This window comes from Apodemus sylvaticus, chromosome 8, assembly GCF_947179515.1.
Source record: "Apodemus sylvaticus chromosome 8, mApoSyl1.1, whole genome shotgun sequence".
Lineage (NCBI taxonomy): Eukaryota > Metazoa > Chordata > Mammalia > Rodentia > Muridae > Apodemus > Apodemus sylvaticus.
The window spans coordinates 30,561,329-30,633,417 of NC_067479.1; positions in this window are offsets into that span (position 1 = coordinate 30,561,329).

Below are 72,089 nucleotides of genomic sequence, written 5' to 3' on the forward strand. Positions count from 1 at the left end.
ATCCATTAAGTACCATAATGGATTTATATTCATCAGATTCATTGGTCATACCATGCATTCTCTTATTTAGAATATTCTTTGAAAGCTCAGTTACTATACTAGATATGTAACACCATCTTTCAGGAATGAAGGAGTTTCTTAACACATATAAAAGACATACTAAATGAATTTAGTACATAATACTCTTCCTTGAATATCCAGGATTCATCAGTCCAAATTATCAAACATAAGTAAAAGGTCATTACACATATCATTTTCTTTAATAACAAACAAAATAATTGTCTCTTCTTGTGAAGTAAATCAGAAGAAAACAAATGTTTGCGAGGATGTAGAGAAAGGAATACTCCTCCACTGTTGGTGGGGTTGCAAGCTGGTATTACCATTCTGGACATCAGTCTGGTGGTTCCTCAGAAAACTGGGAATGATACTTTCAGAGGACTCTGCTATACCACTCCTGGGCATATACCCATAGGATTCCCCAGCATGTAATAAAATACATACTCCACTATGTTCATAACAGCCTTATTTATAATAGCCAGAAGTTGAAAAGAATCCAGATGTCCCTCGACAGAGGAATGGATACAGAAAATGTAGTATATTTACACAATGGGGTACTATTCAGCCATTAGAAACAATTAATTCATGAAATTCTTAGACAAATGGATAGAGCTGGAGTACATCATCCTAAGTGAGGTAACCCAGTCTCAAAAGAACACTCATGGTATGCACTCTCTGATAAAAGAATATTAGCCTAGAAACTTTGAATACCCAAGACACAATTCACATATCAAATGATGCCCAAGAAGAAGGAAGGAGTGGCCCCTGGTCCTGGAAAAGCTCAGTGCAGCAGTGTAGGAGAAATACCAGGACAGGGAAGTGGGAAGGGGTGTATTGTGGAACAGGGGGAGGGAAGAGGGCTTGTGGGACCTTCGGGGAGGGGGGGGGCCAGGAAAGGGAAAATCACTTGAAATGTAAATAAAGAATATATCGAATTTAAAAAAAAGAAGTAGAAACATGATGACCTCATTAATCTAGTAACTAAGTAGTCCCTGGTGTATTTTTGATCCTCCTCTTTGAGTCAATGTACTAAGCAAGGAGTGTGTGGGAGTGAATGATTACAACTAAAAAGGGGGAAATTGGGTAGTATACTACAGTGGAGGTAAGGAATAGTATATTTGAGACAATATGGTTCCTTAGAGGCATCTAATCAATGTGATCCTCTGTCATTGATACCACAGAACAAAACGTAGCTGAATCCAATTAAGATTAGAGTATATTGCAGCTCTTTTATAAGTGAAGATTTTTTTTTATCTCTCCACACTGACTAACATGATTCCTGAAGTAAAAGAATAGATAATATCAATAGATGATAATCATTCTAATATAGGCTATGACCCTATCAGTAGGGAGAAACGGAAGGTATTTATGAATATTTATTCATATTTCATTATTTGTTATAAGTATTTGCGTGTAAAGAAAACTTTGCTTTATTTTCTCTTTTTATCAGGCTGTATAACATGGATAGATTCCATGTCAGTATTTACTTGTTAGTTTTTCAAAACCGTATGTATGTCATGGAATGTAAGAGTGAAAAGACTCAAAAAATGAGAAAATGCTACCCTGTTTTTGCTAGTTTGTGGATGCTCCATTTATTTATGAAGAATCATTACATCATTACTGCTTTTAGTTGAAAACTTGGATTTTAAGGAGATGCATATGGGTAACAAAAAAACAAACTATTATGCCACATATTAAATGACAACTATAACTTTGATCATTAAATAGAATGTTTTGTTTGGTCTTTATCATAAATTTGAAGAACATTTGCAGTGTCTCAGCCAGGATTCATTAAATAATACTTCCAGCCGGACAGTGGTGGCTCATGCCTTTAATCCCAGAACTTGGGAGGCATAGGCAGGCTGATTTCTGAGTTCAAGGCCGGCCTGGACTTCAGAGTGAGTTCCAGGATAGCCAGGGCTATATAGAAAAACCCTGTCTCGAAAAACAAAAACTAACAAACAAACAAAAAAATGAACTAATTAACTAACTAACTAAATAAATAATACTTCCAATTACTTCCCCCTCTACACATCTGGGAGTTTCTATGTGACAAAGGGAACTTGAAAGAGAGAGAGGGAGAGGGAAAGGGAGAGGGATAGGGAGAAGGAGGGGGAGGGGAAGTAGGAGGGGGAGAGGGAGGGAAGAGGTAGGGGAGGGGAGAGGGAGGGGTGAGGGAGGGGAGGGAGAAGGGGAGGGGAGAGGGAGAGGGAGGAGAGGGGAGAGGGAAGGGAGAGGGAGGAGGAAGAGGGAGAGGGAGTTAGTTTTTTCTTAGAAAACAGACTCAATTTCAATGTTCTATGAACTGATTTTTTAATTTGTAATTTTTATTAGATATTTTCTTTATTTATATTTCAAATGGTATCTCCTTTCCTAACTTCCACTCTAAAAACACCCTATCCCAAGGCCTTCTCCCCCTGGTCATAAGCCCATCCACTCTCATTTCCCTGTCCTTGTATGCACCTATACTGGGCCATTGAGCCATCTCAGGACCTGTCTCCTGAGAGGCTCTGCCAGTACCTATGAAATCTAGAGGTGGGTGCTCTCAGCCGACCATTGGACTGAACACAAGGTCCACAATGGAGGAGCTAGAAAAAGGACCCAAGGAGCTGAAGGAACTTGCAGCCCCATAGGAGGAACAATAATATAAAGTGATTTTTCTACTGTTGCTGCAAAGCAAATTGCAATGTCATGAAACTAGTACAACCACTCAGGAAATCAGTTTGGTGGTTCCTCAGAAAATTGGGCATAATACTACCAGAGGAACCTGATATACCACTCCTGTGCATATACCCAGAATATGCTCCAGCATGTAATAAGGACACATGCTCCACTATGTTCATAGCTGCCTTATTTATAATAGCCAGAAGATGGAAAGAACCCAGATGTCCCTCAATAGAGGAATAGATACATAAAATGTGGTATATTTACACAATGAAATACTACTCAGCTATTAAAAACAATGAATTCATGAAATTCTTCAGCAAATGGATGGAACTAGAAAATATCATCCTGAGTGACATAACCCTATCACAAAATAACACGCATGGTATATACTCATTGATAAGTGGATATTTGCCCAAAAGTTTGGAATACCTAAGACACAATTCACAAACCAAATGAAGCTCAAGAAGAAGGAAGAACAAAATATGGATAATCTGGTCTTTCTTATAAGTGAGAACAAAATATCCATAGGAGGAGATACAGAGACAAAGTGTTTAGCAGAGACTGAGGGAAAGACCATCCAGAGACTACCCTTCCTAGGGATCCATCCCATATAGAGTTTCAAAACCCAGACACTATTGTAGATGCCAACAAGTGTTTGCTGACAGGAGCTTGATATAGCTGTCACCTGGGAGGCTCTGCCAGTGCATGAGCATACAATGCAGTGCATACAGTGGGGGTCAAACATTGAACTGAGCACAGGGTCCCCAATTGGGGAGCTAAAGAAAGGACCCAAGGAGCTGAAGTGGTTTGCAGTGCTATAGGAAGAACAACAATATGAACCACCAACCAAAGAGGACACATGGAGGGACCCCTGGCTCTAGATGCATATGCAGCAGAAGATGGCCTTGTTGGACATCAAAGGGAGGAGAGACCCATGGTCCTGAGAAGGTTAGATGCTGCAGTATAAGAGAATACCAGGACAGGAAAGCAGGAGTGGGTGTATTGGTGAGCAGGGAAAGGGGTATGGATTAGGGGATTTTTGGGGGAGGGGGGACCAGGAAAGGGTGCAACATTTGAAATGTAAATAAAGAATATATCTAATTAAAAAACAGAAACTGAGAACTTATGTATCTTTAAGTTTCATGAATGAAATGCACTGTAAGGTTTATGGTTTTCAGTTTCATGTTTAGTGTTTTGAATTGATTCAGAAAGCTCTTGTTTGTTAAAGAATTGAGAAGAGATTTACTTAGGAGCTCTTTAGCTCCTGCTGATTTTCCGTTTATTGTTGTCCCTGCAAATATTGCTTTACAAAGGAGAAACCAGACTTGATTAAACCAACAGTATAGGAATAATTTGTGTGTGTGTGTGTGTGGGGGGGGTCCATGTATTTGTTCATGTTTTGTTTACACCTTGCTTCTCATCTAGAATTTTCTTGGGACATCCTGAAAGAGATAATTTTCCAATTCTATCTTCCCTTTTAGTCCTTCTTTCTCTATTTTCTTTCTCTTCCTTTTTTTTACTCCCTCCAACTCCCCTTCCTCCTTCTTCCTGAAATTCCTCCAACAGTTCATCTTCTTACACTTTCCATTCTCTTGCTCTTCCTCTTCCTTCACCCACATCTCTCTTCCTCCTTTTCTTACCCTCTCTCCATCTGCATCCTATCTATCTTCTTCAATAACTCACTTTACAGTACATTTCATGCAGACACTATCTCTAAAGTAGTTTATAATTATTTGTTTGTCTGTTTTAAATACTTTTATTAATAATGTGAGAATTACATGCAGTGTATTACTAACTTATTTATCTCCTGTCAAATCATCTTCCTAGACACCTCTCAAGTCTTTCAACACATCCTGTGCAACAGAGAGATTACTTTTTAATGTTTTCAATTGCTGCTTTTTCTTAACAAGATGTTTGTAAAGCCTTAATTTTTCAGACAATGCAAATGGTGTTCTCTCTTACTGAGTAGAGAAATTGGTTGCTATATTTTATATATATTTTACATATATATATATTTATGTTATATATGTTTTGACACACTCACACATATAATTAAAAGGAGACTGAATTTGAGAGGGAGAGAGAGGGATGACATTGGAGAGCTTTGATGGATGGTTGGGAAGTAAGGAAATTATGCAATTATATTTTACTTAAAATTTAAAACATTTTTAAGACAAAGTAAGTTCTGTTTCTATGTGTATAACACAGTATAAAGCCATTGAAACTAAATATATTTTTCCTTCAAAAATTGATGAGGGATCTAGAAATAAACAGAGAATTCTTAAGAAATAAATATAAATTCATAGGAAGTATAATAAAAAGTTTTCAACATCTGTAGTTATCAGGGTAATGCAGATCAAATTTACTTTGAGATTCTACCTTACCACAGTTATGTCTAAATTTATGAAAGCAACTGACAATATCTTGGCAAGGGTGTACAGAGGGAAGAAACCTTTAATCATTATTCTAGGGGAGTGCAAACTGGCCAAATAAAAAGATTAAATAATACAGAGTGCTCAAGCTGTACATGAGATGTCTCAACACCTCCTCTCCTCAGCAATGTCTCAGAAAGCATCATGAAAGTGATGGTGTAGAGATCATATTGGCACACTTGGAAAGGACTGTTTTAAAACAGTGCCTTCTTAAGATAACACGATATTACAGATGCACTCATGAATTTATTGTAGGTATAAACTGCACTGGACCCATACAAGATTGAGCCTTGTGATTTTCTTCATGGAAGTAGAGAGGGCTCCAACTCTCTGGGGAACTATAGATAGTTTATTTTCTCTTGGAAAAGGAATAACTTTCTTTAGTGGGGTCATCTTTGATGAGCTGCTTGTGCTCTAATATGTAACCCTGGATCATGCTCATCCAGACACTTAAACTCAGGGAGTCACATACAACATAAAGACATTTCAAAAAGGAAGGGTTATCTGTTGGAGATAATAGGCTTTGCAGCTAACTCAGGGGAGGAATAAGACAAGGTAAATATGGGTGAGAAAAAATAAAATACATTGATAAGAAAGTATAGCATTTCCAAAGAATAAAAAAAAATTAAAATTTACTGTAAAATACAAGCTTCGTGTCTGGGAATGGCAGAAAGAAGGACTCTATATCATATCATGGATTCAAGCAGAAGACCTGTGTTCTGTTTGCTATTCTAAGTTATCTCTCTGTCCGTGTCCTGCTTAATTGCTTGTTTGTGCATGTGTGTCTTCCTGTCTCTCTGTCTGTGTGTATCTGTCTATATTTCTCTGTCTATACTCTACACAATTCACTGTTATTCTTCTAAGGGGAAAAAAAATCTCTGCAGAATACAGGTCCAGTCTTTCATTTTATGTACCAATCCAGCCATTTACAACGGTTTTCTTTTTGATTATCTTATGAATCCATATCCCATGATCCCACCCCTTTGAATTTTTATTATTAGATATATTCTCACCTGTAATAATATTTTTCAATAATATATCTAATCATAATAATATATTTCAAATGTTGTCCTCTTTTCTGGTACCCCCCGAAAGTCTCATAACCCATCTCCCCTCCCCCTGTTCCCCAATCAACTCACTCCTGCTTTCCTATCCTGGTATTCATCTATACTGCAGCATCTAGCCTTCCCAGGACCAGGGACCTCTTCTCCCTTTGATGTCCAACAAGGCCATCCTCTGCTGCCTATGCATCAGGAGCCATGGGTCCCTCCATGTGTACTCTTTGGTTGATGGTTTTGTCCCTGGGAGCTCTGGGAGTACTGAGTGGCTTGTATTGTTTTTCCTCCTATGGCACTACAAACCCCTTCACCTCCTTGGATCCTTTCTCTAGCTCTTCCATTGGGACCCTGTGCTCAGTTCAATGGGTAGCTGAGAGTGGCCCTCTCTGTATTTGTCATGCACTAGCATGGCTTGGCACATATTCACATATGGTCAGCAAGCACTTGTGGGCATCTACCATAGTGTCTGGGTTTTGTAGCTGTATATGGGATGGATCCCTAGGTGAGGCAATCTCTGGATGGTCTTTCCCTCAGACTCTGCTCCATACTTTGCATGTGTATCTCCTTCTGTGGGTATTTTGTTCTCCCTACTAAGAAGGACCAGATTATCCATTCTTTGTTCTTTCTTCTTCTTGAGTTTCATTTGATATGTGAATTGTGTCTTGGGTATTCCAAGATTCTAGGCTAATATCCACGCATCAGTGAGTGTACACCATGTGTATGATGATATTTTCCAGTTCCACCAATTTGCCTAAGAATTTAATGAATTAATTGTTTATAATAGTTGAGTAGTATTTCATTGTGCAAATATACCATATTTTCTGTATCCATTCCTCCATTGAGGGATATCTAGCTTCTTTCCAGCTTCTGGCTATTATAAATAGGGCTGCTATGAACATAGTGGAGCTTGTGTCACTATTACATGCTGAAGAATCCCTAGGTTTATGTCCAGGAATGGTATAGCAGGGTCATCTGGCAGAATTATCCCCAATTTTCTGAGGAAACATCAAACTGATTTCCTGAGTGGTTGTACCAGCTTGCAATCCCACCAGCAGTGGAAGAGTGATCCTTTTTCTCTACATCCTCACCAGCATTTGCTGTCCCCTGAGTTTTTGATCATGGCCACCTCATAAAATTATAAAATTTCTGTAAGGCAAAAGACACTGTCAATAGGGCAAAACGTCAAACAACAAATTGTGAAAAGATCTTTACCAAACCTACATCTGACAGCGGCTAATGTCCAATATATACAATGAACTCATGAAGTTAGATTCCAAAGAATAAAATAACCCTACTAAAAATGGGGTACAGAGCTAAACAAAAAAATTTCAACTGAGGAATATTGAATGGCTGAGAAGCACATAAGGAAGTGTTCAACATCCTTAGTCATCAGGGAAATGCAAATCAAAAGAACCTTGAGATTCTATCTTACGTCCCTTTGATTCTTTAGAGACAGTCAGTATACATTTTTTTCCTTAACATTGAAGGAAAGGCCATCCAGAGACAAGCATCTATCCCATATACATACACCATCCCAGATACTATGCCAAGAAGTGATTGCTGTCAGGATCTTTGTACAGCTGTCTCATGAGAAGCTTTGCCAGAGCCTGAAAAATACAGAGGCAGACACTTGCAGTCAGCCATTGGACATAGTACTGGGTCCCCAGTGGAGGAGTTGGAGAAAATACTGAAAAATCTGAAGGGGTTTGCAATCCTATTGGGAGTATAGCAATATCAACCAACCAGACCCCCCACCCCCCAGAGATGCCTGGGCCTAAACAACCAACCAAAGAATACACATGGAGGGACCCATGGCTTTAGCCAAATATCTAGCAGAGGATGGCATTGTCTGGCATCAATAGTAGGAAAAGCCCTTGGTCCTGTGAAGGCTTTATGCTACAGTGTGGGGGAATGCCAAGGTGATGAGGTAGGAATGGGTGCATGGGTGTGGGAGTATCCTCATAGATGCAGGGATAGGGGTAAGAGGAGAGGGTGGTTCTGGGGGGAAACTGGGGAAAGGGGATACCATGTGAAATGTAAATATATGAAATATCCAATTAAAATTTTTCAAAAGAATTCAAAGATCTGTCTGCCTTTGTTAAATACAGACTACAAACTAGTTGGGTGTGACTCTCCCCTGAAATTATCATTTCTAACCACACCTGGGCCGAACCTTGTCCTGTCCTAGGCTGACCTCAAACTCAGGAATCTCTCTGTTTTCATATCTTTCTCACTAGCAGGCTCATTGTGTAGCTACCTTTGTTCCTTTAGATTCATAAAATACTTCATAATTCAGAATGCATCCTTACTTTTGTATACTTAAGAAATTACATATTTTGAACTCATGTATTTAGAGTTCTTTCCCATAGCCTTAAAAGCTATCCTGAAGGTACCAGTATTTACCATTTTCTTGAGACATTTGCCACATCCTCTATTTAAAAGATATCATAGAATATTATTTAAGACTTTTTCTCATACAATTTTTTGCTTATTGTAGCATTATGTAATTAGCTTATATGAGCCCATATAATTAAATGCCTAATATAAAATTTACAAATGTATCTTTCTATTCAAAAATTTACAGTGTTTCGATCTGAGAATCTTCAGATGTTTGAAATCACGTATTATATATGGAATATCTCAGTTCTTAGTGTAAATTTCCTGTAATTCAGTAATGAAATAAATTTCAAATATTTATTATATATTTTCATATTTAAAAGCAAGTAATTTTATGGTTATAAGTTCTACCATTTTATCCTGTTTACACATCTTTTATTCTAACTTTGTGAAATTTTTATCTTGGCCCACTGATTTATATTTTTAGTAGAGATAAACAAAGCTCTCTGAATTTTGTATATTTAAAAATTATTCTATTATACATATTTTAAGCATATCAACTGGAGTGGTTAATGTAGTTTGTGCTAATTAAATAATGCAAACTTAAAGACACACTAGCAACACTTTGTTTTATTTGTAATCATGTTCATTTTTCAGAACATTCAACAGTATTTATATATTTTCTTACTCTCTTAGAGAGCACTTGTATATTCAAATGATAAGTCCTATCTCTAAGCAAAATGTTACTGTAGTTCAATATTTTGCATTATATCCATTCCAGGTCAGAAGACAATTTGAAACGATCTAACCCTGTAATTGTAATTATTTTATTCAATTAAAATAATGGGTACAATTATTTTTGTTTTTGTTTTTCTTTATTTCTTTTTACTTATACACTTTATGTCCTTACAGCAAAGCCCCACCTGCTACTGGTTCCCTCCTCACTCAACCTCTTACCCAGACCCCTTCTTCTCTCCTCCAATAAGAAGGGGGAGGTCTCTCCTGGATATCACCCAATCCTGGCTATCAAGTCACAGCAGTACTTAGTATATCCTCTCCCACTGAAGCAAGACAAGGAGGCACAGTTACAGTAAATAGATCCACAAACAGGCAGCAGATTCAGGGTCAGCACCCGCTCTAGTTGTTGGATCAGCATGAGGAGCAAGCTGTACATCTGCTGAATTTGTGCAGGGGAGGAGGGTGCTAAGTTCACCCTATGCCTATCCTTTGTTTGCTGGTTCAGTCTCTTCAGGTCCCTCAATATGTCCTCCAACTCTTAGAAAAGACTCCCCAACTCTGTCTAATGTTTATCTGTGAGTCTCTGCATCTGTTTCAATTGGCTGCTGGATGGAGCCTATCAGAGGACAGTAATGCTAGGCTCCTGTCTGCAAGCATAACAGAATATCATTGATTTGTTCTCTACTTGGGCCAGTCATTGGTGGGCCATTCCCTAATTCATAAACTGCTCCAAAAATAGCTAAGAACCCAGGGTAAGATAATAAAAAAAGACATTTAGAGTGAAATATTTGGCATAATTGTTATTTATTTTTAAGAATTCATCATATAGAAAAATAGAGAGTGGTAATCATAATTAAGACAAAGATTTGCATTTTGTGTGTCACTGTATGTAAAACAATGTGGTTGTAACTTTTTCTGATTTCTTTAACAGTAAAAAGAACTCATCCTTGATTTTATACACACGTTTAGTAGCACTTAAGACTCCTTCTTGTGAAAATAGTTAATAAAAAAAACAAAGGAAATAAAATTCCATTAATTACTAGTTACTGTTTTAAGCAATATGTAACATTTTGTTATTTAAGTTGCAGTCAATTGAAGATCAAATCCATATTTTCTGAAAAGAAACCAATAGATGCCTTAACCCCAAACTGTCCCTTTTTAAAAGTACATTTATTTTTTTCTTTGAAGGTAGATCTCTTTTATAGTATTGAAGAATTTATGGCCACTTAAAAATATTTATTACATAAGCAATATTCTTTTTTTCCTGAACCCCATCAGTTGCAAGTATAAATGGAGTATAGAATTTCAAGTAATTGTTTTTAATTACTCCTGTAGAATGTTTAATTGAGATTTTATAAATGTATAGTTTCTAATATATAAATATTCTGAACAAAATGTATAAATGTAGAATTTATTATATTCTCATTGTTATTTATTCACTTTCCATCCCTCTCACTGCCCCATCCTAGTCATGCCCTCTGATAATCATTGCCCCATTCCTCTTCATCTTCTCCTCTGGATGGGTGAGGTTCTCTCTCTGGGTATTCCCCAGCCCTGGCACTTCAAGTATCTGTAAGGCTAGGTACTTCCTCCCCCTCTGAGTCCAGACAAGTAAGCCCAGCTAGAAGAACATATCCCATGTACAGGCAACAGGTTTTGATATAGCACCCATTCCGGTTGTTCGGGATCCAACTGAAGACTAAACTGCACATCAGCTACATATCTTTAGGAAGGATTAGGTCTAGCCTGTGTTTGTTATTTGGTTGGTGGTTCAGTTTCTTAGAGCCCTAAGAGTCAGTTGATTCTGTAGAGTTCCTATCCCCTTAGGAGCAGCAATCCCTCATCCTATTCTTCCATAAGAGCACCCAGGCTCCATCCAATGTTTGGGTGTCTGCTGTGGTTGTCTGCATTTGTTTGAGTCAGCTTCTCTGTGGAACATCTCAGGGAATAGCTGAGATAGACTCCTCTCTACAAGCAGACTTTTTTTTTTTAAAGATAATGTGTGCTTAAAGTATTCAAGTACTTCAAGCCAAAGTAAAATCCTAATGATGAATTAATTTTTAAAAATTTGTAGATTTCTTAGGTTCTTGACACTGAAATTTTAGTGATGACTCTACTAAATCAAAATGTTCCATATCTACCTTTTCCTGAATGAGGATGTACTAGTTACTAGCACTCTGTCCAATTTTAATATATACCCTGGCATTTACATTGAACATCCAAATTAAAATTTTATATATAGATAGATATAGATATAGATATAGAGATAGAGATAGAGATAGAGATAGAGATAGAGATAGAGATAGAGATAGAGATAGGTATAGATATAGGTATAGATATAGGTATAGATATAGGTATAGATATAAGGGTCTGATTTTATGCTGTTAATCTTCTTGTGGATGATGTTACATAAGATATGTGAAGAAGCAACAATATAGTCAACAAAGATAACCAGGTAGATTTGACTACAGAATGTGAAAAGCTACAGTCACCTTTTGTGATGTTTTTATGCATTTTATATACCACCAGCATTTAAGAAAAAAAACTTACTTTTTACCAAGTTACTCAGTTAAAAATAATCTTTGTGACAGTTTAATCCTATTGCATTTTTGTGACAAAATGAATATAGCATACTCACCAAAACTCAGCTTCTCGGGAATTTTACTAATGGTCCATTTAATGTTCCATGGATGTGAACATTTGTACTGCAGAGAAGCTGGCAGCCACAATTAGCAAAATAAGCTGTCAATTCTGACAGTAGCTACTTCATTTCAAGAAAGCATTTGAGCAGATTTCTTCTATTTGTAAATCGGACAAAGAAATTTCACAAAATTATATAGCCATAGCGACAGATGAAATTCTTGACTGTAATGTAGACAGCAAGAAGAATGACATTCTTGAAGTTTTAATGACACAATTTAATAAAACAGCTTGAGATAGAGTTGTAAAGAAATGAGTACTGGTCCCATTGTTACTGTCAGTAAGAGTGGAAACAAATAATATATAGATCGGCTGTTAAACAATGTATTACTTCTTCAGCTCAATATTAGCAACGATATATATCTCCCTTTGAAATTAAAAGAATCACTGTCTGTTAATCATGAAGAAACCAGAAATGGACAATGGTGCATGTCCTCAACCTCTTTCAAATACCTGCTCTTAACCACTTCTGCATTCCGAACTTTAATACTGTGGAGGTTTTTTTTTTTTTCTTTTTTTTTCTTTTACTAGAGTACACAGTGAATCCATACTGACTTAGTGTCTAAAATCGTGTGCAAAAAGATTCTGATGTTTATGTCTATGATGTTTATTCTGATATTTATGTCTATACACTGTGCTGGAAATAAATTTAAGAAAACTCATTAGCATATTTATACTTTGATACTTTCCACAATATTAGCAAAGAGTAACTTGCCATTTTGTAAGTTGTGATCCATATATATATATATATATATATATATATATATATATATATATATATATATATATAAGTTCTAATCAAGGTATTTCAGTAAGAAAATAACATTACATGGTACTAACATTGATATGTAGGGAATATATATATATATATATTCCATGAAGGAGAAAAGAAAGAAGCTAAACACAAAACTTGGGTAAATCTGAATTTTAAAAAATAAAATGTTAAAGATCAAGTATTAAAGAGGTTTGGCAGAAAGGAGAGAGATGGGAAACATCGGACAGAATGAAATTGTAAGGTCTTAAGAAATTCTAATGGTAATGCAAATGCAGTAGCAGGATGAGAAAAAAAGACAACCCATCCAAACAGGAAACAGTGTAAGCAATAAGCAAGCCAGTATTTCATCCCTCATGAAGGCAGAGAGGGTTGAGGTACTCTGGTTTGGGTTTTTTGTTTGCTTTGTTTTGTTTTGTTGTTTTGGTTTAGTTTGTTTGTTGGTTTTGATTCGGTTTGATTTTTTCCCCTTAATACGCTTGTCATTTTACAGCTGGCTTTTGTGGGGTGCGGGAAGGATCAGATTCATAATTAGACATGAAAACTTTGGAACAGAGACAATTCACTCTGCCTTATTCCCCAGGCTGCCTTTAATGACTCTGCAGAGTTTCTGTTTGTTTTGATATTTGTCATGGTTGTTGTGGAGGTGGTTGTTGGTTGTTGGTTGGTTGTGTGTGTGTGCATGTGCATGTGTAAGTGGGTATGTATGTTTTTAGCCCATCAAGTCAGATATCGCTGGGATAATCATCAAGCTATTTTGTCCAATTGAGTTCACGGCCTAGCAAATTGGCTGTGTCCCCTCTCTGAAATACTTCCGTAACACACCTAGTTGCAAGCTCAGTGTACTTCCACTTACTGCCTTTGGTCTTCTGGAGGAACAGAGAGTAAGTAGCTCAATGCAATCTTGACTGTCAGGATACAAAGAGGGACACGGAGAGATTCTTTGTCTTGGTCATGCTTGTCTGTTTTTACAGCATTCAAAGCCTCCTTTATTTTCCAGAGGCCTACTACTGTTATTAATAAATGTGCTCTTTATATTTTTTATGTGCAGCAAAGCCCATATTTTCCACCAAATAGACCTGTATCCACACATACATGATGGCATTAAACACAGATTCCTGGGCCTGGGATAATTCTTAAAATGGTCACTCCCTTAGCTTGTGGAAAAGGAAGAGCGTTGCGTATGGCATATAACAAAACTTAGCATCTCCTCCTTCATTTGAGCTAGACTGTTTTATTGTTGTACATGTTCTAAGATGACTCCTTTCCATTAGAATATTGAGAAAGCTAAGGCATGAGGAAGAGCTGTTTCTATTTTCGGCTTGGTGCCCACAGATCACCCATTTGTGACTAAAGTTTAGTAGAGTGCTATATTGTGTCCCCTTGAGTTCAACAAGACCTTGTTTGGCTCTATTGCACAAAATGCCACTGAGGACACTTTTTCCTGCCATCTTGTTGCCCTCTCTAAGTTAGGGTTCATTGTTACTGTTAATAAAATAAGGATCAGTATTTCCAGGTGTCATCTCAGTTACATGCTGTTGATGCTTCTAGAGATTTCTTCTTCACTTAATTTTCCTTTAACCCATAACCTGGCAGAGTTAAGGTAGGTAGTAGGTATCTCTAACTCATAATTTTTTCTAAGTCCCAGTACATTGCTGTTAAATTACAAATTCTATATGTGTGTGATTTAAATTTCCGAGCCTGTTGTGTAAGGGAGGATGAGATGAACATACTAAAATAAGGAAAGTAAAAAAAGAATTAGTTTGGCATGCAAGTGGGCACATGTAAGTGCCCAACAGAAGGAAAAAAGATTGGAGATTCAAAGTCAAACACTGCTACATAGGAAATTCAGATCTAGGCAAGACTACGTAAGTCTCTGTGAGAAATATGAAAATGTCGTGACAATAGCAAAAGCAAATCAGTAATTAGACATTAATTAATAACTAAATATTGCATAATTAAGTATATTGATTTATTTATTTAAGACATATTTTCTTACAATAAGAAAATTATACTGGTGTAATGGAATTTTTAGAGAATTACATTAATTATGATGTCAATAATAATTCCTTTAATATTTCAGAATAGTTAGAGAATTTAGTGATCCTCTACCTGAGGTGTCCAGAGAAATTACACATACACCAGCATTTCATTGTTATATATTATATAATAAGATTCATATTATACTGAAAATTATATTTACTTCACTTATATGGAGAGATATAGTAAAGTAATTAGAAATAAATCACTTCAAATTATGCATCTTCTTACAAGTTTGTGCTTGATTACTTTTTAATATGTGACAGAATTCTTCAGCAGCTCCTTTCCTCGTTAGTGTATTCAGATGTGATATTTCCTTTCTAAGCATGTGTGCAATTTGTTCAATATGGAATTATAAATTTAAGAAAATTAGATTTTATGTTCATTAAGCATAATGAACATAATGATAAAATAAAGTATGACTTTGAGTCTTTAATGATATATGAACTTGACAACAAAGAACTCATTTTCAACTTTATCTTTGTAAAGTATTGCATCAAAGAAATTGTTGTCAAAATTTTAGAGATTTTTTTGTTCTTCTTTTCCTGTCTCTGCAAGAATGTCCATAGCATAGCTGATAATTTATACACTTAAAATAGCAAAATCCATAATGCATCTTATATAGTATGACAAATAGTATACTTATTATTATGAATTCTACTATCACCAATGTAATCATCATGTTTTATGAGACAATATAAAAGCATATGTCATATTTATTAAATATATAATAATATTTAATTAAATATTAAAATATAATAAAGCATATAATAGTATAGTAATAGTAAAAAAACAGTTGTTCTAATAAGGTTATTAAAGACGGTTTGTTTTTAATTTTTTTGGTATTTTTTTACAGTCCAGTCATTATCTCCCACTGGGTCTGACCTCTGAGAGTTCCTTGTTCTATACGTCCTCCTGTCTCCAGGAGGATTCCCCACCTTGAAGCCCCATCTCACTGTACTTCCCCATTCCCTAGGGTCTCAAGTCAGTCCAGGGTTAGGTGCATCTTCTCTCACTGAGGCCAGACCAGGGAGTCCTCTGCTGTGTGTGTCAGGGTCTTCATATCAGCTGGTGTATGCTGCACAAACGTTTTTAATAAAAACAAATTTGGAGAATATGATTTTATTTTTTTCATTTAGTGAAAAAAATTCATACAATATATTGTAATTAGACTGTCACCTCCCTTTACTCTGCTCAGTCCCTTCAGACTTGCCCTTTCATCCTTTGTGCCTCTCTTTAGAAAATAAACAAGCACATAAAAATAATAAGAAGGTAAAATAACCACAGACCAAATAGAAACATGGCAAAACAACCAGACAAAAATAGACTGAAACAAAATTTTTAAGAAATGCTTATAGACATAGAGACATTCCCACATAGAAGTCCCATAAAAACATGACCCAGGAAGCCATAATAAATATACAAAGGACCTGTAAGGTACAGGACTAATGTTCTGACTTATCTTATGAAACAAAGCACTTCCAAAAGTGAAGTCATATTCCTTGTATATTGACCATATTCTGGTGGTCCTTTTCCTTAAGGGTGGTTTATTTCCCCTGTGTAATTAACTGAGAAAACTAATTTTTCATTTGCAAGTGGCTATTCATTGGCTTCTGGATTAGAGAAAGGTGAATATGATCACGTCTCTTTTTTTCTTATTCTTTTCATTTATCTATTTATTTATTCATTCATTCATTTATTTATTTGTTTGTTTTTTATTTACTTATTTATTTATTACTTATTTATTTATTTATGGTTTTTGGATTTGGTGTTTTCTGAGACAGGGTTTCTCTATAGCCTTGGCTGTCCTGGAACTCATTCTGTAGACCACACTGGCCTAGAACTCAGAAATCTGCCTGCCTCTGCCTCCCAGAGTGCTGGGATTACAGGCGTGTGCCACCACCGCCCGGCTGATCACTTCTCTGTAAACTGTAAGAGCTCATTTCTTAAAGACTTATGTAGACCCTGTTCATGCTACCACCGTCTGTAAGTTCATATATGAGCCAGTTGTTATTTCTAGAAGGCCTGCATGGTTAAATCTTGTGTCCTCAATTCCATCTGTCTATTTTTTCTTCCTCCCTGAGACCAGAAGGGAGGATGTGATGTAGACATTTCTTTTAGGATTGAATATTCCAAGGTCTCTCACTCTATGCTTATTTAGATCTATGAGTCTCTGTATTGTTTCTCATCAAGTGCAATGATGAAATTTCTCTGACGATGGCTATGCAAGACTTTGATCTATGAATATAGCAAAATATCAGTAGGAGCCATTATATTGCTAAGGTTTATTTTTGTTTTTGTTTTTGTTTTTAGTAAAACTGTAGTAATTATTTTTCCCCTAGATCCTTGACAAATCTGGTTTCAGGTTCATCTCTGATACCTGAAACCCAATTGGTGGAATGGCCTGAAGGGACGCTTTCCTGGAATCTTACACGTTGGCTGGACTTTGTCAGCTCTCCTTGATCCCCAATCATGGCAATTCTCTTATTCTCCTTCTCCCACTCCATTCCTTGCCCAAGCAAACTGAAAGTCAAGCCTCCAGCTCCCTGCTCAGCCATTGGGTGTATGGCAACTCTTTATTACCAATTGAAGACAGCTGGGGACAGGGACCCTCTGCATTTGGAAGTGTGGCTTTGGGGAGCCTAATTAATACAACTCATTAGAACCAATTCCCAAAAGCATCCTCTAACCAAATTATGAGCAGGAAAAGTCCAGATTTCTAACAACCATTTCAAGGGCATGACCTTAATAGTACAATTACTATTAGACTCAGTTCCTAGGGATTCTTCCATTTATCACTAATAACAGTACACGTTGAAAGTCATCACCGTGTAGATTTTCCTTGATATGGAAAATCCAAACAATCAAAGGAAGGAAGAAAAAGAACTAGGTTAGTAACTGAAGGAAAATTTAAATAACAGCAATTTCAAGATGCCTAAAAGAGAACATTCTTGAAGAACTAGGATACTTACTCTGTGATAAACTCCAGATGTATCTAGTTATTAGATTAAGTGAGCAGAGGTTATAGTTCTAATCATGTAGGCTATATAAAACTGTGTTGTGCTTTTGGTAATTAAATTTAACAGTTTAATGCATATGTGTATGTATATCATTTCCTTACAGGCTTATATTTCCTTCACATTTCTTTTATCCCTTTGCTTCCTACCACTCATTTTTCCATATTTGTTTTATTTTGCTATGCTTTGTGACACATTGATGATGACTATGGATGTCTCTTTGAACATGAAGCTGGCCACTGAAGTCTGGTGGACATAACTGTTGTACACACAACTGAAGACCATAGACTTTCCTTCTCTAGAATTTGTTCCTAGCCAGTAGTTCATCAGACAAGAGTAGGGCCTATGAGCCCTTACCATGTACATGACTGACTACTGATAGGCTAAATCTTATACATGCTAAGTTCATGTTAAATTAGTTGCTGTGAATTCACAATTACTATGTTTGTGTCAGCATAGAAAGTAACATTTCAAACTCATGTCCTTATCTTCTAGTTATCTTTTTCCTTTATTTTTGAGAATATATTATCGGCATACATTTATATTTAACTCCATTTCCTCACTCAAGTTCCCTAAAAACGTTCCCTTTGAAGATGATATATTATATTTTTTAATAATCTTTTACATCCAGTTTGAGCTATCCCAGGTATGTGGGGCCTTCCCCTGGATCACAGGAATCTTAACAGCAGCCTCATTTTGCCAAAAAAAAAAATAATAATTTTTCCTGCTTCAGAAATTATCAACTACCAGTAGTTCCTCAGCCAGGGATAAGGCCTTGAGAGCACCTCTCTCTTCCCTGCTGAGATTTCACATAAGTATTTCCTTTAAACTTAGCTATTGCGAGCTGCCTATTGAAAAAAGAAAGTTAATTTATTGAATTTAAAAACACTCTGACTCTACAGATATAAATACAAATATTTATATGACACTTTGAAAACATTACTATTAAATTGAATGCTCCAGAATCTCCAAGGCCATGGACATTTTACCAGGATCAATCTGAAGGAATGAGATTCCTTCCTGTGAAGAAGGTTCAAAGTCAAAGCCAAGAATATGAATGTGTTTAATTATACTGTTAGTTCCATCTTTCTTTGGGTTTCTCTGTCTCTCTCTCTCTCTGTCTGTCTCTCTGTCTCTCTCTCTCTCTCTCTCTCTCTCTCTCTCTCTCTCTCTCTCTCTCTCTCTCTCCCTGTGTGTGTGTGTATGTGTGTGTGTGTGTATGTGTGTGTGTGTATGAGCATGAGTATGTGTATAGTCCCTTCTTTATGTCTGAACTTTTCACCTTCATTACTTCACATGTCTTGGGGCAACTGTGAGTCATTGCATTCACTGTTGCTCACAAAAATAAAAATAACACACAACAAACTTCTCCATTTAAATATTTATGTTTCACTAGAGATATTGACAGGAACATTCGTAGGAGTTTGTTTACCAGAGCATAGCCAACTTACCAGATGATAATACTTTTAAGAAAATAAATCCTCCTTGAGCATCTATTTGAATATAAATCTGCAGAGAGTTGTGAAACCCCATAAACTCCTCCCACTTCATCGACACAGTATAGTCAGGACCAGTCTTGAGGAGATTTTGTAGAAGGAGTCATAGGTGACCCTCCCCACCATTACTTGGCAATAGCTGGGTAGACCTGGCCTACTATAAAGGAGGCTGCTCATCCCCTCCTCTCTTTCTTACTCCTCTTACCTCTCCTGCCTCTCTCATTCTCTGCCTCTCACTTGCTCCCTCTTGGGCTGTCCTCCCCTCGCTCCTCTCTCCACGTGGTCATGGCCTGCCTCTGCTTCTCTACTCTCTCCCTCTCTCTGCCTTTCTCTGCCTCCACTATCCCCTTTAACTACCATCCTATGCCCTAAATAAACTCTATTTTATACTATGCTGGTGTGTGTCTGGTCCCTTGGGAGAACGGATGCCTTGGCATGGGCCTGCTGGGGCACCCCCTTACCCTATTCCTTCACACTGACATATACCATATTCTATATACCTCTTTCTCTTTTTATAATCACAACAATGTGAGAGCAAGAGTGATAGAGTTATACCTTGCCAAGAACTTGACATTCAGTATCTTTTGCTCTCCAGCTTATTTAGCCATGGACTTCCAACACTAGCATCAGTTATCTTCCATGGGTGATGAAGGGGATGATGTACAGATCTATGAGAGTTGAAGGAGGAAACCTAGGCCTGGGAATGTTTAAGGATTGAAGTGTCAAGAGAATGAGGGAAACAAGACAGAGTGAGAGGATCATTTAAGTTAACATTAAAAGCCAGAATGAAATCTGATACATGGTTAAATAATCAAAGTAACAAAATGAAACAACAACCCCAACAACAACAAAACAAAACAAAGTTTGAATCTAGATATACTCTATGTGGGCCAACAAAGGTACTCCTGGAATTAGAAGTAATTAAGTGAAATTTCCAATGCAAAGAGTGGACTACATAGAGGTAACCCAGTCACCAAAGAACACAAATGGTATGTACTCACTGATAAGTGGATATTAGCCCAAATGCTCAGAATATGTAAGAACAATTCACAGACCACATGAAGCTCAGGAAGAAGTAAGAGCAAAGTGTGGATGTTTTGTTCCTTTCTAGAAGGGGAAACAAAATACTCACTGGAGGAAATACAGAGACAAAGTGTGGAACACAGACTGAAGGAAAGGCCATACATAGACTGTCCCATCTGGGGATCTATTCCATACACCAAACCCAGACACTATTGTGGAGGCCACCAAGTACTTGCTGACAGGAGCCTGATATAGCTGTCTCAAGAGAGGCTCTACCAGAACATGACAAATACAGAGGGGTTGCTTGCAACCAACCATTGAACTGAGCACAGAGACCACAAAGGTGGAGTTAGAGAAAGGACTGAAGGTGATGAAGGGTTTTGCAACCCCATAGGAAGTCTAACAAAATCAACCAACCAGACCACCTCAAGGCTCCCAGGGATTAAACCACCAACAAAAGAGTACACATGGAGGGACCCATGGCTCCAGCTGTATACGTATCAGAGGATAGCCTTGTCGGGCATCAATGGGAGGAAAGGCCCTTCATCCTGTGAAGTCTCAATACCCCAGTATAGGGAAATCCCAGGGAAGGGAGGCAGGAGTGGGTGGGTAGGTGGGAGAGCATCCTCACAGAAGTAGGGGTGAAGGGGACTAGGATAGGGGACTTATGGGGGGAAACCTGGAAAGGAGATAACATGTGAAATACAAATAAAGAAAATAACCAATTAAAAAGGAAAAAAAAGAATCCCCCATGCTAATGTATCCATTGATATTGCTATTTTGACCACCTTTATTATATAGCTGTTTCTAAATGAAGACTCTTGCACTGCAGACTTACTGGTATTCTGACTCTTACAATCTGTTTTACCTCTTCTTCTGCAATGTTCCTTAAGCCATAGATGCAGGAGCTTTGGTGGAGATGTAGCCATTGGAGCAGGGCTTCCACAATCTGTTGATTTCTACACTGTGATCAGTTGTGTTTTTCTATGATGGTCTGTATTTGATGTGAGGATTTGGAGCTAGGAACCAAAGATGAATGAAAACATGCATTTGTTTTTCTGAGTCTGCTCACTCAATCTTTGTAATGTGAATCCAAATAAAACATTTTCAACAATCAAATCAAATCAAAACAAAACAACAACAACAACAACAAGAAGAAGAGAATGGACTACTTGCTGGTAAGGGGTGCCAACTAGGGACTCTAGGACTAGGCTTGTGGAACCCCCAAAGACAATAAAGTTAACTCTCCTTCTTATTGTTTGCGCAACAGAGCGAGTTGGTAACAACATGTCAGTGGGCTCTGGAGAGGAAGCCTAGTGATTAAAGGCTACAATTGCTCCTAGGTTCAATTCCCAGCTGTCTTGTGGTACCAATTTTTGGTAACCTTTTACTCTTTTCTGGCCCTTGTGGTCAGTGTGAACCTGTGGTACACAGACATACATACAAGTGAAACATGCAAACACAATGAATGAATATAAGGAAATATCACAAAAATATAAAACAAACATATTTCTAAAACCTTCTAAGTCTTGATTACAACCCACTGAAAAATCAGTCTGGAATTGAACTGGAAATACCTTTTGAATACTCCTCAGAGTCCTAGAGTTTGTTGTGCAGTCTACTAGGAATAAAGTTAATATCAACCAGTAACATTAACCACCCAGGCCACACAACATCATGTCATGGAAGAAACCAACTTGCTTGGGGCCCACAGGGGGCGGGGATTAGGGGCATGGTCCAGGACTTTGTTTTTGGTACTGTAAATCCAGTAAAAGCCCATTATTAAGGAGGTCACAGATACTAGTCAGAGAAGCTACTGCTGTTGCTTGCTAAATGGAAGTGATGTGTCTGTCTACAAAATTATCTTTGAAATAACTATGTTCATGCCCATTGCACTGATATTTGATCAGCATTTTTACAAGGCTTTTAGCAGTAGTTCATGCTTACCTCATAGACTAATATTTAGCTGAAGTACAGAGAATACATGATTGTTCAATGACCAGTTACAAAAAGTATATATCTATATGCAAATATTTTAAAAAATTTAAAAAATAGACAATTGGTAACTACTGTGACATCGTTTATATTATTTTGGCCAATACAATATGTTTTTCTGTTCAAACAGTTCATTTTTTAAAATGACAATAAATTTCCTCTCAAAAAAGTAAAAGCAATTTTTATTTGCTGCTATTGTGGACGTATCATTTAAAATGATAAATTCTGATAATTTTAAGGCACTCCTACAAATCATTTTTAAAGTATTATTTAACAAAGTGTTATAGGAAAAACAATAAATATATCAACATTTTTTTCAAAAGAAGATGCTATTTACAGCCATATAAGACATGTTTGGTTGCAGGGTAGTATGGTGGTGTCAAGATGACAAAATCTGACTCTTCCCTTTACTACCCAAACATATCTTCATTTACAGTTAGCTAGAAACAGAATATTTTTTCTTATCACTGTAGAATTAATGAGTAAATATTATCAACTCATTGGTCATTCTGTTATATTAGCAAGTTTACCTGCTAGAGAGAAAGAAAAATATGTTTTCTATAAACTCTGGCAGAATGTAAAACTGATTTGTCAACAAATAGTTGGCCTCTATCATTTTAGGTATGTTTGGATGTAATAATCTTTGCATGTTGGGATTCCACATTTTATTTACTTATGTTAAAGAAAAATGTTTATCTCTGTACCCCATCTAATAAATACTAATTACCTCTAAATAATTAATTTGTAAAGAAATCATGAAAAGGTAAATGTCTTAAGGAAGAACATTACAGCATATTTTTAAAGTAATTTTACATGTACAATATTTTACTAAATAAAATATGGGCATTTTTGTCCAGGGATGTTTCTATTTTGATAATGTATGGCTTCACATTTTCAGTCTATCATCATTTCTTAGGCTGTCAGTCTGAAGGCTTCAGTTTTACTGATGGTCTAACTACAAATTGGCAGGGTTAAATCACAGTGCCGATAACCTTTCAATCTTTTCTTTTCAACTACTTCACATTATCTCACAACATGAATGTTATGTTGAGAGCTGCAATTAATACCTAAAAGACACACTAAATTAGACATTTTTTATGCTAACTGTTTAAATGTAAAAAATCAATGTCATTTAAAAGTCCTATTTTTTTCCCACAAAGATTTGATGTTATGAGTTATTTTTAATCACCCATTTACAAATATTGTAGTCAGGAACCACATTTGAAGAGCACAATGTATTTTACATCTAAATTGATGTGCTCCCACACTGAATGTATAAATTGAAACATTTGTAATTACTCATGTTTTATTGTTTCAAAGTAAACTTCCTCCATTTCATTTATTTTACAGACTGTACACAGATTCATTGAACTTGAGTGGTACTTACAATGTTATTGTTTTCCTACTTAAGAGTAACAAAAATATAATTGTCTTCCTAGCTCTCTATTGATTCCAGCACGGTAAATTATAGTCATTTGGGGATTAAAATTCTGCAAATTAATCTGGAGAACTACTAATGGGAATTTTACCATGCAAAATAACCTCCAGTTTGTTTTTTCTTCTTTCTTTTATGAAGAGAACGTATTTGTGAGATTAGTAAACCTAGCAATGATTCCAATAATGAGGGACAAGGAGCCTTAACTGATCATCTTCTATAACCAGGCAAAGCCTCAAGTAGAGGGATTGACATACCAATCCAGACAAGAAAACTTTGACCTACAGTTTGGCTTGCCTGCAGAATATTCTGAGATGGGAGCCTAGCATAATCTAAATAACAGAAATCAGTGAAATTTTATCCACCAACTGAGAGGAGATGTTGCGTTCCTGTGTGATTCCTAACAGTGGGATTGTGTATGAATGTGTGTGTGTGTGTGTGTGTGTGTGTGTGTGTATGAAGGGGGTGGTTGTGGAGGGTCCTCTGACTCTTTTGACTGTTTGTAAGATATTATTCTTCCTATTAGGTTGCATCTTCAGCCTAGATATAATGGTATATGCCTGGTTTTATTGTAGCTTATCCAGTATTTAGTTGATATCTCTAGAAGGTCTGCTCTTTTCTAAGGCAAGGCAGGGGACAGGTAGATTTGAAGAAATAATCAAGATGGAAAAAAGGAACTAGAGGAGAGGAAGAAGGAGAAACTTTAATGAGGATGAGAGAAGTTATAAATTTAGTCAATATATGAGAGAAGAATTTTTAAAAAGAAGAGAGATATCAAAAATATACAAAGTGGGATTTAGCTATCAATACAGACAGACCTCAAATAATTTGTTTTATCGCATGTCATTTCATGTATATCTAGTAGATCTTGGAACAATAGAGGTTAAAAAGACTGCACAACTAATGATATGTCAAACACCCAAAGTCAAACTAGACATTTCAGCACTCTGGGAGCTGAAACTAAGCCGTAGGACTACCTCAAGTTCAAGGACAATCTGAACTACATAGTGAATTCCAGGTCTATCTGTGCTCCACAGATGTATTCTCTTATATCTTTGGCTGTGAGCCTAGCTTTTAACAGGTGAACCATCTCTCCAGTCCTAGATGCATTCCCACTAAATAAAAGACAACCAAAACAGGATTCTATATGATAAACATAACTATTATAAGAGAACAGTAGTGTGTCAGAAGCATGTTTACAGACTTTAAAGGAAGAGCAGAAGGAGAGTACTTTAAGATGAAGACAACATTCCTAGAGAAAATATCATTTTAAAGATGTCTTAAGCCTTAAGATTATATCGAATAAAAAAATATTTTATTTCAAAAAAAAAAAAAAGACTTACAGTGTGAACAGAAATTCAGTATAATGAAAAGCAAGCATTTGTGGTAACTCATTCTGATTGGGAATGTGGAAGAAGCTTTAGCTCTTGCTTAACCTTTTTAAGACTTAGGAACCTTTTAAGACTCAGGAAAGCCAATTCTGGACAATTGTTGGTGCTGAATCATGGAGCACACCTGTAGTCCCTGCATTTTGGAGGCAGAGAAAAACAAATTTCTGTGTGTTAGAGATCAGTCTTGTCTAAAAGGGGAGTTTGAGCTAGGGATAAATATCTCCCTAATCCAAAGATAAACAGACTGGGAAATAATATTTAGGGCAAATGGAGTTGGTTAAAAGTGGTAATATAAACAGAAAAAGAGAATTATATTTGTTCATTAACAGATGGATTATCTGATTATAATGTCAAATAAGAGGAACGCTTTCCTTCAATACCCTGCTTTAGAGTAGAATAAACCATGTGCAAAATCATGGCATTTACCTTTCCTTTTAAACACCTGGTCTCGAGTGGTCACATTTAAAAAGGAACAATTTGAGTATCATATGACATGTAACATTTTTTAGGCCTTCCTTCTAGGAGCGCTATTGCAGAGTTTATTTTTGTGTTTTGAAACAGTGCTTGTGTTTTGACTTTTTAGTGAATCCTGCAAATCATGGATCAAGTTGTATACCTGAAGAGAAATGGAAGCTGTGGAGAGCAACATCTTATAGCCATATGGAACTAAGAAATAAGTTTGTTTTGATAATTAATTGTAGGGATGTCCTGTTTTTAAAAAATTAACATAAAGAGCTGGTTCTGAGGCTAAAACTACTAATATATATTTCCCCTTTATAAATTTAATTCACGTAAAATAGTGCCTGGGCATGAAAGTAGAACTTACTACAGTGAAGAAGATTAAATTTGTAATTCATATTGCAATTGTTTTTATTGTCATGTACTCGATGTTAAAACATCAAAGATATTTACTAAACAAGAATTAAAAGGGACTTATTAAAACAGAAGTTGTTCTTTAAGTAACCTATTATTCATACCAAAAGAGGAATTAATACAAATTTAATACTGGTCTGAGTAGTTAACCAATTCAGTCTTATAACAATGAAGAAAAGAACACATACCTTAATAAATAAACACAAAACACATTGAACGAATGAAGCACTACCCTATGTTTACATAAGAGATTATTGGAAAGAGTTTTTCTCTAATCAGCTTGATGAGCTAATCAGAAGGCTTAAGTGGAAGCAAACCCCTTCAAATAGCATTCCACCACCAGCAAAACAAAGCACAAACTAAATAATTAAATTGTGATTAAGAAATCCAAACAAGTAAACAAGCGCAGAACATTATATAATTGCTCATTTAAGCAAGAGTTGGTATGATTTCAAACAATCGATGTAGGATATCAAATGTGTGATTTGGCTCAAGAAACAAATTAGGAATTAATGTGAAGGCCCAGAAAATGTTTATAAAAAACAAACAAACAAACAAAGAAGCTGAGAACTGAAAGACTGCAATGAGCCTGAGATTTGTAAGACTCTCTTCACACTGTGGTCCTGCAAGCCCATTCTTCCATGGTGTTATTTAGTACAAAATTAAACTGCAATTTCAACCTGATCTTGCATCTATTATTCCTCTGTGGTTTGATTATTAATATTAAAGTTCATACAAAATAATGGATATAACCTTTTACCTAAATAAGCATAGTACACTCAAGTCATTGATAAATTCATTGAAGAAAGAAAACTATATACAAAAGAAATTTGATCAAACCTCTATCTTTGTGCCAGTGTTTCACAAATTTGTTTGATAAATTGTACTAGAGACTAGAAGAAATTGTAATCATCAACCAGAGGCCTGAGAAGTTATCTATTTGTGTAATACCATTTTCAAAATTGAAATATGTACCCACAGGTTTGATACAGAGGAGCTTGTTAAAATTTATGAAGCTAGTTTGGTAATTAGCTTGGATTAACCAAAAGTGTCCTGTTTTCTCTCAATCCAAGTCCTTGACCTAGAATGAAAGAAGATTGTGTTACTTATGTCAATAAGTTTTAGAGATTAGATCCAAATGGCAAAAGGAGGCCAGAATAATTTTTTTATGTGACATAAGAGATATAGGATTTTGGAAAGGAAGATAGATTATATTTTGTTTATTTAATAGGAATTGTCTCTGAATTCATAGAATGAATGAGTACAGAATACATAAGGAACCAAGATAGCAATGATTCCAGTAGCCAAGCGCATGCTTAACATGGCTAGAGCTACCTGAAGAATTCCCAGTTTTAGCAGAGCCAGGGTTTTATTGGTCTCATTCTGTGGAGATAATTTGTTCAGGGAATAATCATTGAATATTTAAAAAATGATGAAGTATGGATCCTTTTTAGTGAAAACTCACTAAATACTCCATTTACTTGATGAGAATGATGTTGTGGAGTAAGGAAGAAACAGAAAAACTCTGCTCTGTTATGGAGGCAATGATTATCTTTGGACCTTTCTGTACATTTGTTCTAATTGTCCCCATTTCCTGAATTTTCAGAGCTACCATGTTAATGCCCCAATAGCAATAAAGAAGTAATGAAAATTAGTTCCTATTGACTATCAATAAAATATTGGAGAATTTTCTCAATTATGATTCATGGCTTAATTGGCAACCTAAATGTCATGTGACTAAACATTTATCTCTTCTTGCTAGTAAGCTGTGCAAATCTTAAAATATGAAGAAACAGTTTATTATCAACTATATCATATATAGATACTAAACCTCTCAGTTATGGAAGTTTCCATATTCCAAAGAAAATTTCATGTTGGGCCCTAAACAAGAAGCATGCTAAGCATATATCTCTTACAGAAATAAATTATAAGGAGTAAATATTTCAGAATTCTTCCAACTCTTTCCATCTGACTACTTGTTCAGGTCTCTAATATGCAAAATATAGATAAATGTTTTAGCTACAACTGTCTGAGGATTAAAATCCAAGGTCTTTATGTAATGAAGAATTTTTTATTCTGATCTTTTGATTCTGCAGTCACCTGATTAAAATACATAAGGTATTGTCTTATTTCAAATCCAATATTCAAGTAAGAGGTAGGGAGCACGTGGCTTAAGGGCTCTGGACAAGCAGCTGTTCATAATGAGAAAGAGTTATATGTATATATCTTGATCTCTTTGTACCAATATTTTTTATTGCAGATTTTATATTTGTATAAAGAAGTTCTTTCCTTTGGTGTCATTTTCTTTATCTAAATCTGTAAATTAGATCAAGAATTTAAAATCAAATTTGGTATTCTGTATGGAGTCCGAGAAACTCAACTTTTTATCTCCTTTTATTTTCTTTCTTAATTTGGAACCAAAAGACTGAGTAACTCATACAGTTTGAGTCTCTGGGGTTCTAGTTGGCAGTATTTTTGACAATATGATTCTCACAAATGGTTTTGATATACAGGTCTTAAATTACAATCAATCCTGTTTTCAACCCTAAATTATTTCTGTGAGCGGACTAAATTGTATTTCCTCTGAGTCAATCCAGCTAATGTGGGATTGAATTTTTCTCATATTTTATCTCATTTAAAACTTCACTTAAACTTAAACTTCCAAATTGCATGACATATAGTAACTAAAGACACTTAATATATACTTAATTTGTGTTTTGCTTTCCTATATAATGATGGATGCATTTACTTATATTCTAGGAAAAAATAGTTTATTTTATAAGCCTGTTACATATCTCAATAAATTTTCAGTATTTTTCCACAGGCTGAGAACTACATTTGGAAATTATCTATTTCTTATGATAATGACACATAACTTTGAGCTGTCACTAAATAGCGAGTACCTCATGAAGTCAATGGTTTACATTAGTATGTCCAAACTTTTGTAGGAACGTATTAGAAATTCATTTATTCTTGTTTTGTGTGCTGAATCACGTGAATGACAACTCTTCTAAGTTCTGCATCTGTTTTCTTAACATAGAAGTTTTGTCCTACATCCATTTCCATTTATTATGGTTTATTATAGTTATTTGGAGTTTTATTGTTATTAATTTGTTATCACTTTCTCAAACATCAGTCCTCTGTTCTGATCCCAACTTTTGCCACTGGTAATTACAAAGGGGGCAGGGGATAAAAATAGCAATTTCTAAGAATAGTTTGCTGTGCAAACTGTTTTCTCTGGGACATTCCAGTGGGACCATAGTTATCATGTTAAATTTTGCAAGGCAATACACTCAAGCCAACAAGAATCTTCAATCCCTTGCTATGTCACATGTCTATGGACACGATTCAGATTTGATGAATACAAGAGGGATGATTCATGTGGCTCTTATAGGAAAAGACTTAATATTTTCAAACAGAAAATGATTTTATATAACATAAATGAAAAACAAGATTGTAGGAAAATGGATAGAATTGGAAAGTTAACCAGTCTCGGGAAGGCAAAGAATGCATTCTCTGTCTCATATATGCATCTAGCTTGCAACTGATAGAGTTCATCACTCATTTCATGGGGGTCATGAAACTAGAAGGGGCCCGTGAGAAGACAGAATTAAGGGAGCAAATGGGAAAGATAGAAAACCAATGAAACATGAAAGTATAAAAGGGGATACAGAGGGAGCAAAAGTACAAGTGGAGAAAGGTCCTGGGAAATTAGGGAGAAATTCAAAATTGGCAGGAGCAATTAAAATAAATATATATGGATCTGTTTCTTTGTAAACTAATTAAAATGGAAGTGGAAACCTGTGTCTTCAGTTCAAGGTGAAAAGCACTAAGTTGCTGAAGAACCTGAATTTAAATCACCAGAATTCCCCATAAAGCCTGAGCACAAGCATCATACATGTCCATACATCAAACACACATACAAGCTCACAAATGGAGTGAAAACAATATAAATATATTTGGGAGAATATAGTTACCAAATCTTCTATTACATGGTACCTCCATTCAGCAGAGATATTTGTTTCTGTTAAATGCAGCATTACTAAATTTACATTTCTTGCTATTGCTCTCATTTAACTAATTTTCAGAAGTGAATAAAGGATTTTTTCCTACCTAACATTTTTCTAAGAAATTTATATAATCACTTTTGGCTTAATTAAAATATCTCACCTGATAAATACTAAACTATAATAGTAAAACCATGCTGCAATTTGGGTTTTTGTTATATGGGTTTTGTTTTTGCTTTTCTTTATCCTACTTAACAAAGGTTTATACACTGAATATAAAAATAGTGTTTTCAAACTCCCAATTAATTATTATTTATTGCACTTTCAACAGTACAAGTATGAAGTCCAGTATAGAAAAAAATTATTAATGTTATAAAAGCCATTCAGTGTAGAGAAGAGAACATAGTAGGTTTCTTATATTTAGCATGCATTAAATGTTTTCTTGATCTAGAAAGTCTCCTAAATATGGACCATAGATTCTTTCATTCTATGTGTATACTGTGCATCCCTGTTATTAATGTGACAAGGGGAGAAAAGTATTTCATTTTTCAAAAGACTATGTGGTAGCTACTGTCTGTCTGACTGACTGAAGCTGGTAAAGATTAAGCCAGATCTTACACCTTTTTGGTAGTTTTAATCTATTTGGAGTCACTTTGCTTCAGCTAAGGACTTATAAAATGAAGGTACAGTTACACTTCTTGATGAATGTATGAATTAAAGAATAGTTTACTAATATTGAATTATATATTAGTTTTTAATTCACGAGAACACTTACTGTAATTTATTATACTATACCATTAACCATGAGAGTGTGACTACTGTGCAGAAAAGTCGTAATATCGTGACAAGATTGAATTTTGTTTATTCTCTAAGCAGGAAAAAAATCCAATTCTGGAGTACTTTCTTTCAAAGCATGTCATTGGATGTATGGTTACAGCAGATTAAAAGCCTGTGGTGTTTGAGCATAGGCATGGGAGCAGAGTCTGCATAGGAAAGACAAGTCTTTGAAACTTTCAAGCCATCCTCCAGTACTCACTGTGACCTCTGAGAAAACCCATACTTCCTAATCCTTTTCAAAGGATTCTACCAAGCTAAGTCCAAATATTTAAATATATGAACCTATGGTAAAGGTGTGGTAGTTGGAGAGGGAGACACATTCATCTAAACCACTATAATTTCATTGAGAAATACTGTGACACAGCATGTCTTACTTGTTAATGTTTTGTGTTACTAACTGCACATATTTACTCTTTGTGAATGAAAAGTTCCTAAAAATAGTGTTTTCAAACTCCCAGGTATTATTTATTGCATTTTCTGAAAATGAAATTCTGTCATTAATAGTTATATAAAATAAAATTTTCTTTTTTGTTGAGGAATATACCCATTTTCCTCATCCCACTCCATCTGCAGCAACTAAACCCAGACACTGTTGCTGATACCAAGATGTTCTTGTGGACAGGAACCTGTATAGCTCTCTCCTGAGATGTTCTATCAGAACCCGACTGATAAAGATGTACATACTCGTGCAGGGCGTGGTGGCACAGGCCTATAATCCCAGCACTTGGGAGGCAGAGGCAGGCATATTTCTGAGTTCGAGGCTAGCCTGGTTTACAGAGTTCCAGGGCAACCTGGAATACACAGAGAACCCCTGTCTTGAAAAACAAAACAAACAAACAAAAAAAAAACAAAAAAACAAAACAAAACAAAACAAAACAAAAAGATGCACATATTCACATACTCACAGCTAAACGTTGGACTGAACCTGGGGGTCTGAACAGAGCTAGGGGAAGTACTGAAGGACCTGAAAGTATTTTCAACCCCATAGCAAGAACAATAATATCAACTAACAGAACTCTCCAGAGCTCCCGGGAAAAAAAATCACCAACCAAGGAGTACACATGGAGGGATCTAAGGCTCCAGCTACATTTGTAGCAGAGGATTGCCTTGTTTGGCATCAATGGGAGGGGAGCATCTTGGTACTGTAGAGACCTGATACCCCAGTATAAGGAAATGCTAGAGCTGTGAGGTGGGAGTGGTTGGCTGAATGGGTGAGCATCCTTATAGAGGCAAAAGGAAGGGAAAGAATGGGATAGGGTATTGCAGAGAGGAAACCAGGAAGATGAACATTTGAAATAAATAAAATGACCAATTACAAAAAAATGAAATGAACTTATAGATTGATTACACTCAATATGGTGAATTTCTGACACCTTACACTTCATGTTATCTATCTTGTCCTTCAAATAAATTATAGAATGGAAAAATTGAAGAGCAAAGTTTGCTATTATCAGCACACTAATTGTGGTTATCTCTTAATCCTATTGATCTTAAGCTTGAGTCATATGTGCTAGGTAGAAATCAATAGTAACTGATTAAAACTGCCACCAGTGAAGGTAGTCGTCTGGTTATTCCATTCTGAGTTAATTTTCATAATAAATCTACATTCCTGGTGGATCTGTTGACTTTGTTATTTTAAGAACACTTTCAGTAGTGAGTGTACAATGGTGTAGATAGTTCAAAATGCATCCATGTTGTGTGTCAGTGAAGAAGCTTATATTCTGCAAGGTGAAGCTTTTGAAAATAAATGCCCAAAAAATTACTTTTGTTGGTGTATTATGTGATAATCAAGAGCGTGTCTGAAGTGTTCTTCAAATCTTATTATTCTGCATCTGTCATCAAACAATAGAAGTATACCAAATAGATCTAATTATAAATGAGTAAACAGATTTGTTACCCATAACTGCAGCCAAATAAATTCAGAAAACTAATTTAACTTCAGAGTGTCTGGCTTTATGTGGAGGTCCTTGATCCATTTGGAGCTGAGCTTAGTACAAGGAAATAAGGATGGATCAATTCCCATCATTCTGCATGCTGACCTCCAGTTGAACCAGCACCATTTGTTGAAAAGGCTATTTTTTTTCCATTGGATGTTTTCAGCTCCTTTGTCAGGGATCAAGTGGCCATAGGTGTGTGGGTTCATTTCTGGATCTTCAATCCTATTCCACTGATCTGCCTGCCTGTCACTGTACCAATACCATGCAGTTTTTAACACTATTGCTCTGTAGTATTGCTTGAGGTCAGGGATACTGATTCCACCAGAATTTCTTTTGTTGTTGAGAATAGTTTTAGCTATCCAGGGTTTTTTGTTATTCCAGATGAATTTGAGAATTGCTCTTTCTAGCTCTATGAAGAATTGAGTTGGGCTTTTGATGGGTATTGCGTTGAATCAGTAAATTGCTTTTGGCAAAATGGCCATTTTAACTATATTAATCCTGCCAATCCATGAGCATGGGAGATTTTTTCCATTTTCTGAGGTCTTCTTCCATTTCCTTCTTCAGAGTCTTGAAGTTCTTGCCATACAGTTCTTTCACTTGTTTGGTCAGAGTCACACCAAGGTACTTTATACTGTTTGAAGGCTATTGTGAAGGGTTTCATTTCCGTAATTTCTTTCTCAGCCTGCTTATCCTTTGAGTATAGGAAGGCTACTGATTTGCTTGAGTTGATTTTATAATCTGCCACTTTGCTGAAGCTGTTTATCAGCTGTAGGAGTTCTCGAGTGGAGTTTTTTTTTTGGGTCACTTAGGTAAATTATCATATCATCTGCAAATAATGATAGTTTGACTTTTTCCTCTCCAATTTGTATCTCTTGGGAAAGACCCTTAAGGACATTGGCACAGGGGGAAAGTTCCTGAGCAGAACACCAATAGCGTATGCTCTAAGATCAAGAATTGGCAAATGGGACCTCATAAAATTACAAAGATTCTGTAAGGCAAAGGACACCATCAAAAGGACAAATTGGCAACCAACAAATTGGGAAAAGATCTTCAACAACCTTACATCAGATAGAGGGTTAATATCCAATATATACAAAGAACTCAAGAAGTTAGACCCCAGAAAACCAAATAACCCTATTAAAAATGGGGTACAGAGCTAAACAAAGAATTTTCACCTGAAGAACTTTGGATGGCTGAGAAGCATCTTAAAAAATGCTCAACTTCATTAGTCATTAGGGAAATGCAAATCACAACAACCCTGAGATTTCACATTATACCAGTCAGAATGGCTAAGATTAAAAATTCAGGAGACAGCAAGTGTTGGCGAGGATGTGGAAAAAGAGGAACACTCCTCCACTGCTGGTGGGGTTGCAAATTGGTTCAACCACTCTGGAAATCAGTCTAGTGGTTCCTCAGAAAATTGGGCACGTCACTTCTGGAGGATCTTGCTATACCACTCCTGGGCATATACCCAGAGGATTCCCCAGCAGGTAATCAGGATACCTGCTCCGCTATGTTCGTAACAGCCCTATTTATAATAGCCAGAAGCTGGAAAGAACCCAGATATACCTCAACGGATGCATGGATGCAAAAAACTGTGGTATATTTACACAATGGAGTACTATTTAGCCATTAGAAACAATGAATTCATGAAATTCTTAGACAAATAGATGGAGCTGGAGAACATCATACAAAGTGAGGTAACCCAGTCTCAAAAGGTCAATCATGGTATGCACTCACTAATAAGTGAATATTAGCCTAGAAAATTGGAATACCCAAAACATAATCCACACATCAAATGAGGTACATGAAGAACAGAGGAGTGACCCCTGGTTCTGGAAAGACTCAGTGTAGCAGTATAGGGCAAAACCAGAACAGGGAAGTGGGAAGAGGGTGGGTGGGCGAACAGGGGGAGGGAAAGGGGCTTATGGAACTTTCGGGGAGTGGGGGTCCAGAAAAGGGGAAATCATTTGAAATATAAATAAAAATATATGTCAAATAAAAAAAGAAAAAAAGAAAACTAATTTAAGGTAATAGTATGATAAAAATATTACAAGCAAGGGATGCTGGATTTGACAAGTATTAATGGAATGAGCAATTTTCCATTGGAAGACATCAAATTAAATCCATATTTCACAAAGTAGGACAGGATATTCCCTCACAGACTCCAGCAGTAGGGAAGTTGTAAACAAATCAGAGTGTAGGAAGTTGTTTCTAGGTAAGAACTTCTCTATGTTTCAGTATATCTCTTATACTACCCAAGAACCAAAATCAGAAACAAATTATGAAGAAAAGTGGGTTCACAGCAGCCCTTATATGAGCTGAGCTATGCACCTTACTTTTAAGTAAACTTATTTTGACTAGAAAAATTGGCTTATGACAGAAAATGTTTAGCTTTTGGCTTGGAGATTTATTATAGGAAGTTAGAATTAATAAGAATACTAGAAATTAGTGGTAGTTCTCAAAACATTTGATTGCATACTAAAGTAAACTCTAATAGTTTAGTTTAAAACTTTCAGAAAATAGAGTTCGAGCAATGGATCTGTCCTTAAAAGCACATGCTGCTATTACAGCCGACCTAGATCCAGTGAAAACATGTACTACTGCAGATGACCTAGGTCAAGTTCCCATTACCCACATGGCATTCACAATCATCTTTTGACTTCAATTCTAAGAAATAAATGTCCTTTGTTTTCTCTGAACACCTCTCACAGACATGTTTCCCATGCACATATGCAAACAAAAATACCAATACACACACAATAAAAGATGAATAAATATTTTAAGAAATAATATCTCTCATTCTGTCATTAATATTTAGGTTTCTGGATATTCAATTTCTTTTGAATACTTTTGTAGGTAACTATCTAATAGAAGAACTACAGCTGGATGTTGTGGCAGACTGATAACCTTAGTATGCAGAAAGTGGAGGCTACAAAGTCAAAAGTTCATGGGTAACTTCAAATGATAATAAAAATTATTAAACAAAGAATCAAAGGTACTGGTTTTAGCTTATAACTTATTCTCCTAAATACGTTCTTAGAATCTAAAATGGAAGAGATGAAGCTTTTGAACTTGATGGAACTTTCAAAATCAGCATGTTAAAATACATCTTTGAAAGAGGTGCTAAAAGGGCTTTACTGAAGAAGAGCTATGAAATGTGTGAAAAAAAAATTCTCTGTCCCAAAGCTTTCATATGGTATTTTTTAAGGAATCATAAAAGATTGCTCAATAACAAGTCTTAAATAATAAAATTAAAGTGGGCAGTTTTAAAAAAGGGAAGAAATGTGGCAGTTAATATGTGCTCCATCTAACCATCTATGAGTAAACAGAATCATAAATATTAAAGCAACAATTAGACAAAGTATTTAAATTGAACCACTGAAGTTGTCTGCCTCTGGTAAAACAGAATCATTGCTGACCTAAGGAGACCAAAGCAAGCTGCACAGAGGAATCTGATGCACTTTGCTATGGATTATTTTGAAAGAAGCACAATGAGTGAGCGTGAACAATGGGAGAATGCATAATGCATGGGAAGATGAACAGTGAATAATAAATTTTTAAACTTAAACAAGAACCCATTTCTCTTGAGGCTCCACAGTTTGATCAACAAGCTAAGCCATGTTTTAAAATGCAGCTTGTAACCTACCAGACCAAAATAGTTGAGAGAATGTTTCTGATAAGATAAGAATTACGAAGTCTCATCCATTTGGTTATATGTCTCAGAGAGCTAAGCTTTATTCGTTAATGAATATTTCAATCTAAAGGGAGAAGTGCCAGTAAAATGAAAACAAATGACAGCTCTGACTCCACAGACACAAGGATTTTTTTTATTAAATGGATGAGATGGCCTAAGATCTTCCCTATTTGTGCTAAGTGCTCAAATGGGGCACCCTGAAACAGTTAACCCTTTCCTCTAGACATGGGATTAATTTTCTATTTTTGAGTCTAATCTAAAGTTTGAAAATGACACCCATTATCTTCAACAGTATCTTATAAAAGATCATACTTCAATCACCTAGACATGGCACAATTTTAACAATATCAGTGAGACAGACTGTATTTATTTATTCACTAATAATCTCCATTAAAAGGGTTCAAAAATAGGAAAACAATTGCTAAGTCATTTATAAATTCATTGGTAATTTCTAATTTTAAAAACTGAACAATGTGAATAATTGCATTTTTTAGGTTTCCTTTTTCTCTTTATTTATTTTTTATTCGATATATTTTTTATTTATATTTCAAATGATTTCCACTTTTCTGGCCTCCCACTCCCCGAAAGTCCCAAAAGCCCCCTTCCCTCCCCCTGTTCTCCCACCCACCCCTTCCCACTTCCCTGTGCTGGGTTTGCACTATTCTGCTACACTGAGTCTTTCCAGAAAAAGGGGCCACTCCTCTGTTTTTCTTGTACCTCATTTGATGTGTGGATTATGTTTTGGGTATTCCAGTTTTCTAGGTTAAAATCCACTTATCATTTAATGCATACCATGATTCATATTTTGAGACTGGGTTACCTCACTTAGTATGATGTTCTTCAGCTCCATCCATTTGCCTAAGAATTTCATGAATTCATTGTTTCTAATGGCTGAATAATACTCCATTGTGTACATATACCACATTTTTGCATCCATTCTTCTGTTGAGGGATACCTGGGTTCTTTCCAGCTTCTGACAATTATAAATAGGGCTGCTATGAAAATAGTGGAGCATGTGTCCTTATTACCTGCTGGGGAATACTCTGGGTATATGCCCAGGAGTGGAATAGCAAGATCCTCCAGAAGTGACATGCCCAGTTTTCAGAGGAACCGCCAGACTGATTTCCAGAGTGGTTGCACCAATTTGCAACCCCACCAACAGTGGAGGAGTGAGTGTTCCTCTTTCTCCGCATCCTTGACAATACCTGCTATCTCCTGAATTTTTAATCTTAGCCATTCTGACTGGTGTAAGGTAAAATCTCAGGGTTGTTTTGATTTGCATTTCCCTAATCACTAATGAACTTGAGCATGTTTTAAGATGATTATCCACCATCTGAAGTTCTTCAGGTGAAAAATCTTTGTTTAACTTTGTACCCCATTTTTAATAGGGTTATTTGGTTTTCTGGAACTGCATGGTATTGGTATAGTGACAGGCAGGTGGATAAATGGAACAGGATTGAAGATCCAGAAATGAACCCACACACCTATGGCCACTTGTTCCTCGACAAAGGGGCTGAAAACATCCAATGGAAAAAAGATAGCCTTTTCAACAAATGGTGCTGGTTGAACTGGAGGTTAGCATGCAGAAGAATGCGAATTGATCCATCCTTGTCTCCTTGTACTAAGCTCAAATCCAAATGGATCAAGGACCTCCACATAAAGCCAGACACTCTGAAGCTAATAGAAAAGAAACTGGGGAAGACCCTTGAAGACATCGGTACAGGGGAAAAGTTTCTAAACAGATCACCAATAGCATATGCTCTAAGATCAAGAATTGACAAATGGGACCTCATAAAATTACAAAGTTTCTGTAAGGCAAAGGACACCATCAAAAGGACAAATCAGCAACCAACAAATTGGGAAAAGATCTTCACCAACCCTACATCAGATAGAGGGCTAATACCCAATATATACAAAGAGCTCAATAATTGGATTTTTAATTTGAAAATTATATGCCATAACAGAATGACTCAAAAGTAGGCAAGAAACAAATTTTTACTATTATTTTAATTTCTTGCAACTTTATGGAGACCTACATCTGAGAAACTCAGTGAATCCACATTGTTTGATACATTTGCTTGTTCAAATTCTAAACTTTGAAAACTGTCACCACAGTGCATTTTCCAGTCCATGAGACACAATAAAATGAAAGAAAATTGTTTAAAAAATAATATATGGAGTTAGGCCCTGCGCCCACGACCACTGACCTTCGCTGACCAGCCGGGCAGCAAGCAGCTGCAGTTGCGCAGCACCTTTCCTGCAGGGAAGCCACTTCAGAACTCGGCCTCCCACCAGTCAGGAGAGGTGCATTCATCTTGATTTCGGACTCCAGGGAACGGACAGACTGAGGTATACAAACATAATCCGAGGCCAACACCGCAGTGGTCTGAGCCCAACGGGCGTTGGCCTGCACCCAGGCCCTGGGCTGGTCGGGGGGCCATCGGGGTGCCAACCCATCCAGGAGGTTTTTTGCCCAGGCCTGCGCGCGCACCACCATTTTGCCTGCAGGACAACAGAGAGCTCTGGAGGGCAGAGCTGTAACAGGCATAGCCTGAGGCTAACAAAGCAGGGGTCTAGGCCCCAAAAGGCACAGGACTAACCCCAAGAACTGGGCGGCTTGGTGGGCCATCTGTGAGTCAACCCGCCCAGGAGGTTGTTAGCACAGCAGACTCTCCCTGCGCTTTCAGGGAGCACGGGCGAGCACGCCCTCCATCCTAGTCACCTGGCAGACCCAATTAACAGTCATAGCCCTAGGGGAACTTTGCTCGGACCTTGACCTCCCAGGCTTTTGCCTGGACTCAGGGCCTCGGCGGCCAGGCTAACCTTGTGTGCACCAGCCCGGTTGGGGGATCGGCTGCCCAGCGGAGTGAATGGAACACAGGGGAGGTCACAGCAGCATACACCGTCTGCACTCCCTGGGGGTGCACACTGGCTCCATCTGGTCCACAGACACAATCTGGGGCAAGGCCTCAGGCGGAAGCCCTCAGCTCAACTCTCTCCGCTTCCGGATCCAGATCAGCCTGGGCTGCCGCACCACATCTCCAGGTCCTGCAAGAGGCTAGCTGGGCTTCCGGGCGGCCAGCTGGGAGAAGTCAGTGTGCTCCAGTGAATCCAGCGGGCCCCAGCGGGAGCCTTCAGGTGCCTGCTTTGGGATCTGAACAGCCTGGGCAGCAGCACCCTGTCTACAAGCAGTGCAGGAGGTAAGTTGTGCACCAGAGGCCAACTGGGAAGGGGCAGCTTGCACTGGTGAGTCCAGCACTGACAAGACAAACTAACACCAGTGAGAACTAGATGGCAAAAGGCAAACGCAGGAACGTCACTAACAGAAATCAAGGCAATATGGCAACATCTGAACCCAATTCTCCTCTACCAACATGTCCTGGATACCCCATCACACCAGTAAAACAAGATTTGGATTTAAAATCACTGGTCATGATGCTGGTACAGGAACACATGAAGGACATACTTAAAGAAATTCAGGAGAAAATGGATCAAAAGTTAGAAGCCCTTGCAAGGGAAACACAAAAATCATTGAAAGAAATCCAGGAGAATACAAAAGCCAACAAGGAGGAAATGCAAAAAACACTTAAAGAAATACAGGAGAACTTTGGTCAACAGGCTGAGGTCATGAAAGACGAAACACAAAAATCTCTTAAAGAAATACAGGAGAGCTTTGGTCAACAGGCTGAGGTCATGAAAGAGGAAACACAAAAATCTCTTAAAGAATTACAGGAAAGCACAAACAAGCAAGTGAAGGAGCTAAGCAAAACCATCCAGGATCTAAAATCAAAAGTAGAAACAACTAAGAAAACTCAAAGGGAGACAACTTTGGAGATAGAAAGCCTTGGGAAGAAATCAGGGGACAGAGATGCAAATATCAACAACAGAATACAAGAGATAGAAGAAAGAATCTCAGATGCTGAAGATTCCATAGAAACCATGGACTCAACAGTTAAAGAAAATGCAAAATGCAAACAGCTTGTAACCCAAAATATCCAGGAAATCCAGGACACAATGAGAAGACCAAACCTAAGGATTATAGGCATAGATGAGAGTGAAGATTTACAACTTAAAGGGCCAGCAAATATCTTCAATAAAATTATGGAAGAAAACTTCCCTAACCTAAAGAGAGAGATGCCCATGAATATACAAGAAGCCTACAGAACTCCAAACAGACTGGACCAGAACAGAAATACTTCCCGTCACATAATAATCAAAACACCAAATGTTCTAAACAAAGAAAGAATACTAAAGGCAGTAAGAGAAAAAGGCCAAGTAACATATAAAGGAAGACCTATCAGAATCACAGCAGACTTTTCACCTGAGACTATGAAGGCTAGAAGGTCCTGGGCAGATCTCATGCAGACTCTAAGAGAACACAAATGCCAACCAAAACTACTATATCCAGCAAAACTCTCAATCACCATAGATGGAGAAACTAAGATATTTCACGACAAAACCAAGTTTACCCAATATCTATCCACAAACCCAGCCCTAAAAAGGATAATAGGAGGACAACACCAATACAAGGAGGGAAACTTCACCCTGGAAAAAGCAAGATAGTAACCTTTCACCAAACCCAAAAGAAGTTAAGCATTCAAATTTAAAAAATAACTTCAAAAATGATAGGAAGTAACAATCACTATTCCTTAATATCTCTTAACATCAATGGACTTAATGCCCCAATAAAAAGACACAGACTAACTGAATGGATACGTAAACAGGACCCTACATTTTGTTGCTTACAGGAAACACACCTCAGGGTCAAAGACAAACACTACCTTAGAGTAAAAGGCTGGAAGACAATTTTACAAGCAAATGGTCTCAGGGAACAAGCTGGAGTAGCCATTTTAATATCAGATAAAATTGACTTTCAACCCAAAGTCATCAAAAGAGACCCTGAGGGACACTTCTTGCTGGTCAAAGGAAAAATACAAAAAGAAGAAATGTCAATCCTGAACATCTATGCCCCAAATGGAAGGGCACCCTCTTTCATAAAAGAAACTTTATTAAAACTAAAAGCACACATTGCACCTAACACAATAATTATGGGTGACTTCAACACTGCACTTTCCTCAATGGACTGATCAGGAAAACAGAAACTAAACAGGGACACAATGAAATTAATTGAAGCTTTGGACCAATTAGATTTAACAGATATATATAGAACATTCTATCCTAAAACAAAAGAATATACCTTTTTCTCAGCACCTCATGATATCTTCTCCAAAATCGACCATATAATTGGTCACAAGACAGACCTCAACAAATATAAGAAGATCGAACTAATCCCATGCCTCCTATCTGATCACTATGGAGTAAAAGTGGTCTTCAATAGCAACAGAAACAACAGAAAACCCACATACACATGGAAACTGAACAATACTCTACTCAATGATACCTTGGTCAAGGAAGAAATAAAGAAAGAAATTAAAGACTTTTTAGAACACAATGAAAATGAAAACACAACATACCCAAATCTATGGGACACAATGATAGCAGTGCTAAGAGGAAAACTCATAGCCCTGAGTGCCTCCAAAAAGAAAATGGAGAGAGCATACATTACCAGCTTAATGACACACCTGAAAGCCCTAGAACAAAAAGAAGCTATTTCGCCCAGGAGGAGTAGAAGGCAGGAAATCATCAAACTCAGGGCTGAAATCAATCAAGTAGAAACAAATAGAACCATACAAAAAATCAACAAAACCAGGAGCTGGTTCTTTGAGAAAATCAACAAGATAGATAAACCCTTAGCCAGACTGACCAAAGGGCACAGAGAAAGTATCCAAATTAACAAACTTAGAAATGAAAAGGGAGATATAACAACGGAAACTGAGGAAATCCAAAAAATCATCAGCTCCTACTAAAAGAGCCTGTACTCAACACAACTGGAGAATCTGGAGGAAATGGACAATTTCCTTGACAGATACCAAATACCAAAATTAAATCAGGACCAAATAGACCATCTAAACAGTCCCATAATGCCTAAAGAAATAGAAGGAGTCATAGAAAGTCTTCCAACCAAAAAAAGCACAGGACCAGATGGCTTCAGTGCAGAATTCTACCAGACCTTCAAAGAAGAGTTAACACCAATACTCTTCAAACTATTCCACAAAATAGAAACAGAAGGAACACTACCCAATTCCTTCTACGAAGCCACAATTAGGCTGAAACCAAAGCCACAAAAAGATCCAACAAAGAAAGAGAACTTCAGACCAATTTCCCTTATGAACATTGATGCAAAAATACTCAATAAAATTCTTGCCAACCGAATCCAAGAACACATCAAAACGATCATCCACCATGATCAAGTAGGCTTTATCCCGAGAATGCAGGGTTGGTTCAATATACGGAAATCCATCAATACAATCCACTACATAAACAAACTCAAAGAACAAAACCACATGGTCATTTCATTGGATGCTGAAAAAGCATTTGACAAAATTCAGCATCCTTTCATGCTTAAAGTCTTGGAGAGAACAGGAATTCAAGGCCCATACCTAAACATAGTAAAAGCAATATACAGCAAACCGGTAGCCAGCATCAAACTAAATGGAGAGAAACTTGAAGCAATCCCACTGAAATCAGGGACCAGACAAGGTTGCCCCCCCTTCTCCTTATCTTTTCAATATTGTACTTGAGGTACTAGCTCGGGCAATTCGACAACATAAGGAGGTCAAAGGGATACAAATTGGAAAGGAAGAAGTCAAACTATCATTATTTGCAGACGACATGATCGTCTACCTAAGTGACCCAAAGAACTCCACTAGAGAGTTCCTACAGCTGATAAACAACTTCAGCAAAGTGGCAGGTTATAAAATCAACTCAAGCAAATCAGTGGCCTTCCTATACTCAAAGGATAAGCAGGCTGAGATAGAAATTAGGGAAATGACCCCCTTCACAATAGCCACAAACAGTATAAAGTATCTTGGGGTGACTCTTACCAAACATGTGAAAGATCTGTATGACAAGAACTTCAAGACTCTGAAGAAGGAAATGGAAGAAGACCTCAAAAAAATGGGAAAACCTCCCATGCTCATGGATTGGTAGAATCAATATAGTTAAAATGGCCATTTTGCCTAAAGCACTGTACAGATTCAATGCAATACCCATCAAAATCCCAACTCAATTCTTCACAGAGTTAGAAAGAGCAATTATCAAATTCATCTGGAACAACAAAAAACCCAGGATAGCTAAAACTATTCTCAGCAACAAAAGAAAATCTGGGGGAATCAGTATCCCTGACCTCAAGCAATACTACAGAGCAATAGTGTCAAAAACTGCATGGTATTGGTACAGTGACAGGCAGGAGGATCAATGGAACAGGATTGAAGATCCAGAAATGAACCCACACACCTATGGCCACTTGATCCTCGACAAAGAGGCTGAAAACATCCAATGGAAAAAAGATAGCCTTTTCAACAAATGGTGCTGGTTCAACTGGAGGTCAGCATGCAGAAGAATGTGAATTGATCCATCCTTGTCTCCTTGTACTAAGCTCAAATCCAAATGGATCAAGGACCTCCACATAAAGCCAGACACTCTGAAGCTAATAGAAAAGAAACTGGGGAAGACCCTTGAGGACATCGGTACAGGGAGAAAGTTTCTGAACAGAACACCAATAGCGTATGCTCTAAGAGCAAGAATTGACAAATGGGACCTCATAAAATTATAAAGTTTCTGTAAGGCAAAGGACACCATCAAGAGGACAAATCGGCAACCAACAAATTGGGAAAAGATCTTCACCAATCCTACATCAGATAGAGGGCTAATATCCAATATATATAAAGAACTCAAGAAGTTAGACTCCAGAAAACCGAACAACCCTATTAAAAAATGGGGTACAGAGTTAAACAAAGAATTCTCACCTGAAGAACTTCGGATGGTGGAGAAGCATCTTAAAAAATGCTCAACTTCATTAGTCATTAGGGAAATGCAAATCAAAACAACCCTAAGATTTCATCTTACACCAGTCAGAATGGCTAAGATTAAAAATTCAGGAGACAGCAGGTGTTGGAGAGGGTGTGGAGAAAGAGGAACACTCCTCCACTGCTGGTGGGGTTGCAAATTGGTACAACCACTCTGGGAATCAGTCTGGCGGTTCCTCCAAAAACTGGGCACCTCACTTCCAGAAGATCCTGCTATACCACTCCTGGGCATATACCCAGAAGACTCCCCACCATGTAATAAGGATACATGCTCTACTATGTTCATAGCAGCCCTATTTATAATTGCCAGATGCTGGAAAGAACCCAGGTATCCCTCAACAGAAAAGTGGATGCAAAAAATGTGGTATATCTACACAATGGAGTACTATTCAGCCATTAGAAACAATGAATTCATGAAATTCTTAGGCAAATGGATGGAGCTAGAGAATATCATACTAAGTGAGGTAACCCAGACTCAAAAGGTGAATCATGGTATGCACTCACTAATAAGTGTATATTAACCTAGAAAACTGGAATACCCAAAACATAATCCACACATCAAATGAGGTACAAGAAGAAAGGAGGAGTGGCCCCTGGTTCTGGAAAGACTCAGTGAAACAGTATTCGGCAAAACCAGAACAGGGAAGTGGGAAGGGGTGCATTGGAGGACAGGGGAAGAGAAGGGGGCTTACGGGACTTTCGGGGAGTGGGGGGGCTAGAAAAGGGAAATCATTTGAAATGTAAATAAATTATATCGAATAAAAAATAAAAAAATAATAATATATGCAGATATTTACTTAAGAATTTTAATGATTTCCACACTTTATTCTGATCTATGAGAAATTATTACAATTATTAAATTAGAATTATATAAGCTTGAAATTATATTAGCCAAGGTAAGATTACTCTGATATACTTCAATTAAAAAATAAATATGATATTTGAGTGAGAAAATACATAAATCCAAGGATGTTCTAGTCTGATGCAGTTAGCAAAGAAGTAAGCTTCTTTTGAGCAAAAGTATAACACAATGAGATTGGTCATCTTACTGGATAAAAAAATGTAGGCTTTAGTAGTGTTATAGGAAATAAGTCTAGACTTTGCAATCATCGGTACATTTTTTAATGAAATAAAAAGAAAAGAAGATCTAAAGATAGGTAAATAAGGCATATTAATTACACCTGGGCTTTTAAAAATGTAAAGAAGCTATGTGATGGGAAAAGGCAACTGGGAGCACACAGCCCAATGAACTAACTAGGATTTATCTGTCCCACACAGTTATAGAGTTGATCTGGAGAGCAAGAGGAAGACAGTGTAGACCTGTAAGTGAAAAACAGAAATCCAGTGCATAATTAATGTGTTGACTGGAGAAGAACTTATGCAAGAATCATCAAGCAAGAAATAGTAGAATATGCTGCAGTCATTCATTTCTCTAAAAAGAACACTTGCTCTTCTTTATGCCAGTAAACTTCAAAATATAAGCCCCAGATTCTTGAGGGAAGCTGATACTATTTCAGTGATTGTCACAGTGGCATTTCTTGAAGACATTGTGTCTTCTTCTGTACATTGGTATTTGTACACCATTGTGTCCATGTACCATTGGGCCCATGGGTTAATATTCCCATTTAACTTGTGAAGCTCCCTGGTAAAGTTCACTTATAAGTGTATAAAATGTGTTTTACATAATTTATTATTTATTTCTAACATTAATATGTGCAGGATATGTGATATTTACTTTTACAGTCTTCCTTTACTACAAAGTGGAATGTACACACAAAAACATTTTAGCTACGTACCTAATTGTGAGATTATTTTGAAGAGTAAATTGTGCAATCACTGGAGTTATGAGCTGATATCAACACCAATTTTGTTTTATTTTTACTATAGCATAGTATTTACTTGAATGACTTATTAAAGAGAAAAAAATAATTTAGCAGATACATGTAGCCTGTCACGTTGTTGAAACAGGTACTTTACTACAAGCCTCTACTCCCAGCATGCAAAAGGATGAGGAAAGAGAATTTCACATATAAAACCAGCTTATGGTATATACAGAAAACACTAAGATGGAGCCTCTGTTAATATTTATTTTAGTTTATTTTTATTGTCAGATCTAGAATAGGTGTAAGACCAGGCATAGTATAGCAAATCTGTGACCCCGATACTTGTAAATAGAATTGGAAATGAAGACAGGAAAATTCCTAGAAGGTCTTTGGCCTGTGTTATACATTAGTGAAAAAGATATTATTTTTCCTAAATAAGGAAAAACAAAAGCAAGAACTAGCAACCGAGAGTCTCCTCTAGCCTTCATATGTGCATCGTAGAGCAAGGACCCACAATCAAACACATGGGCCTGCATACATATACATAATCATGATGTACAAAAAGAGATTTTTACAAACATTTGGGAATTCAAATAATATAGCATATATATACAGGACATACTTACTATTTTGATATCCCCTGTTGTACATTATAAAAATTATTTCAAAATTAGAAAAGAACATTGAGAAACTCTAGTTTCTTTTTTAGAGGACTTTACAGATTGTAGTGTTCTGATTATAGAAAAAGTTAAGTGCTTCTCAGCCTTGCAAAATTCCTCAGTTGAGAATTCTCTGTTTAGCTCAATACCAAATTTTAATAGGGTTATTTGTTTCTCTGAAGTCTAATTCTTGAGTTCTTTTTATGTTTTGGATATTAGCCTTCTATTGCATGTAGGGTTGGTAAATCTCATTTCCCAAACTGTAGGTTTCCCTTTTGTCCTTTTGACACTGTCCTTTACCTTACAGAAGTTTTTCAATTTTATGAGGTCTCATTGGTCTACTGTTAATCTTAGGGCATAAGCCAACAATCTTAGGTGTTGTTTTGGAAATTTCCCCCTGTGCCCATGTGCTCAGGGTTCTTCCCCACTTTCTCTGCTTGTAGACTTAATGTATTTGGTTTTATGTGGAGGTCCTTGATTCACCTGCACTTGAGCTTTGTACAAAGAGATAAGAATGGATCAATTTGCATTCTTCTACATGCTACCCTCCATTTAAGACAGCTCCATTTGTTGAAAATGCTGTCTTTTATTCCACTGGATGGTTTTATCTTCTTTGTCAAACATCACGTGACCAAAGGTGTGTGGGTTCATTTCTTCATCTTCAATTCTTTTCCATTGATCCATGCCTGTCTCTGTATGGATGCCGTGCAGTTTTTATCACTATTGTTCTGTAGTAGAGCTTGATATCAGGAATGGTGATTCTCTCAGAAGTTCTCTTATTGTTGAGAATAGTTTTCATTATCCTGGATTTTTTGTTGTTCCAAATGAATTTGAGAATTGCTCTTTCTATCTCTGTGAAGAATGGAGTTGGAATTTTTATGGGAATTACATTGAACTATAGATTGCTTTTGGTAAGATGGACATTTTTGCCACGTTAATCCTGTCAATCTATGATCATCGGAGATATTTTCATCTTCTGAGGTCTTCTTCAAGTTCTTTCTTTAGAGACTTGAAGGTCTTGTCATACAGATCTTTTACTTGCTTGATTATAGTCACACCAAGATATTTATTTTATCTGTGACTATTGTGACTGTTGTGACTGTTGTTTCCCTAATTTCTTTCTCAACCTGTTAATCCTTTGAGTAAAGGAAGGCTACTGATTTCTTTGAGTTTAGTTTATATCCAGTCACTTTGCTGAAGTTGTTTATAGGTTTAGGAGTTCTCTGGTAGAATTTTTGGGTTCACTTAAGCCTCAGTCCTACTTAAAAGGGGGAACAAAATAAGTGGGGGGAATTTGGGAGGAAGAAAAGAGGGGGAGAGAAAAAAGAGGGACAGCATCAGGTGTGAGAAGAGGCAGGGGAGATGTACAGAGGGTCAGGAAATTGAACAGAGGTGTGTAGCAATGGGTGATGGGGAACTGGGAGTATCTATCAAACTGAAATACCCAGGAAAGGGGAAAGAGAACCTGGAGAGACTGTATCAAGAGGTTAGACATGGCCCCTGGTTGAGGGATAAGGCCACCCACCTTGGTCACATTTTTAACCCAGAATTGCTCCTGTCTGAAGGAAATACAGGGATGATGAGTGGAGCTGAGACCAAAAGGAAGGCCATCCAGAGACTATGCCACCTGGGGATCCATACCATATGCAGTCACCAAACCCAGACACTATTGCTGATGCCAAGAAGTGCTTGCTGATAGGAGCCTGATATGGATATCTCCTCAGAGGCTCTGCCAGAGCCTTTCTGATACAGATGCAGATGCTTCCAGCCCACCAGCAGTCTGAGCAGGGGGAACCCAATGAAGGAGTTAAGGGAAGAACTGAAAGAGCTGAAGGGGTTTCCCAGGGACTAAACCACCAACAAAAATTACACATGGAAGGACCCATGACTCCAGCTGCATATGACTTTGTCTGGCAATAATGGGAGGGGCTCTTGGTCCTGTGAAGGATTGAGGCCCCAGCATAGGGAATGCTAGGGCGATGGGGCAGGAGTGGTTTGGTGGGTGGGTGGGGGAGCATCCTCGAGGATGCATGGGGAGGGGATGTGGTGGGATGGGGATTTTAGGAGAGGAAACCCAGAAGGGTGACAACATGTGAAATGTTAGTAAACAAAATAATAAAAAAAATTAAAAAGAAAAAAATGATAATTGAATAAATTACAAAGCACCAATTTTCCCTAAAGAAATGCTGTTTTGGGGGATTTTAAACTTAATGTATTACAAACTGTGGGGACAGCTTTTCTTTTTGACTGATTTTGCAACTAAATTAATAATATGTCTGATGATCATTTAAAACTGCAGATTCATAATGCTTTACTATTGTTTACACAGCCTATTTAAGTTTAACTTGATTTTAAGAAGTAATGCTACAAATCTATTATGCCTGAGATTAACCATATAGTCAGTTTTTATAAAATCTAAGCTCAACACATTGTTTTGGTTTTAAAATATGCACCTTTTTGTGCCCTGGCACTGAATATTGTCTTTGTGCATGTCTGTGTGTGTGCATGCTTCCCTGTGTTTATCCCTGTGTGTGCCTCTGTGTTGTTGTTGTTGTTGTTGAAAGCATTTGCTGAAATCACCCAACACGTTGAATCTAACTTTAAAGGAAACAAATATCCAACATAAATGTTGTAAACACCATATGAATATGGCTTACTAACATCTATTTCTGGTTGTAAGTGCTATTGTGAGCCAGTAGGTATTGCTAAAATAACGTCTTCCCTTGTAACAATATGCTAAACTTCCTGTAGAAAAAAAAAAAAAGGCTAGTTCTTGTCCCAACCCATGTTTTCAGTGCTGTTTACATATAGAGTGAAACTCTATGTTGAGGAAAGACAACAGGGACAGACAAGATTTAAATGCACATAAGCAGCAGTTAAGCCCTAAACCACGAACAACAGACTGATGGAAGGCATGGAGAAAGTTCTGCAGAATGGGAGCTTAGGTTTATTCTTTGTGCAAGTTACACCAAGTGGAAGACTTCTAGTGTCTTTCATGCTAAACCAGCTAACTCATATTGACTTTTAAAATGCCCAGATTATTTATTAGGTTTAATTAAGACTGAAGATCCCTGTGCTCGATTGCTGTCTTAGTGCCTCTTAATCACAATATTTAGGGTTACAATAAGAAAGCTTTGTTAAATTTGGCTTCAAGTATCAGGAATTACAGATTTCATCACATATGTCTTCTGCTTCCTTAGTCATTGAGAGTATATAGGAGACTTGTGATCCCATCTCTTTTTCAGGGTAGTGTTGTAACTGCCAGGATGCATCATCTGTTGGAGCTAATGCTCCAATTCCTCGGTAAACTATGAGTATGTCTGCCCTTGGAAGACAGGAATGGCCTATGTATGTACACTCCAAGCCACTGGCCCAAATTATATAACTTATCAGCTTTGGATCTTAACTGTAAACTGCAAATTGCAGGAAAATAAGTCCAGTTAGAACGACTAGAAAATCCTTCAGCTCTAATCGCCTTAGCGAAAACAAATGTGTGGCTTAGCAATGAATCTTCCTTCCTTCCAGCTAAGATGCTAACCAAATAATCTCCCAGCTGACAAAAAGAAATGAGGGAGATAGCCTGATCTCTGATTAGGTACTTAACTTTTTGAAATGCATCTGATAATATTCATATTCAGCACAAATTTAACATGAAATGCGCAGAGCTCTAATGACAATGAATATCTGTCATGCATATTTATAAACCTGTTGTATATTATTTAAATGCATCAATAACTACACATTTTTCATTATGGTACATGCATTCATTTCCTGATAGCTGGTGGATGCATTTGTGGTGCTTCCACTATTATTTAAATCCAATTTCCATATCTATCCTGATATGTAAACATGCTACCCTATTAATTTAACTTCAAGATTCCAGCTCACTAGACAGCTTAATGTTCTTGTTAAGAACTGCTCTTTTTCTTTGTAATAAAGCTTCAAATTTATGAAATCTTGTAGTAAGTATGAATATATATTTACTAATGAAGTGAAGCTTTTAATATATGAATGCACTCAAGTCCTTCAAGCACATACTTAATGAAACATAGAGTTACTAATATACTAGAAAAACTTTGAGAATAGAATTAGTTATGTGAGTGCAGTTTCAACATTTATTGAGAATAAGACTCTTCTAAGAGATTAGCTGAGTCTATTCTCTCCTTAAAGCTATGTACTTTGCATAAGTTTTGAAATTATGAATTTTAAAAGGAAAACATGTAGAGCTAGAGAGTAGTTTTAGCATGTAACATGATTATTGATTTAACAGAGTTAAATACCAGACATGGATTCAGTTTTCAATACCGACATAATGGTCCACAACCACCCATAACTCCAGTTCCAGCAGATGTAGTTAACTCTTCTCAATGGCACATGCACCAAACATTCACATGGTGTGAATACATGTATCCAAACAAAATATACATAAACATAAAATAAAATGTTTTTAGATTGATAAATGTACATTTTACTAATTTGGAATGAGTATATAGTAGCAGTATTATCATTATACATTCATAGGCAAAACATGAATTTAATGATATTCTTTACTAAGTGTGAGAGAGTTCATAAGTGTGTAATTGGCTCCAACCCTGTATGGGGTGGCAGATATATACAATGACTCACCACATTAATGACTATACTATTTTCATGTAAGAAATCTGCTGAGTGTTTAAAAAAAGTGACTTTCTAATCACAGTAAAAAGTGGACCTTTTTATTCAGATATTATGCTAAATACATTTTCATCACATATCAATTTGTTTCTTGGGGAATGCAATCCTTATACTTTATGTATCTCTGTGTAAAAAGGCTCTATTCAAGTTACCTTGTATATACATTTATACACATGAGCAGTAAACTTTTCCCCTGATTTGTAGTAATAATAAAATGTAAAATATAGCTGATATTTAAAGCACAGAGGTTATAACGAATATATTTGCATTTTAAAACTGAGGAAATTACTTTCCTTAGAAGAAATGGCTTTCTAACAGTCGCCAGGACTATGTAAAGGAATACATACTTCTAATATGAAAATCTATATCATAGAATGTACAGCAGTCAGCTAACTGAAGGAAAATATTTTTCACTAGAGATTCTGATGTCATGTGTTTTTGCTCATTGTGTAGATTACAGGAGTCTACTATGACTTTATTGTTTTCATATATTTGCTATCAGAGAGCCGATTAATGTATCAGTATGTTTCTCATGGAACTAACAATTCTATTCTTCAAAAATTCATCTTCAACAAATACATTTTTATTATTTGAACATGTTAGGTAAATGCAGTGTTACATATTTTATAGTGTTTTTAAGCAACTTATACTGACAATTTAAAAATCAGTGACACATATTTAAATTTAACAATATAATCCAATTGTTTATAAAATTATTACCATTGTCTATTAACTTCATAAAGTGCAATCAGTACAAATATGTATATGTATATATGTATGTACTCTGCCTATTGCAATCAGTTTTATCCACACTTATAAATAGCATTAATAGCTCCTGGATATAGATCATTTAAAAATGTTGTGATGATTTGCCCAAGCTGGGACCAGGGAATAGCACTATTAGGAGGTGTGGCCTTGTTGGAGTATGTGTGTCACTGTGAACGTGGGCTAAGACCCTCACCCTAGCTGCCTGGAAGCCAGTTTTCCACCAGCAGCCTTCAGATGAAGATGTAGAACTCTCAGAAACTCCTACACCATAACTGACTACATGCTGCCCTGCCCCTGCCTTGCTGATTATGGACTGAACCTCTGAACCTGTAAACCCATCCAATTAAATGTTGTCCTTTATAAGACTTGCCTTGCTCATGGTGTCTGTTCACAGCAGTAAAACCCTAAGACTAAAGTGTATGTACTTTTGTTTTCTTTAGCCAAAAGGTGAAGTAGAAAATATACACAAATGACAAAACATTTCCTACCAGATACCAGCTATGTTTTATTTGTTCTTGAGTTTACTAACATCATTATCTTTATCTTGTCATACATAGAGAGCATTAATAGTGAGGGGAAAGCTATCAAAACACAGCACAACAGAGCATAATTTCAATCTTCACACCTTGTAGTCAATATCTCACATTTTTGTCATTCTTTCATAATAAAAACTTTATTTTTTCCTTAAAATAACCATAAGATTATTTTAAAATTTCATAGTTTTCTTTTCCTTTTGTATCATTATCTATGTGCTTTTAAGAAGATTATTCATGTTAATGATCCTGTGTTCCACTCATTTATATAGAATTGCACAGAACCACTGAGTTGGTGTCCACTCCTCCGTCAAAGCACATAGGTAAGCAGTCAAATGGGGAAAATATGACAGCATAAGCCCACTTCCAAATAAAATGTTATATTATAGACATACATATAAGAGAAAAATGGGTAAAAAAATAGCATTACTTAATAAAACATTTGGTGTTATAAATTTAATCATGTAAATGTGTGTATGTGTTTGTGTGTGTGTGTGTGTGTGTGTGTAACTATATTTGTCTTAGTGCAAGTACCTCAGAGGTCAGAAGTATAAGATCTTATGGAGTTGGAATTATAGGGGGTCGAACATTGGCCAACATGGGTGCTGTAAATCTAATTTTGGTCTTCTGCAAGATAGTATACATTCTTTGTTGCTGACCCATCTGTCTAGCCACGTAATATGTTTGTTCACTTTATTTTTTTAGTTTATTTTAGATTTTATGCACTTAATTACAAGTAGAATATGTCAAGGCATGTGGTCTAAAATATATTAAGAGAACAACTTATTATTTTGCTTTTAATCTTCTCATTTTCCAGTGAGGATTTTGTAGATTGGTAATATGATTTTTGGAAAGGACCTTCCAACTTTTTTCCCCAATTCTTGAATTTTGTTTTCTTAAAAGTGGGAAAAAAATGATAATTCTGTGAAAGTCTATGTCTTCTCTATGCATGTGCTATGATAAGATGCACTACTGCCAAAGCTCTTCCCTATGTTATAAAGAGAAGTAGAAAAACTTCTCATCATCTTCTCATATCTGGACATCATTGGAAGTCAACCAGAATCTTCTTGCAAATAAAATACTCAGAAAATGTTCTTACCTTTAAAAGTTTTGTCATTGTACATTTCATTATCTCATTTGTGTTTCATTATTTTCCTGCCTCATCAAATAAAAGATACTAGAAACCCCTCATCATTATCAGATTATAGTGCGTTGATGTCTGACATCAGAATTTCCTTATACCTAAATCTTTACTTCAAGAAATCAAGGCATATAATTGAAAGTGTTGGATATATTTTGATTATATTTTATCTTTCAATCATTGTGAACACTATAATATTTCATTTTAATATTAAGCTAGAAAAATATAAGAAATACAAACACATGAGATGCTATGTTCTATTTATTAAATATTCAATAATTCTTCACCAAACACCCATGTGACTGATATTATGCTAAAATACAGGAAGAATAAAAAACATAATCTCATTAAATTTATTGAAGGTACTATGATTGATTTAATGGAAGGCTCCAAAAGATACATCTATAATTTCTAGAAAAAATATTTAACATTCCTTAAAATATTTTAACAGGCATAACTGTATTAAAAGATTTGAGATGAGATCATCTGGCATTATATGAGTAGTTCCTCAATTTAATGATGTGTTTCTTAGAAGAAAAGTATAGGTGTGATGAGGAAAAGAGAAAAATATATAAGGAAATAAGAGATAAAGCTACCAGGGCTATTGACATTCACAAAACACTGGAAGATACAATGAAAAAACTTCTGTAGACTCTACAAAAACAGTAGTCTTGCTAACAGTTATGTTGTATTCTACGTGTATTGCTATGGCATACCTTATACACTGTGAGCCAAATAACACTCTCTGCTTGAAGTTGTTTCTGTCAGGATCTTTTTATCATAGTAACTAGAAAAGTAACCAATATAAAGGTATTAGAAGCTAAGCTTCAAAATGTTTATCACTGAAAGGAAGCAGTCAGATCTCATCAGATTTATTTGTGAAGTCTGATTCCAAAAGAATAAGAAGATCATGCTTTTGTTGGTTCATGCTAAAGTTTGTTTAATAGTTTGTTATTGTAGGTATATAAAAGTACTGTAGTTCCTGTCTTAGGAATAATTGTATTAGCTAAAAGTTCTCTAAAGAAACATACCTATGGAATACACACACACACACACACACACACACACACACACACACACACATATATATATAATATATATATATGCAAAACAGAGTACTAATTATAATTAACATTCAAAGAAAATTCATCAAGTGAAGTAAGTAGCTTTTGTCAACACAAACTTAGGATCCTTCTACTTTAATCAGTATATCATGTAGATTTATTCAGAAAAAATAATAAGGAAGAGTTAAGATGTCAAATATATCTGCTAATAATGTATCATATATAAATTCTATTCCACATTTTTATTCTGAAACTGATCATTCTTCCACACTGAAGGTAACACAGGCTTACAAGTGGGATGATCAAAATTTTGCAAGACAAAGTTTATGTGATACTATGAGAAGATTTTCAAATTCAGTGTTTGAAAATTAAGTGAGTTAATATCCATTAGTCATTACAACTGCTGAGTTTTACATACATATGTGCAGGTATTTTTCCTTTGAGTTTTGAAATTTGGAGAATGTGCATAAAAATTATTCATTAATTTTCCAAAGACAAATAATGATTGTCTTCATTATTTTTCTAAAAACAAAATAATTATATTTGAAATCATTATATTATAAATGATTCACACATTCAATGTGAAGATGAAAAATCCAATTATTAAAATTTCCAATTTAAAGGTGCTAGACATTAAGTAATTGCATGTACAAAATTTCTTTGTATTTCTAATTTAAATACCACCGATCTTTTACCTGAAAGGCAATGAAGGCATACTATATTTAAATTCATCTTTAAATATATGATTATTATTAACAAGATATTAGAACTATTTATAGTGTTACCATGAAGAAAATGTAGTTCCATTTCACCCTGCACCTTTGTATGTGAAACAAATAATAAATGTAAAGCACACTTTCCTCCCTAAAAGTTAATTAAATTTATTGATGTATGTCTTTGTAAATAGTGTTGATTCTGATACACAATAACATGTATTAAGTCTTAATGCTTTATTGAGTCAAATAATACTATTAAGTGCTTCATTTAAATAGATGCATTAAAAGCTTCAGTGTTTTCAGATGCTGCTTAAATTAGCTTGTTTCTGATTTTGAAAAAACCAATGAATGTTAGAATGAGAGAAGAAACTTGAAGTTGTCAAAAGATAATGTTATTTTAAATTTTAATATTGATGACTAGGTTCAGTACCTAAGTATTTACAATAGACATTCTTATGAGGGCATTTTGCAAAATAACATAAATTAAAAAATTATATATCCTCAGGAAAGTATATACTCCTCATCCTTTAAATGTTGAGGAAAGGGAAACATTGTTTTCAAGTGGTGACATTGTGCAGGAGCATCATGTTCATTCTTTCTGCTTACATTTCTAGCCTCTTGGCCCACAATGCAGATTTCAGCTCAGCAATCACAGAAGATAACTCAGTGAAACACATCCCTGTATTGCAATTCCATATGAGGTTCTTCCTTCACCATTGGAGTATAACAAATGGGAAAGCTGCAATGTTAGCCTCTAGTAAAGGTGAAATTTTCCTTGTTTTTATCTTCTTAAATTTGGTCCTCTGACCAATTAAGTATCACCAATCTGTCACCAATGAGGACAGAATTTAACCTACTATGTACCAAGTATCAGGTATCCATAAAAATTTTGACCACAGTATTTGGATAATGTAACAAAAGCAGAGTTAATAATAAAACTGAAAGTCAATTCTAGAGAATCATCAAATTTTAATAACAGCATTTTCCCACTTGGGTAAAAGCAATCAGAGTTTCATGTTAAAGGAGAGAATTAAGGGAGACAAGACATGAATGATTGCTTTCATTTTATAGTTACAAGAATGGATCCTTAATCAAAAATCAGTAAGTGTCATATATAACATGTACAGACTTATAAAATGGCATCATATAATCAATAGGTCCAGTGAAAGACTGAACTTCAAACCTAGCATAAACTAAGTGCTACCTACAAAAACTGGGAATTTAGGAATAACTCAATATAATACACACAGTGTACTATTAACCTATACAGGACTTTATGTAATACTAGGTGGAAAAATAACTGAACATTTCCACTAATATCATAGCAACGCAAAAAGATGTCCTTTTTTTTTAACATTCTTTCAATATAAACCTTCAACTTTTTAGGTAGATCAATAATACTGAAAAAAAATGAAAGAAAAACAGCTATACTAGCTCATTTCTTGTGGCCATTTTCTTGGAAAACTTTTTTTCTAACATTTTATTCTAAGGTAATATCAATCTTTGATGTAGAGGTGTGTTTCTCATATGCAGAATGGATTTTGATTTTGTTTCGATTCTGTTATTCTGTGTCTGTTCATTGGGGAATTGAGTCCATTGTTATTGAAAGATATCAATGACCAAAGATTGTTAATTCCTGCTATTTCATCGTAGTTATTGTTGATAGTTTTGTGTGTATAGGTGTTTATATATGTTTTATTTATTGAGATTTTAATTAAGGAACAATCTGCTATGTATACTAGATCAGAAATTGATGTCACATAAAATTATTACTATTTCTAAGACAAAAAGAAAAAAGAAAAAAACAAAAGGGACAAATACTTGAAAAGAAGCCAAATTCTATCTATTAACAAACAGTATGAATCAGATCATAAAAGATTCTAAATACTACACTCAAAATTTATTAAAAGTAGATAACAATTTCAGCAAAAAAGCAGGATATAAAATCAACACCCAAAATTCAATGATGTTTCTATATGTCAATAACAAGCATGCTGAGAAATGAGGAAATCATTTCCATTCAGATTAGCATTAAAAAAAATATCACTGCCAATTTCTTTTCCAATTTCTGTTAAAAGACCAGAGAAGGCAGACATAGAGCACTTTATTCGTTAAATAGCTTATTCTTGTTCAGGGTTCATGTATGGGCTTGCCATGGATGATCAGTTGAATCAGCAGTCAAAAAAGAGAGTGCAATAACAATACTTCCTCTTATTTCTGATCAGGATCCCCAGAAAGGGCTTAGTCATGTATGCATATGCATTCAAAATGTGCTGAAGTTGCACCTTGATGAACACAATTGGGACAGTCGCCACAAACATTGCCACATGATTAGCATCAAGATGATTGTAAGCCTCTAACAAGCTGGCAATTCACAATGACCATCACTGAAACTAACCAAGAAAGTAGACGATCTTGAGAATGAAAAAAAAAAAAAACACTAAAGAAAAAAATGTGAAAGTGACATGAGATAAAGGATCTGCCTTTTTAACGTGAAAGAGAAGTAATAAAATGAAAGTTATAGATTAATAACATCTTCTTGAAACCCCAGTGAAAATCTTTACAGAATTAAAAAGAAAAAAATCTGAAATGGGTATCGGAGCACTGAAGACTCCAAATAGTAAGAGTAATCTGTCAGGTTCCCGTCTAAACACAGAATCGTATTTCTCCACTGAAAGCAGGGATATCTGCAAAGGGTATGATAAATATGCACAGACTACTTTTTGGGTACAAGCTGACCTACAATTTTTCAAGGCTTAAACCTTCTCTCTCTCTCTCTCTCTCTCTCTCTCTCTCTCTCTCTCTCTCTCTCTCTCTCTCTCTCTCTCTCCCCATACATACCTCACATTCTTTCTTCTCCCAGTCTTCACATTCTCCTCACTTAGTCTTCACATGCTCTTCTATTGCTCTCCTGCCTTTTTCTTGACCCAGCCTTTTATTGATTCTCTAAAAGCAGGTTAAAAAAAAAAGACATTGCATAATCATTGCCAAGCAAAATACAAAAGAATAAACACATTCCACAAAGAATTAAGAATTACAATTGTTCCCCAAAGTTTCAAGATTTCCCTATTCCCAGGCCTGTAGCCATAATAATAATAATAGTAATAATAATAATTATCATTATTATTACAACTTATCATTATTCAAACTTTAACTTTTGATTTATTATAATTCAGAGCTCAGAGCTCTGAGGTCAGCTACTTGCATTTTCCTGTGAAACTCTAATAATTAATGGCATGGGCAAAGCTGCCTGGCAGAGGCCAGAAAGAATCAAGTTAACCCTTAACTCAGTAGTTCTGCTAGCTTTCTGCTTCTATACATTGTGCACAATGACTCTCCTCAGAGTCCCTCTAAATCAGAGGAGATTTAGTTTTACTAGTATATAAATTTATGTATTCTATACTTGCTTATCCAGGAACCATTCTCAAATGTTGCACAAAATTTCTTATAACTTCATTAGTTTTTTTTTTTCCTTTCTAGAGGTCCCAATGTTGGCTCTATTTCATTTTTCTAATAATTTCTTCAAGCGTTCTTTTCAAGTCAAGTGTTAATCTGGAACTACCATTATGCAGTTATTACATTGTTTCCAAGATGAGAACACACAGCATGCACCTGGGTCATTAGGACTACGCTGTGTTGTGCCCCTATGCCTCAATTTTTAATTGTTTAAGAATCATTACATCAAGGAACATGTAGTTTCACAAAATTTGCCATAGCAGAAGAAGAAAGAAGAAAGTCAGATATAATAGGATAATTATGAACATCAAGACCAACTGAAAGGCAGTCATGCACAAATGAAAGCTATCCAACTATTGTCTAGGGCTAAGGTTTTAAGAAAAATGGGAACAACTGTTTTTTACAAAGAGTTGCCATGGACTACTTAGATGTTTCCATCCTGGCCTTCTCCCAACAGTCCCTTATTTCAAATGGTGGGACCTTGGAGGGATGTGTCTCCAGGTTTTCAGGGTCCCAGAGGCCATCCTTTTTGACAAAGAGCTGCCTCAGCTTCTGAGATGTCTCCATCCTGGATGACTGCTGTCAGTCCCTGTCATTGTATGCTGTCCCCAGCAGTAATCCAGTACAAAAGACAAAGCAAGCAAGCAAACAACCAAAGCCAGCAAGTTTAAAGAAGTATCACACTCATTTAAGTGTACTAGGGAGTCAGAGTAACAAACACAGCATATGAACAGGCCTCAAAACTAACATATCAGCTTTGCGGTAAAGCACAAGACACAGGACTAAAACCACACTCTGCCACTAACTGATTTTTTTTTAACCAAATGAGTCTCATCACCAAAAGGTGATAAAAAAACTTGTACATCCACATGTACCAGACTGAAAAATTATTCATATTTTCAAGATGAATACTAATCAAAAAATTGTTCCAACACTTTAATAGAAGACTAGAAATTGTTAAACATTTAAGTGAAGACGTCTGCAGATAAAAACATACCCAAGGACTTTCTAAAAAAAAAAAAATCAATCATTCACAAAATGCCATCAAGAATTGACAAATGGCAGTAATGAGATTTTAAAGCTCTGCATACTAAAAGGAACAACCAAAAGAAAGATAAATCCTACAAAATGTAAGACAAGGTGCATAGCTCAACAGTAGAGTATTTGACTATAGACTAGTAAATATATTTTTGCTTTCAATTCTTTTGACAAAAATTACTGTAATAAAAAAGAAACCACAAATCTAATTTGAAAGAAAATCAAATCAACAAACCACCAAACAATTATGAAACCAACCATAACATGCATAGGGCCAGAAGAGATGAAGAAGACCTTATTGTAGTAGTCAACCTTCTCCAGAAGGAGCAGGCTGTGGTGGTGTGAATGGAAATATGTCTCACATACTCCTATATTTGAGTAGATAGTCATCAGGGAGTGGAACTGTTTGAAAGGATTACAAAACCTGGCCTTGTTGGAGTAGGTGTGGTCTTGTGGAGAAAATGTGTAACTAGGGGCAGACTTTTAGGTTTCAAGTCCCATGCCAAGAGGCTGAGGGTCTTTCTCTGTCTGCAAATCATGATGTAGCACTTAACATTTTTCCAGACCTCTATACCTACCGTGTCTACTGCCATGCTTCCTGCCAAGATGATAATGGACTAAACCTGTAAGCAAGCTCCCAACTAAATACCTTTTAAATAAGATTTACCTTTGTCATTATATGACTTTACAACAATACAACAATGACCAAGAAATAGGCAGGGAGGAGAGAAAGAAAACCAGACACACACACATAAAATTTAAGAGAATGAAAACTCCAAAGTCTGCCATATATCAGCTGGGAAACCAGAAAGACAGAATACAGGATCCATGTTAAAAATGTTTAAGGCTACATTAAAGATGATAAAGTTAGTTTTCCCCTTCTAGATCAATTTCACACAGACAAGCTTCCTTTAAGTGGGCATTGACTTGTGCTGCACTTTACATCTCTTAAAATATACATTTTTTTTTTTACTTTCAGAAATGTACAAATGTCTGTTCAATTTAAATACTAGTTAGTTTAACTATACATAGAATCATATTAAAGACCATGTTATTATTGATTACATATACATGAAAAATGCATGAAATAGTGGAAATGACAAAAATCACTGTAGTTAAAATCAGAAAGATAATTTTAAGAAGCTATGGAGTTTCTGTTAGCCATACCATCCTTAATCCAAATACATTTGCAAGAAAACAATGGCTTCCATTTGTATTGCCTATTGACTCAAGAAGAATATTTTGCTGGTTGCAAATAGCTATTCGTGAATCAAAATCTGTTGACATTATTATTCCTCAAACTTAATGCTGATCTAAATGGAATTGTTCTTATTGCTCTTATAGTGCTTCCTTTTGCCTACTCCAAAGCCTTCTGTTACATATATGAATCACTATAGATAAAATACATCATAGTTGAATTTTTTAGCTTCATGCATTACCCAACATCTGTACCAAATTACTTCTCTTCATATACAATTTATATTTCCAGCTATCTCCAGTATATATATATATATATATATATATATATATATATATATATATATATATATATGCAGACAAAAATCTATTCCCATATTGTATTGCTTAGGAACAGAGCAATTCCTTCAGTCTTCTGTCACTTTTCAGTCAGGTCTTGGTTGACTATACTTTTTTTTTTTTTTTTGCATTTTACATTTACTTTTTTATTCAATATATTTTTTATTTACATTTCCAATGATTTCCCCTTTTCTGCCCCCCCCCTCCCCTAAAGTCCCATGAACCCCCTTCCCTCCCCCTGTTCTCCCACCCACTCCTTCCCACTTCTCTGTTCTATACTGCTACACTGAGTATTTCCAGAACAAGGGGCCACTCCACCGTTCTTCTTGTACCTCATTTGATTGTGTGGATTATGTTTTGGGTATTCCAGTTTTCTAGGTTAATATCCACTTATTAGTGAGTGCATACCATGATTCATCTTTTGAGACTGGGTTACCTCACTTAGTATGATGTTCTCCAGCTCCATCCATTTGCCTAAGAATTTCATGAATTCATTGTTTCTAATGGCTGAATAGTACTCCATTGTGTAGATATACCACATTTTTTGCATCCATTCTTCTGTTGAGGGATACCTGGGTTCTTTCCAGCTTCTGGCTATTATAAATAGGGCTGCTATGAAGATAGTGGAACAGTTATCCTTATTACATGCTGGGGAGTCTGCTGGGTATATGCCCAGGAGTGGTATAGCTGGATCATCCGGAAGTGATGTGCCCAGTTTTCTGAGGAACCGCCAGACTGATTTCCAGAGTGGTTGTACCAATTTGCAACCCTGGCAGCAGTGGAGGAGTGTTCTTCTTTCTCCACATCCTAGCCAACACCTGCTTATACTTCTAATCTCAGCAGTTGAAAGACAAAGGCAGAAGGACTGGCCACCTAAGGTAGCTCCTGTTACAGTGTGATATCATGTAAAAAACAGAAAAAAGTAAATAAAAAATGAATCTATTCAATTCAAAAAAATCCAAATGTTTGTAAATTGTAAATCCAAATGTTCCTGTATATGCTGACTACTATCTTTCAAGTTTCAAAGCTGTGGTATTTTTCCTGGGTAATTTCCTGTCTAGGTTTCAATGATGCATTCATTTATTTAGTTTTATCATTATTTTAGGTTGATATTAAAATTTAGTTCTTGTAATTTTTCATATTGAATTTTAAACCCAATATTTAACAACAATTATTTTTTATAACATAGCCTTTTATTATTTTACTTTTTAATTATTTTCCATTTACTGTTTATGTAAAATGTTTAATTTTTGCTAAATCTGAGGACGGTGATAAAATTATATTAAATGTGATAGTTAACACAAACTTAAAATATATATTCTCTAATATTTCTGCAAAGGAAAAAATAATTTTAATTTTTCAGCAGTATATTAAACTCCTTCTTTCCTATATTGCAATACCTTTAATAATTAGGTAAATTTCAGGAGTTAAAACTGCAGCAGTCTTTCTTATTTTCCTACTTCCCTTGAGGTGGCTTCTTAGTTAGACTCTTCCTTATCTTAACTCCCTTAAGGCAATGTTATAACAGATTCTGGCAGCAGTTCATAATTGCTGTGAAGTGCTTGACTCCCTCCCGGTGATTGTCAGGAAAACAATTGAACATCTTTTCCTTGAATATGGTAGTGCTACAAACTAGCTCTTTACTTTTGACAACACTCAGTTCCAAATCAGTGACTTTTTCAATTATTCTCATTCCTTCGATTTTTAATTCTTTTCTGCTTGAGAGCATGGCTGTGGGTGTCTCTATTGATGCTTAGAATTTATACAATGTGGGTGAGTTTATTTTGAATAATATTTTAGTAAAGCCTCATTCTTTAACTATGCTATATCCACATTCAAGGGTTAATTCTGGTTACCTAATTGAAAGAAAAAGTGATGAAACCTTCAATCTTTTACCTATTGCCCATTAAAAAACTAGACTCTGACCAACAGGCACATACAATGAAGGGACACATATCCAAGGACCTAAGTCCTTCAATACAGAAATTTGTTACACACATATATTTCCCATTTACTTATTCATGGATTGCTTGATTTTAACTTTGAACAGAATTGGCATGGTCCTCAAAAAGACTTTGAGAATGGGAATTAGGAACTGTGTTAGATTATTGTACCAAACTCATTTTTTGCTGATTCAAAAGCCATGCCAACAGCTTCTAGGGACAACATGTTTGCCCATTGTTGGAGATAAGTCAGGAAATAATTATGATTCAAATGTGACTGACAACAGTCCAGCGACATGGATTTAAGTAACCTTAAATTTCAAATTGGGAAAACTTATTTGACTAGAATCTCTACATATTTTACTGCTCTGTAAAATGCCCTGGGAATGAAAATTCTCATCTACAATGAATAACACAGGGGCTCAGGGAGAAAAAAAGGCTTTTATGGGACATACTGAAGTCATAATGGTACAAAAATGGGGAAAGTTTTTGATTAGGCTGGCCTCAATGTACAGAACCCAACTCCCTCAATTCAGCCTTTTATTTCTTAATTTCCATTTTCTAAGTAGTCAGATATGTTTAACTAGAGCATAAACATGGACTTGATATAAGAAAAATGCTTTAGTTAGAGTAGAAAGAATAGTGACTGAATTATAAAGTCACAGAAGAAACCATAAATAAACCAACTGAAGAAGACATTGAGTGGAAAAGGTGTAATGTTTCAAATATTACTATATGTAATTATTTCCTTTTTGTTGATTGAGAATAATCAAAGCATAAAACCTAAAACTTTGATTTTATTTGTCATTTTAGCCACAAAGAAAAAGAATGACTAACAAAAATATATATTATAAAATTCTTTTCCTAAGGTCAATAAGATACCTGGGTGTCCACCAAGTCTGATAACCCAAGATCATTCCCCAAGATCCAAAATGGAATGTAACAATCCTTATCTTCAAATTGTCCTTTGGTCTTCTTATATAATAAACAGATAATAAATCTTAATTATGCATTAACAATTAAGGGGCTGCATTCTGTACATTAAAATTATCTTTTTAACTATTTGATGGTTCTCATAATAAGATAAAGCATGATACTTCAACTGAAAAAGTTCTGGGCCATAAATTCATAGCTACGGATAATATTCCATTTCTATGATACATAAAAAGAGGGATAAATATTGGGAGAGCCTGATCAAAAGGCATCCGCAATCAATTATATCAGTAAATATCATTGGCAGTAGGGGGCATAGCTAATCTTCTGGAGATGATTTTAGGGGCAAACCAATATACTTAATGGCTTTCCAGTCCAGCACTAATGAGGTTGTTTAAGACTTTCTTAATTTTTAATGACCTTTTAATTTTTAAAGAAACAGTGCCAAGGTTTAATTATACTTCTTTGCCTGTATGTGAACTTTTCATCCATGAATACAGCCATATCTACAGCAAGTGCTGCTCTTTGTTTTTCATAAACATGATGGAAATTAAGACCAGAGAAGGTACAAGTGACTGTCTAGAGGTCAGAGAGATCATAGTACAATGGCTGCACAGCAAACAGAGTCACAGTGTCTTTTGTAAGCCTGTCTACAAACTTGAACTTTAAACTGCTTGTGTTTTCTAGAACAACGAAAGTTTTCAGTTCATGTTTATGTTAAGTAGAAAGCAGTATCCTGGTCATTTTTGTCTTAACAATTTTATTTTTCCATTAACCTACTTCCTTATGAAGAATATTGTCTAAAATTATGTTCTTATATATTTAGAGGTTTGTCAATTGAGAGTCATGTAATGCCTGGACACTCAGTATTGATTCTTTCTAAACTGAATTGTCCAGACACTGCCCTATCATATGTCCTTGAATCAGTATTGCAGAAATCCAATTGCCCTCCCCTTAACCTCTTTCACAAAGGCTGGTTTTAGTTATTGTGTGTATGAAGCCTGCAAAATAGCTGTGTCCCCCTGGGAATCATGATAATGGAAATTAAACAAACACAGGTACTGAAGCAAGCTTAACCATTCAATGTCACAAACAGGAATGGACACACTACTCTAATTTTTATTGTAATTAGCTCCCCCTGTTTGTCCTATGTATCTACATTCAATCTGAAAATTCTAATTATCTATTTACCTTGAAAAATTGTTAGTGATATATTATCTACTTGCTATGAGAAACTCTCTATTGATTGAAATCTCTAGGCAGAAAAGTATGTAAGCTAATATGTCATCAGTGCTTTCCAAAAGCAATGGATGCTTTTCCCATTGATTTCTCAACCTTGAGGGAAAGACAATGTGTTTTTCAATATGCCCCAAGATATACCCCTTAGAGAGAAGACTATGTTAATCTAAAATTAATATAGTGCTAATATGCTCTAAGTAGCTATCAAATTCACTGTATACCTTTGCATATCACAAAACAATAATCTGTATAAAATAAACACATAGAAATTAATGTGTTCATTTTCATGCCTTACACTTTGACTATAATCACATACAAATAGCAAATCCTTTGATATATATATTAGTTTTGCAAGATTTGTTTCAAATTTACAACTGAACAAATTCACTTTACATTTATTCATATAGACTTGAAATAGGTACAGTCCATTTTCTTCTGATTGTTTAACGGCAGAAAAAATAGAAGAAATAAATTTTTATCTAAGACATCGAAGCCTCATAAGCAGCAGGTTGCAAAGAGAGGATCCTGCAAAAGAGAAATCATGGTCTCCCTGCAATCATCTTTACTGCTTTTCCTCTTGGAGTGTTTGCTGAAAAACTTGGAGGTGTTAAACAGTAGAAAATTGGCAGAGCTGTAGGTGTCTTTGTGGAGCCGCAAAGAGAAGCAGGGATGAACTGAGAGATAGTGGGGTCTAAGGTCCCTAATAAAGGGAAGAAGGGGTGAGCGTTTGATGTTCAGCAGTAGCTTTCCCCAGGCTCCTGTGTATTATTCTTTCCATGCCTTCAAGGGAAAATGTCAAGTTGAAGGCAGCCGAAAAGAACAGTTTCACAAGTCTCACAGTTCCAAGGAGTCTAAAGCTGGATTTCAAGAAGTAACCAGGGGCCCATGAAACAGTGACCTTTGAACTTCATGGGGATCACCAAGGTAGTTAGCAGCTATTGTCAGTGGCTTTTCAAGATACACCGAAACTTCCAAGAACTGAATACCAACCCCAGTTACAGTCGATGGTAATAATTTACTCCTGGCTTAAGTATCATAGAGGTTAACATGCTTCATGTTGGATGGGAGTGGAGGGTTGGGGGTAAAATCACAGTGGGAGATGTGGTCAGACTCCACAAATATCTCTAAATGTTTGGGAACTTATCTTTTATGTTCACATGGCAAAAATCAGAATCTCTTTGCCTGAGGACTTTGTCTACCAAATATCTTTCATCAACGGGCAGAAAGGCAATGGGAGGGAAATTAGTCATCCTCTGCTCACCTTGAAAAGACCTAAAACTACTGGCCTGATATCTAAAGTATCTCCTGCCTTCATATGATGAATATTTTCCTAACTTCCTCAGTGGGATAAATCATCACTTTCCCTGATAAGTGAGAGACTTGTTAATTTTCCTTCTTTTCAGTTATCTTTTCCAATATATTTTATTTTTAAAACGAGCTCTCTAACTAATACTCAAATGAGGATGATAACTTCTAAAAAGTCCTTTAAAAGTTCTTGCTCTTTCTGAGGATATTAAGCTGTTGACATAGGCAATTGACACAGGTAGCAGTGGGGTGGGAGGGTTAAGTGATGTGGCCTTTGTTCTATCTCAGCAGGAACTGCAGGGCTCTAACTTTCAGCCTGCTAGTAGAAGTCTCAGGAGGGGGAGAAAAGGATTTTTACATTGAAAAGTGATTATATATGTCTTATTTCCTTGTACAAAGCTCAAGTTCAAATGAATCACATAACTCCACATTGGTCCTTATGCTGAATCAAAGAGAGAGTGGCAAAGAACCTGGAACACAGGGCACAGGAGAAAATTTCCTGAACAGAACACCAATGGCTCGTGTTCTAAGGTCAACAACTAACAAATGGGACCTCATAAAATTAGAAAGCTTCTGTAAGGCAAAGGACACTGTCAATAGAATAAAATGGTAACCCACAGACTGGGAAAAGATCTCTACCAGCCCTACATCCGATAGAGGGCTAATATCCAAAATATGCAAAGAACTCAAGAATTAGATTCCAGAGAATCAAATAACCCTATTAAAATGGGGTTCAGAGCTAAACCTAGAATTCTTAACTGAGGTATCTTGAATGGCTGAGAAGCACTTAAGGAAATGTTCATGCTATGTAACCAAGGGGTTCCCAGGACCCAAGCAGAAGGACTTCAGCAGAAATACCCAACAAAGTGGAGATAGAACCTGTAGAGAGCATATCCAGTGGATAAGAACAGCCCCCATTTGTGGGATGGGACTAAACATCCACCTCAAAAATATTAATACAGAATTCCTCCTGTCAAAAGGAAATGCAGGGACAAAGAATGGAGCAGAATCTGAAGGAAAGGCCATCCAGAGACTGCCCCACTTAGGGATCCATACTATCTGCTGACACCAAACCCAGACATTATTGCTGATGCCAAGAAATGTTTACTGACAGAAGCCTGGTATAGCTGTCCCCTGAGAGGCTCTGCTAGAGCTTGACCAAATCAGATAGGGATGTACATAGACAAACATTGGACTCAGCACAGGGACCCCAAATGGGAAGTTAGTGCAAAGACTGTAGGTGCTGAAGGGGTTTGCAACCTCATAGGAAGAACAAAAATATCAACCATACAGAACCCCCTCCCAAAGCTCCCAGGGACTAAACCACCAACCAAAGAGTACACAGAGAGTATCCATGACTCCAGCTGGATATGCAGCAGAAGGGAGCCCCTTGGTCCTGTGGAGGCTTGATAGGGGGATGCTAGGCTGCTGAGGCAGGAGAGTGGTGATCTGGTGGGAGAGGCAGGAGGGAGGGATGAGGAGATGAGGGCTTGTGAAGGGGAAACTGGGAAGGGGGATAACATTTAAAATGTAAATAAATAAAATAATCAAAAAATGAACAAAAAAAAAAAAGAAAAGAAAAGAACATTTCAACATTCTTAGTCATTGGGGAAATGCAAATCAAAACAACCCTGAGATTCTACCTCACACCTGTCAGAATGGCTAAGATAAAAAGCACAAGTGACAGCAGATGTTGGTGAGGATACAGAGAAAGTGGAATACTCCTCCGTTGCTGTTAGGATTGCAAGCTTTACAACCACTCTGAAAATCAGTCTCCATGTTGTGCAGAAAGTTGAGGACCCAGTTATACCACTCCTGAGCATACACCCAGAAAATGCTATGGCAAAAACTAGAATACATGGTCCACTATGTTCATAGAAACCTACTTGATAGTGATGAATGATTGTTTTGATGTACTCTTGGATTCGGTTTGCAAGAATTTTACTGAGATTTTTGCATCGACATTCATAAGCAAGATTGGTCTAAAGTTCTCTTTTTTGGTTGGGTCCTTGTGTGATTTAGATATCAGAGTAATTGTAACTTCGTAGAAAGAATTAGGTAGTGTTCTTTCTGTTTCTATTTTACAGAATAGTTTGAGGAATATTGGTATCAGGTCTTCCTTGAAGATCTTGTAGAATTCTGCACTAAATACGTCTGGTCCTGGGATTATTTTGATTGGGAGGTTTTTAATGACTTCTTCTATTTCCTTATTCAATATAGACCTGTTTACACAGTGTTGCCTGCTTTTGATTAAACTTTGGTATATTGTATCTGTCTAGAAAACCATCCATTTCATCTAGGTTTTCCAGTTTTGTTGAGTATAGGCTTTTGTAGTAGGATCTGAGGACTTTTTTTTTTTTTTAATTTCCTCCATTTCTGTTGTTACGGCCTCTTTTCATTTCTGATTTTGTTAATTGGGATACTGCTTCTGGGTCCTTTTGTCTGGCTAGCGGTTTATTTATCTTGTTGATTATCTCAAAGAACCAGCTTTTGGTTTTGTCTGCGGTACTTATACATCTTTCAGAATACATGATCCCATGTTAAAAAGTTCATCACAAGTTTACACAAATTCTAATAATATATTGAAAAAGAAGTTTATAATAGTGAACTCTTACATGGATATCTACTAAGAGTAATTATCTGGCTAAACATTCATCACCTGTCACATCTCCACAGATTCTCTGAAATTTAGACACCATAAGTAAGTTACTAATGAAGTATTATATAGATAAACGCAGCCAATATTATATCTTCAGTCCTAGAACCTATAATAAATCATTAGTTCCCTTTTTATTACCTTCTGTTAATGGTTTTACAACCTCTTGGAATGTGCTCTAAGTAGTTGAATGTCTGGTTACTATCTAGAAGCAATTAACTGGTGATACATGGGAGATTGACAGAGTTCTCATTGCAGTTTTGTCTATCAGAAAAGGACCTAATAGCAGTCCCATTATAAAAGAGCTTAATAAATACTGATATAATTTTAAGAAGTTTTCTATAGCCATTATTAAGAATTAAACCATCTGTTTGTCTATATAGCATCACTACAAGACAGTAGTACATCTTCATAGATCTGCAGAGATCTGCTCAAAAGGGTGGGCAAATACCTAGTGATTGTCATAAGTAGTTTTTTATTCAATACATTTTTTATTTACATTTCAAATAATTTGCCCTTTTCTGGCTCCCCACTCCCCAAAAGTCCCATAAGCCCTCTTCCCTCCCCCCGATCCCCCATCCACCCCTTCCCAATTCCCTGTTCTGGTATTGCCCTATACAGCTGCACTGAGCCTTTCCAGAACCAGGGGTTACTCCTCCGTTCTTCTTGGACATCATTTGATATGTGGATTATGACTTTGGTATTCCAAGTTTCTAGGCTAATATCCACTTATATTACCTTATTGATCTTTTGAGTGCATACAATGATTAATCTTTTGAGACTGGGTTACCTCACTTAGTATGATGTTCTCCAGCTCCATCCATTTGTCTAAGAATTTCATGAGTTCATTGTTTCCAATGGCTGAATAGTACTCCATTGTGTATATATACCAAATTTTTTGTATCCATTCCTCCGTTGAAGGACACCTGGGAAATGCAAATCAAAACAACCCTGAGATTTCACCTTACACCAGTCAGAATGACTAAGATTAAAAACTCAGGAGACTGGAGGTGTTGGCGAGGATGTGGAGAAAGAGGAACACTCTTCCACTGCTGGTGGGGTTGCAAATTGGTACAACCACTCTGGAAATAAGTCTGGTGGTTCCTCAGAAAACTGGGCATGTCACTTCCGGAGGACCCTGCTATACCACTCCTGGGCATATACCCAGAGGATTCCCCAGCATGTAATGAGGATAGGTACTCCACAATGTTCATAGCAGCCCTATTTATAATAGTCATATATGTTTAATAATATCAGGAAAAGCATATTAATAGCAGGAATATTTCTTAAAATTGAGTTTCTCCTGGGCCTTGGCTACTGGGGTTCCACAATAGATAATAATCTAAGGTGGTCATCTCAGGAAGATCACCTGCTGATTACTACCTTGTTCTATAATGGCTCCTGACAGCGCTAAGGCAAACGAAGAAAGTGAGCTCGCCTCCCAGTACAGAATGAGGGTTGATGAAGATAAGCAGTGAAGAACAGTGGTTTCTTTTAGGACAAAGCCTTCAAAGCCTTGTTCCCTTTACTTAGCTATTTTCCTAATACAAGGGCTTTGGCTGACAGTCTCATTTCTTGAAAAGATATCCATATGTAAAATTCTATCAAATAAAGTTAAATGCATCAAATGTAACTTGGAGGAGTTGGAAAAGGGTCTGAAGGAACTGAGGGGGTTTGCAGCCCCATGGAGGGGGAGCAACAGGGTCAAAAGGTCAGACCTGCTTGGAGCTCTGGGGGACCACTGACCAAATAGTACACATAGAGGGAACCATGGCTTTGACCACATATGTGGCAGAGGATGGCCTTTTTGGAAATCAGTGGGAGGAGAGGCCCTTCATCCTATGGAGGCTCAATGTGCCAGTGTAGGGGAATGCCAGGGTGAGGAGGCAAAAGTGGGTGGATGGGAGAGGAACACCCTCATAGAGGTGGGGGGAAGAGGAATGGGATGGCATTTCCAGAGGGGAGACATGGAAAGGGGATAACATTTAAAATGTAAATAAATAAAATACCCAATAAAAGAACAAATTTTTTTAAAGTGTAAGCAACAACACATTTGCACAGTTTATAGAGGAAAGGACACCAATGCCTAATGCCAGGTACATGTTCTTAGAAGAACCAGGAGGTGCTGAGGTCCAGGTGCCATCGGTTGTTATTTCTCTCTCTTTTTA